Raw genomic sequence first — 72,089 nt, forward strand, 5'->3', positions numbered from 1 at the left:
TAAAGATCCCGGTGATTCTTGAAATTTTTAAAGAGCTCTCATGTAGAAGAGGTAATAAGTTTATTTGGTTTGCTGCAGAGGTTGAGCAGTTAAAATGTCACAGAGAGGTAAATTTGGGGAAATTTTTGGTTTAATTTAAAGTCTAAAACCCAATATGGAATGCACATTCTACAAAGGCAGGTAATATTGTGTATGTGTGTGTGTGTTCATCTGTGTGTGTGCACGTGTGCTTTTAATTTCCAATATTCAGTACATATCAGCATGTGTGTAAAATGATCTTCAAAAGTTTGTTGGATTAATCAACTAACTAATGGACAACTGGGGAAATTTTCTAACAAATGAAATTGAACTAGCTAACTGAAAGAACTATGTATATATTCCATAATTCCATTATATCACAGTATAGTAAGCTCACCATCTCTTCACAAGCCTGTGCTATTAACATTACAAGATGGTAAAATTCAGGAAACAGGAAAACATAAGCAACCTTCATAAAAGATTCATAGAAATCTCAGATCTTAGAGAAATTAGTTTAATAAAATCATAGGGTCCAGTTATAGGGTCCAGCCAATGAACCTAAAAAGGGTACAGGGAAAATAATTTTTTCCTCCCCTATAGTCTGAAAATTGTATTTTATTTAGGGAGTGTAAGTGTTTTGAATTTCACTAATTAATTGTATTCTATTGGCCTGCTTGGCTTTCACTTTTTCAGTTTAACATCATTTAAAAATCTATCCATGCTCTTTAAATAGCTCATCAGGCTCAGTGTTTCTCCCTGCCACACTGTTATTCCTAGTATGCTTTGATAATTTTTTTTATCAATTTTCCTGGTAAAAACAGCAAGAACAATCCCTTATGATTATACAGTGAAAGTAACAAATAGATTCAAGGGATTAGATCTGATAGATAGAGTGCTGAAGAATATGGATGGAAGTTTGTGACATTGTACAGGAGGTGGTGATCAAAATCATCCCCAAGAAAAAGAAATGCAAAAAGGCAAATGGCTGTCTGAGGAGGTCTTACAAATAGCTGAGAAAGAAGAGAAGTGAAAAGCAAAGGAGAAATGGAAAGATATACTCATCTGAATGCAGAATTTCAAAGAATAGCAAAGAGAAATTCGAAAGCTTTCCTAAGTGAACGGTGCAAAAAAATAGAGGAAAACAATATAATGGGAAAAACTAAAGATCTCTTCATGAAAATTAGAGATACCAGGGGAACATTTCATGCAAAGATGGGCACATTAAAGGACAGAAACAATATCTACCTAACAGAAACAGAAGGTATTAAGAAGAGGTGGCAAGAATACACTGAAGATTTATACAAAAAAAGATCTTAATGACCCAGATAACCATGATGGTGTGATCACTCACCTAGAGCCAGACATGTTGGAGTATGAAGTCAACTGGACGTCAGAAAGCTTCACTTGAACAAAGCTAGTGGAGGTGATGGAATTCCAGCTGAGCTATTTCAAATTCTAAAAGATGATGCAGCTAAAGTGCTGCACTCAATATGTCAGCAAATTTGGAAAACTCAGCAGTGGCCACAGGACTGCTCAGAAATGATCAGTTTTCATTCCAATCCCAAAGGGCAATGACAAAAAATGTTCAAACTACCACACAATTGCACTCATCTCCCACTCTAGCAAAATAATGCTCAAAATTCTCCAAGCCAGGCCTAAACAGTACATGAACCAAGAACTCCCAGATGTTCAAACTGGATTTAGAAAAGGCAGCAGACCCAGAGATCAAATTGCCAACATCCGTTGGATCATAGGAAAAGAAAGATAATTCCAAAAGAACATCTACTTCTGCTTTATTGACTATGCTAAAGCCTTTTGACTGTGTGGATCACAAAAAACTGTAGAAAACTCTTCAAGAGATGGAAGTACCAGAACACCTTACCTGCCTCCTGCAAAACCTATATGCAGGTCAAGAAGCAACAGGTAGAACCAGACATGGAACAACAGACTAGTTCCAAATTGGGAAAGGAGTACATCAAGGCTGTATATTGTCACCCTACTTATTTAACTTCCATGCAGTGTACATCATGGGAAATGCCAGGCTGGGTGAAGCACAAGCTGGAATCAAGATCGCAGGGAGAAATATCTATAACCTCAGATATGCCGATGACACCACACTTATGGCAGAAAGCAAAGAGTAACTAAAGAGCTTCTTGATGAAGGTGAAAGAGGAGAATGAAAAGTTGGCTTAAAACTCAACATTCAGAAAATGAAGATCATGGCATCCGTTCTCATCACTTCATGGCAAATAGATGGGGAAACAATGGAAACAGTGACAAACTATTTTCTTGTGCTCCAAAATCACTGCAGATACTGACTGCAGCAACAAAATTAAAAGACCCGTGCTCCTTGGAAGAAAAGCTACAACAAACCTAGACAGCATATTAAAAAGCAGAGACATTATTTTGTCAACGAAGGTCCGTCTAGTAAAAGCTATGGTTCTTCCAGTGGTCATGTGTGGATGTGAAAATCGGATTGTAAAAAAGGCTGAGCGCTGAAGAACTGAGGCTTTTGAACTGTGGTGTTGGAGAAGACTCTTGAGAGTCCCTTGGACTGCAAGGAGATCCAACCTGTCAATCCTAAAGGAGATCAGTCCTAAATATTTATTGGAAGGACTGATGCTGAAGCTGAAGCTCCAATACTTTGGCCACCTGATGCAAAGAGCTGACTCATTAGAAAAGACCTTCATGCTAGGAAAGATTGACGGCAGGAGGAGAAGGCGATGACAGAGGATAAGATGTTAGATGGCATCACTGACTCAATGGACATGAGTTTGAGCAAGCTCTGGGAGTTGGTGATGGACAGGGAATCCTGGCGTGCTGCAGTTCATGGCGTGACAAAGAGTCAGATATGACTCAGTGACTGAACTGAACTGAACACCTGGGATAACTTGTGATGTGAGGTATGATTCCAACTTAACTTTCTTGAATTATATCAGTTTCCTAATGCCATCTACCAAAAAAATCTATTGTTTTTGCACTCACTTATAGTGCACCATTATCATATAGAAAATTCATATATGTGTTTATACACATGTCTATATATATTCCTGAGGAGAAGGCAATGGCACCCCACTCCAGTACTTTTGCCTGGAAAATCCCATGGACTGAGGAGCCTGGTAGGCTGCAGTCCTTGGGGTCGCGAAAAGTTGGACACGACTGAGTGACTTCACTTTCACTTTTCACTTTCATGCATTGGAGAAGGAAATGGCAACCCACTGCAGCGTTCTTGCCTGGAGAATTCCAGGGACGGGGGAGCCTGGTGGGCTGCCGTCTATGGGGTCGCACAGAGTCGGACACGACTGAAGCGACTTAGCAGCAGCAGCATATATATTCCTGAACTTGCCATTGTGTTCTGAGGTCTTTCTATCTGTGATGAATTCCACATTGGTTTCATTATTATTGTATCATTATTATGGCTTTTTACTATGCTTTGATCTAGCAGGATGTGTTCCCATTCTTTGCTTTTTTTTAGATAAAAGTAACCAAATTATTCAAAGACCTTTATTCTCCCATGTATATTTTTTAATATAATTCCTAAGTTCCCCTAAACATGCCTGATTGAATTTTGATTGAAAATAGGATAGCATCTCCTTGAAAATATTGACCATGCATATTTTAGACCCTTATTCTGTCTGGCCCGTTAATCCTACTGACTTTTAGGTTTCAGTGTATTGCCTCTCTTTTATAACACTGCCACGACAGTTTCCTAATTTTTTTCCCGTGTGCTGGTATTGGAGAATTAGCTACTTTGACAAGTTATATGTGCCCATGGCAGGTTTGAAATTCAGGCCCTAAATTGCAATAAGCTGGAAAGTGTAGAAATGGAATGGGTCCAGAGAGCATGAGGTTTAACAATCAAGGCTCAACCATTCTATTTTAAAATGCACCTTCCTCCATACAGCACCAGTAAGACTGAAGGACACCCTGGGGTCTCCAATCTTCCCACCCCTGGTACCATTCAGTGTTTACCAGGAGAGCTCCAGCACTGCCCTGTATCACCCTTCTGTGCTTGGTTTATGCAGCTACTCTTCCGTTCTAGGGTCAGTCTCCCCCTGACACTGTCAATGTCACCATCACAGGTCCTGCTTATTAGTTCAGATTATCCAGAAAACTCATTAGAGTTGGCAGTTTGCAACATTAATAAAACACATTTTTAGACTTTTATTTCCCAAGGTATGTATATGAGGGAACTCCCCAAGTGGCGTGAGTGGTAAAGAATCTGCCTGCTCATGCAGGAGACACAAGATGCAGGTTCAATCCCTGAGTCAGGAAGATAGCCTGGAGTGGGAAGTGGCAATCCACTCCGGTATTCTTGCCTGTAAAATTCTACAGACAGAGGAGCCTGGAAAGCTACAGTCTACGGGGCTGCAAAGGATGGGACATGGCTGAGAGACCCAGCACACATATGTGTATATGAAACCAGTCACAAAATTTCTAGCTTGCCAGATAATGCAGTAGAAATTTATCAAGCTAGAAAAAAAAAACAAACAAACACTACTTTCTCTCTATCACAGTTCAGAGCATGATTGTACACACTTTTCTATGTAATAAAGTACACACATACACAGAGAAAGGACATTCATTCACGGGGAAAGGGAATGAGTATATGTACAGACTTGGAAGTAAAATTGCCTGGATTGGAATCCAGTGATACTTTTGAGTTACTACATGACCTTGCACTAATTATTTAACCTCAGTTTCCCCAATCTACCAGCTACCTACTTCACAGGGTTGTTGTGAAGTTAAACTGAATTATTATATATATATATTAATACATATATGCATATATGTGCATATAAAATTGGGCCTAGTACATGGTAAGTACCTCATAAATGTTGACTGTTGTTATTATTATCGTTGCCTTCAGAGATTTCAGGAGCTTGAAATTTTTTATCACTGTTATTTATTTTTTTCTCACTGTTATTGAGAAAATAAATTTATTTTCTCTGTTATTTATTCTTTTCCCCATTTTGTGCCCTCTAGTGGTAATTTTAAACATGACTTGTTTGATTTTACATGGATTCTTTTCCTTTTTGTTTTTTTAAATGTGTTTATTTTTTAATTGAAGGATAATTGCTTTGCAGAATTTTGGTGTTTTCTGTCAAATATCAACATGAATATAAACCTACTTTGTTTCTCTGATCTTATTAAACCCAAATTATTTTACCTGCGATCTTATACGTGTATGATTGCAGGCAATTTGCAACCATCTTTTATGGATTTGGTAAGGAATAGTTTGAGGATTGTTTTGCAAAAGAAATTTTCTTCTCTTCGGTGCTTGTTTGGATTCATTTCTCAAGGAAGGCTTTGTCCAAAAGCAATCCCTTTCTCTAGAAACTAAAACTCTGCCTTTACCTTGCATTCCCTACAATCTCTCCGTTTTACACCTTGTAAAAGTAACAAGACATTTTTACATTGGCCGTGTTACTTCCCTGCCTCCTGAAATGTAAGCATTAATCTACAAAGATAACGATGTTCCAAAAATAAAATGGTAGCATCCATAAGCTATTGGAAGCTTAACCAAATAATGATAAAACACTTATCTGAAGCTATTGGTTGTCTTGAAAAATCAGTCAGCTTCCCTCCCTTCCCTTCCTTTCCTTATTAAAACCTTTACTTATTCTCACTCTGAATTTAGAGATAAAGCAGATTATTCTTTTTTTCCAGCTCTCCTGAGATATAGCTTCATGTAAGTTTAAAGTATACATGTGGTGATTTGATACACATATATTTTGTGAAACAACTGCCATAATAGGATTAATTAACACCTCCATCACCTCACATAATTCCCATTGTGTTTGTGTGGTGAGAACATTTACAATCTACTCTCCTAGCAACCTTCAAGTATATAATAAAATATTGTTGACTATAGTCACCATACTGTACTCCTAGAACTTACTAATCTTCTAACTGGAAGTTTGTTCATTTGATCAACATCTCTCCGTTCCCCCTATATGCCAGGCCCTGTCATCCACTCTTCTACTCTTTAAAACAGATTATTCTTAACTCTTTTATGGTGAAGGAGATTATTGTCAATTGGTATAAGCTGCAATTGCCCAGTCCCTTCCTTAATTCCCTTTCCCCTGCTGTTGTTCAGACATTCAGTAGTGTTCAACTCTGTGACCCCATGGACTTCAGCATGCTAGGCCTCCCTGTCCCTCACCATCTCCAGGAGTTTGCCCAAGTTCATGTTCATTGCATCAGTGATGCCGTCCAGCCATCTCATCTCCTGACGCCCTCTTCTCCTTCTGCCCTCAATCTTTCCCAGCATCAGGGACTTTTCCAGTGAGTTGTCTGCTCAAATCAGATGACCAAAATACTGGAGCTTCAGCATCAGTTCTTCCAGTGAATATTCAGGGTTGATCTCCCTTAAGATTGACTGGTTTGATCTCTTTATTGTCCAAGGGAATTTCAGGAGAATTCTCCAGCACCACAGTTCGAAGGCATCAATTCTTTGGCACCCTGCCTTCTTTACGGTCCAGCCCACAACCGTGCATGTCCACTGGGAAGATCATAGCCTTGACTATACAGACCTTTGTCAGCAGAGTAATTTCTCTGCTTTTCAACATACCGTCTAGGTTTGTCATCTGTTTCCTGCCAAGAAGCAAACATCTTCTGATTTCATGGCTACAGTCACCATACACAGTGATTTAGGAGCCCAGGAAGAGGAAATCTGTCACTACTTCCACCTTTTTCCTTCTATTTGACATGCGGTAATGGGGCCAGATGTCATGATCTTAGTTTTTTTAATATTTAGTCTTAAGCCGGCTCTTTCACTCTCTTCCTTCACCCTCATCAAGAAGCTATTTAGTTCCTCTTCACTTTCTGCAGGAAAAAAATCTTAAGTTTTTCCCCCCACTATCAGAAATAAAAGCAAAGACCTAACTGGAATTTTTCTTTTTCTATTTTACAGACTTAATTTTTTAGGGTGGTTTTAGGTACACAGCAAAATTGAGAGAAAATTAGGACATTTCTCATATGCTCCTCATAGGGATAAACTTCCCCATAACCAGCATTCTTAATAACAGATCTTAGATATTTTTACAACACAGCTCTTTATATACATTTTTAAAATATCACCTTAGACCACACAAACAGCAAATAGACATATCATGCAGTGGGCTATATTAAACTGTAAGAAATTAATCGAGTTATTTGAAAGACCCTGTATTTTTATTTATATCCCAAAAAATTAAGTCAGAAAGGAGAATTGGAATAATAAACTATATGATTTAGTGAATACATCAAATATTCAAAAAATGATCTTGAGCTACTTAATTTATTCATACATTATTTTGTCCTTGATCAGAATAGGGACATAAATATAAGAGAAGGAAAGAACCTCCCTCATAATGAGTTGTCTGGTTTGACTGATAACATTTATTTCATGATCCCTAAAACTTCCTTCTCTGAGCTTGGAGTGGAAAAAAGCTTACTATAAAGAAAATTTTATTACCTCTCCTTTCTAAGTTAGTGAAAGAAGGCATGCCCTTTTGATGTAGATTGCAATCGTTACTATTGAGTAAGAAAGATAAGAGCAGAAAAAGATGGAGAAAGCCTGATCACTTGCTTTGGAAAAGAAGTATGAGTCACTCCAGGAATGGCCAACGAGGACTCTTCAGGAAGAGACTTAAACCAGATCCATAAGCCATGACTGGCAAACAGCACAGGTATTAGAAATCAATTTTTGCTACCAGTTCTTATCAACTTTCTCTCAGTTTTAAATTCTACAAGCATAATCCACGTAAGCTAATATACCTATGATGAGTTTAGATTATATACTAAGATTTATTTAATACATTTACTTTAATTCCATTGGATGGAGGAGTTAGCAAAAGCAAAATAAAATTAAAAAGAGAGATTTTTTTTTTTAATATTTAAAGAAGAGACAAAGTTTGTCTCTTCTGACCAATCTCATCAGGCTCCTCCAAGTCTTCCTCTCTACCAGACCTAAAGCTTGGTCTTTAAAGACTTAAACAGGGATTCCCAAGTAGTATTAGTGCTAACAAACCTGCCTGCCAGTGCAGGAGACATAAGAGACATGGGTTCCATCCCTGGATTAGGAAGATCCACTTGAGAAGGGCATGACAACCCACTCCAGTATTCTCACCTGGAGAATCCCATGGACAGAGCAACCTGGAGGGCTACCGCCACAGAGTCACAAAGTGTCAGACATGACTGAAGCAACTTAGCACAAACACATTGTTTGTAATCGCTCAAGACCAGAGAAAACTCACAGCTGCCTCCAAAATTTACTGTGTGTTCCAGCCAAAACCTGAAGAGGGAGCCCTTGTCTCCAGCCTTGATGGAGGATAGGAGCTTAACTTCATTAAACAATAAATGCCAGTTAGCAAACCCAGATGGCTTTCACATGGACCAATTCTCCTACCTGCTCTTTGTAATTTTTCACTTTCTTGATTTTATGAGTCCTCATTCACTCCCTTCTCCAGTCACTCCTTCTGCTTTTAAAATGCTCAGTCACTTCTGTACAAATCAAAGTTGAGTTCACTTCACACCAGACTCTTTTCTCTATGCGATGTTATATTACTGATTCTCTGTGCAATATTATACTACTATCCTTACCACTTTCATGTCTAGCTTTATCTCTGACAGAGGAAGTAGAAGAAACAGAAAAAATAAGATGTTCCCTCTCAAAAGAAAAATGCCCAGTCCAGAAAAAATAATTGAACTAAAGGGAAATATATGAACTCACTGATTGAAACATGTTTTATTAGTGCTTACTGTGGAGTCCTATCCCAATAACCTACAGGTGGGAGGTACAATAAAAAAGCACCAGACTAAACTGTTGGTCGCTCAGTCATGTCTGACTCTTTGTAACCCCAAGGACTGTAGGCCATCAGACTCCTCTGTCCATGGAATTCTCCAAGCAAGAATACTGGAGTGGATTTTGCCATTCCATTCTCCAGGGGATCTTTTCAACCCAGGGACTGAACCCGGATCTCCTGCATTGTAGGCAGATTCTTTACCTTCTGAGCCACCAGAACTTACTCTATTCAAGACTTTAGTCAATGAATATAGCAGAGGACAGAATGTAATGTGTAAATCAAAATACACAATACAATTACTACATTTCTTCTGTACAACACACAGACAGTGAAAGCGAACAGACAACAAAGACAAGTGAATTTCAGTCTATGAAATAAGAAAGCAGATAAAAAAGATCCAAGAAGTTGGAAATCAAGAAATTAAAATATGTAAATAGGTAAGAAGTGGACAGTTGGAATTTCTCCATTTTTCTTCAGGAACTACATTAAAAAAAGATTTAGCAAAACAACCATTAAGAAATACCACACCTTAAAAATCCAACCACCAGAAATATTCATGCTATTCTTACTTGAATTTTTTAAATTATTGTACTTCTTCTCTCTGCCTGCAATCCAGGAGATGCAGGAGATATGGGTTTGATTCCTGGGTCAGGAAGATCCCCTGGAGGAGGGCATAGCAACCCACTCCTATATTCTCTCCTAGAGAATCTCATGGACAGAGGAGCCTAGCGGGCTGCAGTCCATGGGATCACAAAGAATAGAACAAGACTGACGTGGCTGGATGGTGTCACTGACTCGATGGACGTGAGTCTGGGTGAACTCCGGGAGTTGGTGATGGACAGGGAGGCCGGGCGTGCTGCGATTCATGGGGTCGCAAAGAGTCAGACACGACTGAACGACTGAACTGAACTGAACTGAACTGAAGTGACTGGACATGCATTTATTCTCTGTATTTTAACTGAACTTTTTAGTCATTTACATTTTTACATATTTTACTTATCTGATAATCATGAAATAGGAAAAATCTTCACTATTTTCCACTCAGATAAGAAATGCTGCTATGAAACCTGCAAATTTATACCAGAGATAGGCAGTGAAGCACTTCTGAAGTGTGTTTGCTTTCTTCATCTCTGCTCCAAAAACACACAATTTCAGAAACCTTTTTTTTTTTTTTTTTTTTTTTTACCACATAAAGGCATAGTTCTTTTTAAAAATGGCATTGGAACCACTGGAAATTCTCTTAAACTACAAGCACTAAGTATAACATGTTTTATATTTAACAGTAACAGCAGTTATTCTATTCTTAATGAGAGTCTACATTACAAAATAAAAAGAATAGTTTAACTTAGGGTAACTGATTCCATTAATTTCTTTCTGATAATTAATATATGTATATATTGCTTTACGTGTATTTAGAAACTATTTTTATCTTATTCTTAACATTACCTGTAAAATTTAGGTACCGTAGCAAAATTTTACAAGCTAGGATTTTACTCAAATCCTATCTTCCAATGGAAATCTACCTGTGTATTCTTTTGGCAGTCTATTTTGCCATTTATCCATCTGTAAAATTTTTTGATCTTTTACAATGGGCTGGACACTATTTTAGGTGCTGAAAATACAAAGCAAGCAAAAGCAAAAAGGGCTCTGGCCCTACAGAACCTGTGTTCAGTACAATGACCTAAGCTAAAGTGTAAAACACAGTGCAAAGGACTCGGGAAGTTCTAAAAATCAAGAGCTCAGTGCAATTGCGAGATGAAGCAAAATAGCAATAATAATACTGTAATCTAGGTTTTGCTCAAAAAGTGAGCCTCTGCTTCAAATTTTATTACAATCAAAGTACAAAAATGTCACTAGAAAGACAGCACTTGGGATCGAGATGGAAATGTATAAGAAACTGCTCAAGTTAATGGAATGGAATTAATCATATTTTAAGATTTCTAGTGTGTGATATTTCATTTTTAAAAAAACAATTTAAATGTGTACATTTACTCCCAAAGTATCTGCAGAGAGAATAGACTAGTATACAGTACAGGCTCCTATCTTAATATGCTCACTATAGCTGAATGTTTATACCTTGGGATTTGTGAATGAAACTAAATGTTTACTCCTTGGGCTTTGTGAAAAAGTGTCCTAAATATTTCTTTCTCACAAATTTAAGTTAGGTAGAATATTGTTACTCATGCTTATAGCTAATTTTCTGGTTTTTTTAAAAATACAATTTCTATATATATCCTTCCTAGAGTATATCTTAATTGTAGAGGTTTTAACCATTTGATTTTTCTTTCGTGTTCAGTTGGCTTTGGTTTGTGTTGTTTATTTGTTTTACCTTGTTCTGTTTGTATGGAGATTTAAAAAATAAAAGTAAACTCTACCATTTAAAAAAAAAAAAAAAGAGTAAACAGTTTATATATGAATTTGTATATGCATTGGAGAAGGAAATGGCAACCCACTCCAGTGTCCTTGCCTGGAGAATCCCAGGGACGGGGGAGCCTGGTGGGCTGCCGTCTATGTGGTCGCACAGGGTCGGACATGACTGAAGTGACTTAGCAGTTTATATATGAAAAAAAGACACTGACAAGAAAAATCCTAAAGGGCTCATTCTCATATATATTTATATGTGTTCATGTGTGCTAAGTCATTTCAGTTGTGTCCAACTTTTTGCAACCCTATGGCTCCTCTAGAGAAGGCAATGGCACCCCACTCCAGTACTCTTGCCTGGAGAATCCCATGGACAGAGGAGCCTGGTGGGCTGCTGTCCATGGGGTCGCTAAGAGTCGGACACGACTGAGTGACTTCACTCTCACTTTTCACTTTCATGCATTGGAGAAGGAAATGGCAACACACTCCAGTGTTCTTGCCTGGAGAATCCCAGGGACGGGGGAGCCTGGTGGGCTGCCGTCTATGGGGTCACACAGAGTTGGACACGACTGAAGTGACTTAGCAGCAGCAGTAGCATGGCTCCTCTGTCCGTGGGATTCTCCAGGCAAGAATACTGGAGTGGGTTACCATGCTCTCTCTCCTCCGAGGTATATTCCCAACCCAGGGATTGAACCCACATCTCCTGGGTCTCCTGCATTGGCAAGCAGATTCTTTACCACTGAGCCACAGGGGAAGCTCAATAGATTTATATTATATAAATACATGGGCTTCCCAGGTGGTACCAAGCTTCAGAGGTAGCTCAAACAGTAAAGAATCTGCCTGCAATGTGGGAGACCTGGGTCAGGAAGATCCCCTAGAGAAGGAAAGACAACCCAAGTATTCTTGCCTGGAGAATCCCATGGGCAGAGGAGCCTGGCAGGCTACAGTCCATGAGGTCACAGTCAGACACGGCTGAGCGACTTAATATAGTATATACTCCAGGTGGCGCTAGTGGTAAAGAATCTGCCGGCCAATGCAGGAGACACAGGAGATGCAGGTTCAGTCCTGGGCGGGGAAGATCTCCTGGAGAAGGAAATGGCAACCGACTCCAGTATTCTTGCCTGGAGAATCCCATGGACAGAGGAGCCTGTCCATGGAGAGACAATCCATGGGGTTGCCAAGAGTCAGACATGACACAGCAACCAAGCACACATGCCTATCAATTTAGTCTTATAAGGAATTTGCTCATGCAGTCAGGGAGACTGAAAAGTCCCAAGATCTGCAGGCTGAGTAAGCAAGCTAGAGACTCAAAAAAGCTGAAAGCATAGTTCCAGTCCTTAGGCCAGTAGGCTTGAGACCCAGGAAGAGCTAGTGTTTCAGTTCAAGTCTGAAAGCAGGAAAAACTGTTATCTCAGTTCAAAGCCAGTCAGGCAGAAGGAGTTTCCTCTTACTCAGCTTTTCTGTTCTATTCCTGATCCAAATATGAAATCTCATCCAAACACCTTCATAAAAATATCCAAAATAATGTTTCACCAAATACACGGGTCCAGTCAAATTGACACATAAAATTAACCATCATTCGTGACTTTAATTAGTATCCTTTGTCTTCTCAAGCTTACAAATAATTCCATAGCATTCAGAGGAAAGAGAGAGAGAGTTGACACAATAACAACCCACTGACAACTACTTACTGCATACTTACTGTTTGTTCACAGACTGCCTTCTATGTTTTGGTCATCTGTCTGTGAATCTAATCTGTGCAATCAGACCTAATCCATTTAGGTATATGCAGCAGGAGGTCAAGATGAGATGAAGAATTTTCCTGGGAATTTAGGTAGTACTAAAGGGTAAAAGGTTAGCACACAGAATGAACAAGCAGAAGTAAAGATAGGGATAGATATGACACATTAGGATACAGAGTTCAGTTTACTTGGAGCAGAGTATGCCTATGTATCAGTGATGGGAAATAAGGTTAGACAGGTAGGGATGCGGTAGTCCATTTATGAGAAACTTGAAACTTACATAGTGCATCTGTATAGTGCTCTACAATTTTAAAACTGCTTTCAGATATTTATCTTTTTTTAATCCTTTAAACAAAACCACTTTTAACAACTTTGTAAGGTATATATTGTCATTATTCATTTTTATAGTGGAGAAGGCTTATTATTGTATAGACGTTGGAGCACTCATCTGATTCCTACATCCGTGCTCTTTTCCCATTGAAGTGCCATTCAAGGACCATTTATGATTCTTGAGCAAGGAGTGTTACTATAAAAACAATGTTTTAGAAGATTTGATCTTAGTTTATGAGATGCATTGAAGAGTGGCACCTGGAAGTCAGGAGGAGGCAATAATGCTTTGTGCTTATCCAGGCATTAAGTGTTACCACAGAACAAAGAAATGTAGGAATATTGATATGAGTGCAGTCATTTTTAAAGGAAGAAATGATAAATTCATAGGTGTGATCTATTAATATGTATGTAGTAAGATATACAGTAAAGGCATAGAGATAAGAGAAATAGATTCCCACTTTAAAAATTTAAAGAGATATATTTTATCTATTTCTAAGTTTAAATTCACCTTAGTTTTAAAGCTGTACAAATGTTCAATGTCATTTTTGTCTTACATCATCTTGTGATACCCCTCACATTTAAGGGGAAAAAGCTCTCACAAGAAGTTCATTCTCATAAATTTAAAATCATCTCATGGAACACCCAACAGATTGAAACAACTTGAAAAAAAGATAATTGTTGAAAGTACTTCTATGTTTAAACTACTTTTTTTTTTTTAAGTCTCTCTTTTCTCATGATAATGACCTTCATTATAATACTGCTAAAAATATCTCACAAACACTTTTGGACAATGCTCATATATAGAGTGTAGCTCATATATAGAAAATTGAAAAATAGGCCCTTAGCAAGAGAGGATTGAGAGAGAAGGCTATTCTGAGAATTGAAAAATCAGAACAAAATGAATCATTAAATTTCCACTTATTTTTAAGATACACATTGAAAGCAAACTTTGAATTTAATTCCATTGACCTCTGTTTCCTTTCTGGTTTGATACAGAACAAATACATATTCCTTTAGGATAAGAAATTGTCCAAGCAAATAAAATAAACGTAGTTCTTGTAGACTCAGAGCAAATCCAGTCATTTAAAAGACTTTGTCATCATATTTACAGTAACAGTCAAAGAAAAATTGGCTTTTATAGGTAGAGTTTATACTGACCAATTCTCTGTTTTGTTTGGTTTTGGACACTTACTCATTTAGAATTTAGATAAGAAATAAAATATTTTTTTCAAAATATTTTTAAAGATTTTTATATGGATCATTTTAAAAGTCTTTATTGAATTTGTTACAATATTGTTTCTATTTTATATTTTGGGGGGTTTTTGACTATAAGGCATGTGGGACCTTAGCTGCCCAACCAGGGATCAAATCCATACTGCCTGTGTTGGAAGGCAAATTCTTAATTACTGGACTGCCAGGGACGTTCCAAAACACTTGTTCTTTATCTTACATAAAGATTCAAAGAATGGAAAAGAAAACACAAAATAAATATGACATAGTTTCTACTATTTAAGAGTTTAGAAAGAGACTTATGAGTGTCAGAAAAATGTAGCAATTGTTGTTTTAGCCAAACTCACTACATGTGAGGAAGAAATAAGTCCAAATTGAGTTTATCTAAATCAATGGTAGAGTTACTAGGGTGAATGAGAGTAGGCACGATGGGTATCAGGTGGTGTTTAAGAGGGAATGTCCATAATAAAGCTTCATCTAGATCTGTCCTGCAGGACGGAGCACATCTGAAACGGCAGTGGGGAAGGACGAACAAGCTGGATGAGTGTGAGGCACAGCTTGACTACTGGGAAGTGTGGGGCCAAGGGCCCTGCATGTTAATAAAGAGTCTCTAACTCAGTGGAGGGGAAATTTTTTTTTAAAGCAGCATGGAAATCTATCATGAGACTTCTATAGACTCAAGATACTTCAAAATGAAACTGGCCAAAATGCCAAACCTTACATATTTTCCACCAGAATGCAGAAATAGAGATTCTCTCTAAAAGTATGATGTTTTGATTTCCTGTAAAAAGAGAAAGCAAGGGAAAAAGGAAAGAACATTTTGTCAGGCTGAGTTAAGTACTTTCTTACAAAAATAAAGTTCAAGATTAATAGTAATTAGAGGGGAAGGCAGGTAGGGGGAGAGCAAAATGGCTTAAGGGACCAAGTGTATGGTGACGAATGGAAACTAAACCACTGCTGGCGAGCACGCTGTAATGTATACAGAAGTCGGAATATAATCTTCTACACGTGAAACTTATATAATGTTATCAGCAATATTGCCTCAATTTTTTAAACCATCAGCAATAAAAATGTAGTTCTGCCTCAGACTATCTTTTTGTTTCCTATTGGCAGAAAAAAACAAACAATACAATTCAAACAAACCTTAATATAAATTTTATTTTCTTCCTCTTTACCTTATGCATAGTTGAGCTACCTATAGATCATTTATTCCACCTACAGAATTGCAGAAAAAAATTGTAAACCTTTTCCCAATATTTTACAGAAATAATAACCTATTTGTGCTTCATATTTGATTGGCTTCATGTAAGTTTATTTTCCTTTAAAAAATCACATATCAAAATGTGAGAAACGTTCCTTCCCCCATCTCAAGCTATGTTTCAAATTGCTCAGGTGGTGCTATCATCAGGACTTTACCTATTCTTTCTGCATATATGATAATCATCATTTGTGTTTCTTACAAGTCTTGTAATTTTTACTAAAATACTGATTTCCTGCTGAGATACTTCTAGTGCATACACACCATATTTTTGTTTTCTTTTACCCATCTGCTGGTTGTGAACATCAAACTATAACTCATATCCAAATAATCAGAATCGATGTTGGTAGACGGTCAGAACTCAGTAACTGAAGACTAAAGAAATGAGTGACTGGATGAATGACAAATGAATGGATGTTAAATATAGCCGTGTGGGAGAAGGGATATATTGATTATATCTGTAACTGATCTGGAAAAAAAAAGATAAATATCCTGGCAAGATAAACTTATATTTCAGCATTCAACTAAAATTACAAGTAGAGAGTAGAAACAATTGTAAAATTGTATCCTGTGTAAGTAATACATACAATTATTCTCTGTGTAAAAGTTTTACGATATTGTAGATAAGATTAATGTCACTTTGAATATAATACCGTGGATGATACATATAATATTGATTTGTGGATATGTGGAGTTCTTTTCCCCAAGTGAACTTTGAACAGATGTTTTGTAATAGAAATGAGGGACAAAACCAAGGCAGACTATCTGCACAGCAATAATAGAAATAGTTAATAACTCCTAAATTCCAGTCACTTTTTAAAATACTTATGTGCACATTAACACACTTAAGCCTTACAAAGACCTGAGGTAGTTACTAGATTCTTCCCATTGTGCAGATGAGTAAACTGAGGCATTTAGAGGTTAAGTGATTCCTCCACAGAAAATGTACAGAGAAAGGGGAGCCTATGATTGAGTACTGATCAAACAACCATCACTGACAGGCAGCGGGCATCTGTGTTGGTGCAGAACAGGCTCCCACCCAAGTTAACTCACATTTCTCATGTGTCTGTGGAATACTCTAGCAGATTCTAGGATTTATATTCTATTTACCAATTGGTTGTTCTTCTCATATATGGGAAATCTGCTTCAGTTCTCAAACGTGTTTCTTCTTGATGAATAACTGAATCAAATTCACAAGTGGGGACTCAGATATCCCAATGTCTTCTGGAAATCAATATTAATATACTCTTGTTCAACACAGATGATACCAACTAAGCATCATGCCCATAAGCTACACATCAACATGTGAGGCATCTTCAGTGTGCCTGAATTGTCCTACCCTTGTGTTAACTTACACATTAAATTCTATGTATCTTTCAAATTCTTGCTAGGCTGCCATCTCCTCAGTGAAGTCTTGCTGCCCTGTATTTTTTTCTGTCTCGTACATGCTGTTAGTATGGCACCATTATTCTAGATTAAAATTTTTTTTACATGCCATTCTCACACTAGGCAGTCAGATTTTGAGACTAATTATGCTGTTAGGGTTGCCCAGGTCTGATGTTAGATGCATTGCAAATGCCTGAGAAATAAATTGAAATCTGACTGCTATATCAGCACTGTTGCAGTCTGATTTACACGACTACCTTTACAGCTCTTTTTAGCTAAGACATGAATTAACTCCCATTTGCTGTGAACAATTTGTTTCATAACTTCCCCCAAATAGTCCACAAAGCTATATTCTTCCCATATGCTTCATTCTTCCTATTTTCTTGATATTCTTAGTAATATTTTTGCATTTGGAGGGAGCTTTTTATATGCCTATTAAATTTAAGAAGAATTCTACCAATTCAAAGTCCCCACATATATTGATAGTGGCAAATTTAATACAGTGCCCATTTTTACAAAAATATATTGTCCTTAGAATTATAAAAAACAACATCTAATTCTACCAAAATGAGCTTACTAGCAATTGTTATTCCCACTCAAGGATAAATTCACTTTTCAAATAAATTTCCCTGACTATGAAGTTCTGTAAAAAGTAACTCCTATTTCTAGCAGGAAAGCCGATTAAGAAACCCTGCCATCACTGTAAATGCCTAGACACAGCAGGTGAAATATAACAAAACTTATTTTAAGCGCCTAAGTAAGTTTTCAACAAAGAGGCGAATTGGTGAGTACCAGAAATAAACTGGAAACTGAAAACCAAATGATAAGCATGTGAATGGAACCTGAGACGGTCCTGTGATGTGTTTTTCCTCCCAGAACTTTAGGGACTCAAGCTGTACATTCCCCAAGACACGAGGAACAAGGGGTGTGCTCTCCAGCCTGTGCAAGACAAAGAATTGGAACTGAGAGAACGGAGTGGGGACCCTTACATGTCTACACGTTTGGTGGATAATTTATTTTTTTAAATTGCCCAATGTCACGGGCAGATAATGAGAAAGCTTATCCCATCTCTTCCTCTGCTCTATGTGGAAAAATATATATATATTGGGGAATATATTATTACACAAATATATTCCCAAATAAAGTGAAATTCTAGTCCTATGGTTACAACGGGCTTGAGGGTAAAATTAACATGTACTGTTAATGTGTCATAGTGTCCCTGAGGCAGTGATTACCATTAGGCGACCTGGTACAGCTAACACAAAGCTGTTCCGTATACATGTGTTCTAGGCCACATGTATAATCTCACAAGAAAGGGAAGACGAAAGTGCTAGAATAAACTAACAATTAAGAACTAACAGCACGTATGGAAATCACAGAAAAAAATAGCCATGAAAGAGACTGATCAGACACAACAGGGAAATTAGAGAGACTCAAGAAATTGAGCTGCAGAGAGGTAATCTAAAAGGGAGTATAAAAATATTACTTATAAATTTTTAAAACTTTTATAAATGCCCAGAGGAATAAACATGGTTGTGTTGACAGGTAACACAAGTAATGCACAGACACAGAGTGTGGAGGTCTACAGGAAGTAGAGATCAGACAGTCAAGATGAGAAAAACAGACCCGTTTAGGGGAAACAGTTTGAAGGAGAAGAATTTAGTAAAAATAGCATAATTTTGGTGCATATTACAAAACCGTGAGGAGTAAGGTTAACCACATAGAATAAGTCCATTTCAGGGCTTCTTAGGTGGCCCAGTGGTAAAGAATCTGCCTGCCAATGCAGGAGCCACAGGAGATGCAGATTCCATCCTTGGGTTGGGAAGATTCCCCTGGAGGAGGAATTAGCAACCCATTCCAGTATTCTTGCCTGGAAAATTCCATGGGCAGAGGAACATGGTGGGCTATAGTCCATGGGGTCGCCAAATGTCTAACACAACTGAACGGACTGAGCATGCACGCAAGCCAAGCAGAAGTAGACAGTGTGGTTGGTTTCCAACGTCCACCCCCTCACTTCCCCGATTAGAGGCAGTATAACGGGAATGAAACTCAGTTTTGGATGGGTGTGCTTTATCCTCCTTGCCCAAACCATGTGTGACCTAGAATGCAGTACTTTAATAGTGAAGGACAGGGAAGCCTGGTGTGCTGCAGTCTATGGGATCTCAAAGACTCAGACACAACAACAACAACTTTAACTGTAGGAACTCTGCCTGCAAACAGCCCCTTGACACTCCATGCCTCTGGTAAATTCTATTCCCTTCTGAAATTTTAGTGTCAAACAAGATAAAAACAAAACAAAACACACAAATGAAGCACTTTAAAATATCCCTGCTGCCTTCAAAGCAGTACGTATGTAGTAGCCTAACAGATATTTAGAATTCTGATTGGGGTAATGAAGGAGAAGGGAATGCAAGTAATACAAATACAAGTACAAGTGATGAGGTGATAAATGTTTCAAAGCCAGGTGGGGGGTTAAGGGCTGATTTGTAGCCTTTGCTGATTTCTATGATATAAGCATTCCCACCATGACTGACTTCAAGCTTCCCTTTAACAACCAGCGTGCAAAATGTCTGATTATTTAACACTTGATTATCTCAAATCACTACAAGTTGGCTCCAGCACACTGCTGTCAGCCGACACTCAGAAGACAGTATTGTACCATCTCAGATACACCCTCCCATGAGAGTCGTCTATTGTATTTTCCTAACTGGTTGTATCAACCCATGGATAGTAAATATTCTGAGATTCCATAAGTAGTGTTACTGCCATCTTAGGTGTTTGATGGTAATGTGGACTTTGTCTTTGTCTTCAGATAAATAGAAAATTTATACTAATGGAAAATTGGGAAACAATAAACCAGAGTCTATTTTAAATTGGACTCCCAAGCTATAAAATATTATAATATTTCTAAATTTGTTGATCATTTACTCAGCAAAATGTATTCAACACTCTCTAGGCACAGTTTGTCTTCAACCAACCAAACAATTCCGTCTCCCCTGCTCCCAGAAATGTTCTTTAATTTGGTTTTAAAATATTCCATTTATGTCTTCTATGTAAACAGGATAACAGGCAATATCTGTACACAATAATCATATTTTATAAGTATAAATTGTGGAAGGAAAGAAACATACTTAAATGTTTAAAATATGACAGATCATGGTAAAACATCTGCAAGCAGAACTTTTTTTTTTAAATAAGCCACCTGAATTTTGGCAAGTCACAAGATCAATAATCCACTATGAAAGTAATTAAAATAATTGACTGTAGTACTTTTTGTAATAGAAAAAATCTGAAATGTCCATTAATTAGAAAATAAATTTGTGATAAATCCATAAAATGGAATGTTACATAGCAGAGAGGATGACTAAATCCAAGCTATACAAATCCATATGGGTGAACCTTACAAATTTAATATTGAAAAAAACTGCCAGCTTATATATATACTATGATGCTTCTTAAATAAAAACTCTAAAACTTTTGTATATACATATTAGCAGTTCAGTTCAGTCGCTCAGTCGTGTCCGACTCTTTGCGACCCCATGAATCACAGCACGCCAGGCCTCCCTGTCCATCACCAACTTTATACATGGACTTATATACATATAATCTGCCATTCATGGTGGTAAAACAGAAATCTCATGAAAGTATTTCAGTAACCTCATAAGTTGAAAGAAACTTTATGGTATTAAAAAGAGATTCATAATTAGCTTTATCTATATCAGAATGTTTTATTTCTAAGTTGGTGATTTGCATACAGATTTTTGTTTACTTTTTGTCCTTTTGGAATGTATGAAAATTTCCATATTTTAATAATTAAAAATGTAAAATCCATTGACTAAACATTTATAGCTTCACAATATTTTGTGATTTAAACATTAGTCAACAGAGTATTATACTGTGCATAAAAATCCTCATTAATCTTTCCTACTTTCAAGTTTGGAAATTAATTTCTTCAATATTTAATTAACAATATGTCACTAATGTTATTAAGGATACTCTACGCAATTTCAAATCATAACTTGCAGAGTAATATATTTATAAAACATCAGAATTAATAACTAGGAATGAGAGATTAGTGTCATCTTACTTAGAATAAATATAAAGATGACACAAATTCAATCTCTCTTTGTTATTCATCATCCACGTTTCATCCCAGGAAGATCTACTAGATTTTTCACGCTCAGGATTTGTGATGTCATGTGAATGTGTATGCTGGTACATGTGTGAACACAAATACGTGTTCCCATGTATGTGTATCCAGAGAAAAGTGTCTGTGATATAATTTTTAATTATGGAAATTGATCCAAGGAACAGAACACAAATTGTAATTAAACAGGAATATTTAGTTTTTCTGAAACTAAAACATTGATTAAAGAGACCCAAAGAGATTAATTCTCTGACCTAGAAACCCTAGCTTTGCCAAATTCAGTATTGAAATTATATATTGGATATAAACACTGTTGAGAAAACTGAATAGGCTAAGGAGAGTATTTCTTCTCCTTCCATTGAATTTTAAGGTCAGATTCAGGCAAAAATTGCCTTGCAAAGGGTTGGGTTTGGGAAAACAAAAGTCCAATTAACCATAGATTTTCAAAATTCTATCCCCAGTGGTCTAGTGGTTAGGATTCTGCACTCTAGAAATTCTAGGCCTCCTTTGACCTCTGACCAGTTTTGTGACCTTACTTCTCTGATGTTATTTTTCTATTTCATTTTTCTCTCACTTGTGTAAATTATCCGATGTTCTCTGTGTATACAATCCATTCTGATTATATTTATTTGTTATAAAATATTTAGTAGAATTTTTTTCCCCAAGACAACCCATGACTTACATGTGCCTCAGAATTTCCCCTGAGATACAGAAAGTTTCCTAGCACTACAAAAAATGAAACAAGATATTTCTCTGGTTCATCCTTGGTAGGAAAAATTTAGATTACTTGGCACCTAAAAGAACAAATAATGTACATGTACTTTCCCCAAAATGAGGAGAAATAGGATGATTTACTAGTGCTTGAACTTTTCTAGTCAGCAAGGGCCACACAATTTTTTTGTGTGTGTAACTAATTTAACTTTATCAAATTCTAGCACAAATTTATTTAAAAAAATATATTTATGACCCTATATGGAATATTTTTATGCCCCAAGTTACAATTTAAGTAGGATTTATTTACTTTCAAATGGATTTGTCTAACATTTTAAATATTTAATTTAAAAAATTAAATCTTAATTCAAATTTTAAGGTGAACATTTATTGCATAAGATGGTATTCAGCTTTATTTTAATTAAAATGTTATATTAATTGACATCTTGCATACATAAAAATGAACTTATGGTGATTCTTTTTATTCTGTTTTGTTTCATTTTTAAGTAAGGGTCGAGTTGCAGGTGTGACCAAACCAAAACCTCAATAATAATCCTCGTAGATGAATGAATATTCTGAAATGTACAACTCTAGTTTGATAAAGTAGTGAAGATGAGCTCATGGTGGAAATAAAATATAGTGATATCATCACAGGGGTTCCCTAGTGGCTCAGTGGTAAAGAATCCACCTGCCAATACAGGAGATGCAGGTTCAATCGCTGGGTCAGAAAGATACCCTCTAGAAGGAAATGGCTACCCACTCCAGTATTCCCACTTGGAGAATCCCATGGACAGAGGAACCTGGTGGGCTATAGTCCATGGGGTCACAAAGAGTCAGATATAACTGAGCAACAACAATACCATAAAAAGAAATTTAATCTGTACCTTCATAAGAAATGTTGCTTTTTTAGGATGAAAGTACAATTAATTGCCACATATCATTATTTGTTTGAAGTAGTCAACTCCTTTGCCAAAAATAGTCCAAGAGGGAAAACTTCCCTTTCTTTCTTTACCACCACCAGCAAATTTCCCCAAAACTTAAAGGACAAGTTATCTTACACTTACAAATGCTCAACTGGCTTCTCGAGCCTTCTGACCCCAAGAATAGACTTTTGTCAGGTGCCTGCCAGGTTCCCATGTCCACATCTGTCCCCCGGACTCAACAGGCTGCTTGCTGGAATGTCCTGCTGTCACCACTGGCCCTTCATCTGCCAAAACCGCCAGTGTCTCCACTCTCCCGGGTGTCAGCTGGCCCAGCATCACCCTCATGCACCAGCCACCAGGAGAACTGCAGCAGCCCATGTGCTCAGGCCCGACTTCATAGATTTCACTGTAGCTCTGTTTCCTCCCATCACATCTAGATCCAGGTAAAGTATTCCGCCCTGAGACCTGAAACAGGGCTCTGCCAGCACCTAATAACAGAAGTGTGCAGGTTTAATGCCCCATAGACTAACTTAGACTAAATAGAGTCAAGAAAATGGGAAAAGCTAGCAGATAAATTCCTGTACTTTCCTTGTCTTTCAGACTGTTCTGAGTAACAAAGATTCCTTAAGACCTTCCTCGAAGACTTCCACACTGATTGTCAGAAATATGTTGTGCTTCCTTCTGAAGCTGTGGTTGCTGGGTCATGGACCACCTTTCTTTCTTCCTGAACTCACCTCTTTGACCCACACTCTTGTTGCCCTGGCACTGATCCTTCCCATAAAGTCTTAGGATGCAGGCTCTATTTTTCAGGGAGAAATAAGACATCAAACTTTGGGGGCATACCTAATCTTAAAGTTGTAAGAAATCTAAAATACTATGGAAATAATTAGAAATCTTTCTGCAAAACTCCACTTGAATATCCATAGTTATCATGCCTTAACAAGTCCCCAGAGTTTAAAAAAAATACAAAAGACAAAGTTCTCCTTAATCCAGGAAATTAACCTAGTTCAGGAGAAGATTTTGTTTTTCATACAGCTCTGTACCATGTGATGTAAAATTCTTACCATTTTTTAAACCTCAGTATAGACTGGTAAATGATAACAAAATAATTGGAAAATGAGTGTTTTTAAAGAAATATAGGAAACATATGATTAGTTTACTATGGAAAATAGATTTTATGAACAGTAACTATGAACATTAACAAAAAAAACTCATTCAGTTTTTTTTTCTTATGGTCTTTATTGAGGTATAATGTATATATACAGTTGAATGAGTTGTGTTAGGATATTTGCATCATCCTAAATAGTTCTCTCATGACCCTTTCCCACTCATAGCCCAGGCAACCACTGGTCTCATCCGCTTTTCATCTGCTTTCACTTTCTGTCACCATAGAGCAATTTTGTCCATTCTAGAATTTCATAGAAATAGAATCATTACACACACACATTTGTATTTATGTGTGTGTCCAGGTTCTTTCTCTCAGCATAATGTTTTTGAGGTTCATCTATGTATTAATAGTTGTGTCTGTTAGTGAAGAAGTGAAGTGAAGTTGCTCAGTCGTGTCCGACTCTTTGTGACCCCATGGACTGTAGCCTGCCAGGCTCCTCCATCCATGGGATCTTCCAGACAAGAGTATTGGAGTGGGTTGCCGTTTCCTTCTCCAGGGGATCTTCCCAACCCAGAGACCGAACTGTGGTCTCCTGCATTGCAGGCAGACTCTTTACCATCTGAACCACCAGAGAATCAGTAATTTGTTTCTTTTTCTTGCAGGGTGATATGCCATTGATCACCACATGTGAATGGACCTTTTCATTGTTTCTCATTTCTGCCTACTACCAACCCAGCTGCTATAAGCATTTATGTGCAAGCTTTTGTGTGGGTATATATTTACATTTATTTGGAGTGAATATCTAGTAGAATTACTGTATCATATGGTAACTATATGTTTAACCTCACTACCTGTTTTCTAAAGTAGATGGACCCACAAGAAATGTACAACAGTTTCAGCTGTTCTGTATCCTTCCCAATGTTTGACATTATTAGTCTTTTTGATTGTAACCATTTTAGAAGGGAGTGTTATCTCTTGGCAAGTTTCAATTTGTGTTTCTCTGCTGAGTAATGATGCTGAACATCTTGTGCTTATTAACCATGTCCTAACTTTTTGGAATGTGTCTGTTCACAACTTTTTTTCATTTTTATTGATATTTCTCTTCTTACTCACTTTTAAACAATAGAACCCTTCAGTATCTACTGAAGTGTCTTGTGGTTTGCAAATATGCCAGAACATTTTAATTAAATTCATGAAATAAAAACAATTAATTACCTCAGTTTCTGCTTTTAGCCTCCTTCCTCAGGAAACTCCAGCTCTTCTCGCCTTCTGTCTGTTCTTAGAACAGGCCTGGTTTTATTCTCCACCTCACATTGCTCTTGCAATTAGCTCTGTTTGAAATTCTGCTTCCTTTTCCCCTCATGAGATAGACTCCTCATCTTTCACATATCAGCTCAAAAGTCAACACCCAGTCCAAAATAAAGCCTTCTATGTCATTTCCTGTGACATCACCCTGTTTCCAGCACTCCTCATAAGCTGCAGTTATATTTTTCAATTTATTTACTTAGTTGTTAATTGTTTCCATTCCCCCATACCTGTGCTCCCTGAGAACAGGCACCACGCCCAACCTGTTTTCCAGAGCCCCCAGCATGTTGCATACTGCAAAGCCACAATGGGAGTGGAATAATATTTACTGCTGAATGAATGAATACCTCAGTTCTCCATGAGTCATTAATTAGAGGGTCAGCATTTATATAGAGAAATCATCCCCTGAAGTCCTGTTGAAGTTTTAGGCAGCTCTCAGTAACTCACAAATGGGTGTGTCCCTGAACCTTGTTTCTACTCAGGTGAGTCTAGGATAAAAGAGGCTTCAAGAGTTTTCCTACATGACTGTGTGCACCTCCAGGAATTCCAAGCAGCCACAATATAGTTCTTGGCTTTTTGAGACTCCCTGTCAATGTTGAAACTTTTCAGAATGAGTTTCTCAAAAGAAACAGGATCATCCAAAGTCTACTGACCTATTTCTGGCTCAATGAGAAACTAGGCAAATCACGCAATGAGTGAGCCCAGTAGAAGACAACAGGGAATGGTGAGTAGCTCGAGAGTAAAAGTGTTAGTCACTGAGTCGTGTCCAGCACTTTGTGAATCCATGGACTGTCCAGTCCACCAGGCTCCTCTGTCCATGGAATTTTCCAGGCAAGAATGGGGAGCCAATCGCTTCTCCAGAGGATTTTCCGGATCCACGGATCGAACCCAGGCCTCCAGCATTGCAGGCAGATTCTTTACCATCTGAGCTACCAAGGAAATCCGGTGGGTAGCTTGGTGAGTGCCAAGTGTTGTCACACTAAAATGCAGGATCAGTTTTACCCAATATCCTGGTTTATGAATGATTAAGTGAATGAAGACAGATTTACTCATAGGCTGTATCTCTTAGTAATCATGTTAATATTGGCAAGTAACTTAATCTCTAGTTCATCTATTTTGGTGTGTGTGTGTGTGTGTTTTAATGTGTGTGTTAGTTGTTCAGTTGTGTCCCACTCTTCGCACCGGTTGTGGTGCACCAGTTTCTTGTTGCGGTGGCTTCTCTTGTTGCAGAGCATGGGCTCTAGGGCACGCAGTTTTTAGAAGTTACAGCTCCCAGGCTCTAGAGCACAGGCTTACTAGTTGTGGCACACTGGCTTAGTTGCTCTGCGGCATGTGGGGTCTTCCTGCACCAGAGATCAAACCCATGTCTCCTGCGTTGACAGGTGGATTCTTTAGCACCGAGCCAGTAGGGACTCCTCTCTTTATCTTTAAAGTCGGATACGACTGAGCAACTTCAGTTTATTTTTTCACTTTCATGCATTGGAGAAGGAAATGGCAACCCACTCCAGGGTTCTTACCTGGAGAATCCCAGGGATGGGGGAGCCTGGTGGGCTGCCGTCTATGGGGTCACACAGAATCGGATACGACTGAAGTGACTTAGCAGTAGCAGTAGCAGCAGCAGGGATAATAAGACCTAGTATGTAAGCTATTTTCTGGATTAAGTGGAAAGCTAGTAGTGAAGTGAAAGTTGCTCAGTCATGTCCAAGTCTTTGGGACCCAGTGGACTATGGAGCCTGCCAGGCTCCTGTGTCCCAGGCAAGAATACTGGAGTGGGTTGCATTCCCTTCTCCAGGGGATCTTTCCGATCCAGGAATTGAACCCAGGTCTCCAGCATCGCAGGCAGATTCTTGACCATCTGAGCCACTAGGGATTAAGTGGAATGCTAGTATAGTGCCTGACATATAGTAGAAGTTTTATTTTGGTTGTTTATTTCCCAATTTAAATCATTTATGTTTACATGTATAAGAAAGCAAACATTTCCCAAACACATACTGTATTTTTCTATTCAAATTGCTCCTAATAAATATTCACTAATAGCATTAAAAGTGTAATGTGTCTTGGAGCAAATAGATAGCAATTATATAACCTAGAGATTGCAGCAATAAATGAAATAAAAGTCCATGTATTTAAAAAGAAAGACCGTAAATTCATATTACTAAGTGAAAAGTCAATGTGAAAAGGCAGCATACTGTATGATTCCAACTGTATGACATTCTGGAAAAGGCAAAACTATGATGGCAATAAAAAGATCAGTGCTTGCCAAGTGTGACGTGAGGGGAGAGATGAACAGGCAGAACACAGGGGATTTTTTAGAGCAGTAAAAATACTCTGATATAATAATGATGGATATAGTGTATATGTCGTTATACATTTGTCCAATCCCATGGAACATAAAACATCAAGAGTGAACCCCAGTGTGAGCTATAGGGTTTTGGTTAATTATGCTGTGTCAGTATAGGTTCATCCTTGGTTTAAAAAACAAAAAGCATCATTCTGGTATGTGATATTAACAATGAGAGAGGTTATGCATGTGTGAGGTTAGACAGTGTATGGGAAATTTCTATACTTCCCTTTAAATTTTGTTATAAACCTAAACTTGTTTAGGAGAAAGAAAAGATATAAGGAGAAAAGGAAAGATATAAGCATCTGAATGCAGAGTGCCAAAAAATAGCAAGAAGAGATAAGAAAGCCTTCCTCAGAGATCAATGCAAAGAAATAGAGGAAAACAACAGAATGGGAAAGACTAGAGATCTCTTCAAGAAAATTAGAGATACCAAGGGAACATTTCATGCAAAGATGGGCTCAAGGAGGAGCCAAGATGGCGGAGGAGTAGGACGGGGAGAACACTTTCTCCCCCACAAATTCATCAAAAGAGCATTTAAACGTCGAGTAAATTCCACAAAACAACTTCTGAATGCCAGCAGAGGACATCAGGCACCCAAAGATGGGCTCAATAAAGGACAGAAATGGTATGGACCTAACAGAAGCAGAAGATATTAAGAAGAGGTGGAAAGAACACAGAAGAACTGTACAAAAAAGATCTTCACGACCCAGATAATCACGATGGTGTGATCACTCATCTAAAGCTAGACATCCTGGAATGTGAAGTCAAGTGGGCCTTAGGAAGCATCACTACTAACAAAGCTAGTGGAGGTGATGGAATTCCAGTGGAGCTATTTCAAATCCTGAAAGATGATGCCGTGAAAGTGCTGCACTCAATCTGCCAGGAAATTTGGAAAACTCAGCAGTGGCCACAGGACTGGAAAAGGTCAGTTTTCATTCCAATCCCAAAGAAAGGCAATGCCAAAGAGTGCTCAAACTACCGCACAATTGCACTCATCTCACACGCTAGTAAAGTAATGCTCAAAATTCTACAAGCCAGGCTTCAACAGTCAGTGAACCGTGAACTTCCAGATGTTCAAGCTAGTTTTAGAAAAGGTAGAGGAACCAGAGATCAAATTGCCAACATCCGCTGGATCATGGAAAAAGCAAGAGAGTTCCAGAAAAAACATCTATTTCTGCTTTATTGACTATGCCAAAGCCTTTGACTGTGTGGATCACAATAAACTGTGGAAAATTCTTCAAGAGATGGGAATACCAGACCACCTGATCTGCCTCTTGAGAAATCTGTATGCAGGTCAGGAAGCAACAGTTAGAACTGGACATGGAACAACAGACTGGTTCCAAATAGGAAAAGGAGTCCGTCAAGGCTGTGTATTGTCACCCTGCTTATTTAACTTATATGCAGAGTACATCATGAGACATGCTGGACAGGAAGAAGCACGAGCGAATCAAGATTGCTGGGAGAAATATCAATAACCTCAGATATGCAGATGACACCACCCTTATGGCAGAAAGTGAAGAGGAACTAAAAAGCCTCTTGATGAAAGTGAAAGTGGAGAGTGAAAAAGTTGGCTTAAAGCTCAACATTCAGCAAACTAAGATCATGACATCTGGTCCCACCACTTCATGGGAAATAGATGGAGAAACAGTGGAAACAGTGTCAGACTTTATTTTTCTGGGCTCCAAAATCACTGCAAATGGTGACTGCAGCCATGAAATTAAAAGACGCTTACTCCTTGGAAGGAAGGTTATGACCAACCTAGATAGCGTATTCAAAAGCAGAGACATTACTTTGCCAACAAAGGTCCGTCTAGTCAAGGCTATGGTTTTTCCAGTGGTCATGTATGGATGTGAGAGTTGGACTGTGAAGAAGGCTGAGCGCCGAAGAATTAATGCTTTTGAACTGTGGTGTTGGAGAAGACTCTTGAGAGTCCCTTGGACTGCAAGGAGGTCCAACCAGTCCATTCTGAAGGAGATCAGCCCTGGGATTTCTTTGGAAGGAACAATGCTAAAGCTGAAACTCCAGTACTTTGGCCACCTCATGCGAAGAGTTGACTCATTGGAAAAGACTCTGATGCTGGGAGGGATTCGGGGCAGGAGGGGAAGGGGACGACAGAAGATGAGATGGCTGGATGGCATACTGACTTGATGGACATGAGTCTGGGTGAACTCCGGGAGTTGGTGATGGACAGGGAGGCCTGGTGTGCTGCAATTCATGGGGTCGCAAAGAGTCAGACACGACTGAGCGACTGAACTGAACTGAAACTTGTTCTTAAAAATTGTCAAAATAAAGATAATACTTCAATGAAAAAATTATTTTCCTAATCAATTTAATAGAGAAGAGATTCAGGCAAACTCAAAAATAACTTTTCTATATATTCTTATTAAACATTCTCTAAGCAATAAGTCATATAACTTGTGCTTGACTTTAAAAAATTGTTGTAGTGCATTTATTTGGCAATATTATGGAATTACATATTGTATTCTGCTTATATTTTCCAGACAATCCAATCTTACTTTGTGAAATTTCCTTTTTTAAAAAAAATTATTTTATTAATTTCAGTTGAAGGATAACTGTAATACTGTGATGGTTTTTGCCATACATCAACATGAATCAGCCACAGGTATACATGTGTCCCTCCATCCTGAAATTTCTTTAAAAATAACATTGTCTAAATATATACTATCACTTATTGTGAAATATAAACAATCCATTTATTTATAAAAATAGATACAGACTCACAGACATAGAAAGCAGACTTACTTTTCCCTTACCCAAGGGAAAAGGAGAGGTACAGGGGCAAATTCGGGGCATGGGATTAATGGATACACAAAACAACAAGGATTTACTACACAGTGCAGGTCAAGAAGCAACAGTTAGAACCAGACATGGACCAACAGACTGGTTCCAAATTGAGAAAGGAGTACATCAAGGCTGTGTATATTGTCACCCTGCTTATTTAACTTATATACAGAGTATATCATGAGAAATACCAGGCTGGATGAAGCACAAGCTGGTGTGAAGATTGCCAGGAGAAATATCAATAACCTCAGATACGCAGATGACATCACCCTTACAGCAGAAAGTGAAGAGGAACTAAAGAGCCTCTTGATGAAAGTGAAAGAGGAGAGTGAAAAAATTGGCTTAAAACATGCTTGGGGCTGGTACACTGGGACGACCCAGAGGGAGGGTATGGGGAGGGAGGAGGGAGGAGGGTTCAGGATGGGGAACACAGGTATACCTGTGGCGGATTCATTTCAATATTTGGCAAAACTAATACAATATTGTAAAGTTTAAAAAAAAAAAAAAACAAAGATCATGGCATCTGGTCCCATCACTTCATGGCAAATAGATGGGGAAACAATGGAAACAGTGACAGACTTTGTTTTCTCAGGCTCCAAAATCACTGCAGATGGTGACTGCAGTCATGAAATTAAAAGATGCTTGCTCCTTGGAAGAAAAGCTATGAGCAACCTAGACAGCATATTAAAAAACAGAGACGTTACTTTGCTGACAAAGATCCGTCTAGTCAAAGCTATGGTGTTTCCAGTGGTCATGTATGGATGTGAGAGTTGAACTATAAAGAAAGCTGAATGCCAAAGAATTGATGCTTGAATTGTCATGTTCAAGAGAAGACTCTTAGAGTCCCTTGGACTGCAAGGACATCAAACCAGTCAGTCCTCAAGGAAATCAACCCTGAATATTTATTGGAAGGACTGACGCTGAAGGTGAAACTCCAATACTTGGGCCCCTTGATATGAAGAACTGACTCCTTGGAAAAGACCCTGATGCTGGGAAAGATTGAATGAAGGCAGGAGGAGAAGTGGACAACAGAGGATAAGATGATTGGATGGCATCACCGACTCTACAGACATGAGTTTGAGCAAGCTCCGGGAGTTGGTGATGGACAGCGAAGCCTGGTGTGCTGCAGTCCATGGGATCACAAAGAGTCGGACACAACTGAAGGACTGAACTGAATTGAACTGAACAGGGAGCTATATTCAGTATCTTATAATAACCTATAATGGAAAATAATGTAAAGTTGTATACCTGAAACTAACACTAATCTACTATAGTTAAATAAAAATAACTTTGTCTAACTATAAATTATAAATGTGATGCAGGTATTATTATATAGCAACTGGACATCAGAGATTAATCAAATTGTACAAAGTTAAACAAAGAAGAAGTCCCTATTCAATGTCATCTTTGACATCCTGAAAAATGCCATCTTTCAGGACAGAGAAGAAGAGAAATTTGATGAAATAAAATGAGTTCAAAAATCACATCTGAAATCTATGGATATATAAGTAAAGTCAGCACCTGTATGCAGATGAGTCTCAAATCTACCTAACTATATGCTCCACTTCATGCTGACCACACATACTTGTATATTCTGTTGTCACTTAAACTCTGTGAGCCTAGAAGAAATATCTTTATCTCTGTAAAAATAGTTTCACTTTCTCAATTAGAATCCATTTTATCTCCTCAATCATTAAAGGCTTCAGAGTAATCACTTGTCTTTCAGTCTTTGATTTCAAATCTTGTGTCTAACCAGTTACCAAGTTCTAAACATTTTCTAATGAGATAAGATTGTTGGCTATTTCTTACTTCCTTTCTTAGGCCTCAAACCAGAAAGGGGAAAGGAAATTCTAAATGTAAGAAGCAGAGTTCAGTCATTTGCTTATCATGGGAAGAAGGAGCTTGTGAATTTAAAAATAGCCCTTGCCTCGAGTCCAGTGATCAAAATCTATTCTTGTCTCAGCTACTAACTAGCCTTGTGACATCAGATAAGACACTTCCCCTCTCTGCTTCAGTTACCTGATCTTCAAAATGGTGGGGAGGTGGGTGGTTTAAAATAGATTTTAAAATTCTGTGTGATCCTCCCTCTTGGCATATTTGTCCCCTTTTTTCCATCCCACTGTAGCTAGTCCAAATATAGACACTTATCACTTTATTTGTAGACTTAACATCACTTCAAAAATCACTGAAACTCTTTGCCCTAAAAGCCACCTTTGACCTTACAGACAGATTTAGCTTTCTAAAATACCATTCTTTGTTCATTTCTTACCTAAAATGGCTAGTAGGTTTCGTTAACATCACATTCCTGATCTTTCTAAATTACCTGCCACTGAAATTTATCATACAAACCACTCACACAATCAGCCTTTCTGCTCCAGTCAATCTGTATCACTCATTCACATGAAAACAGAAACTGAGCTTTCTCATTTCTTCTCTTTCACTCATTTCATGTCTACAAGTCTTCTCTACCTGGAGCATCCTCTCTATTTACCCACTGAAATCTTGCCCTGCTCACATTTCACATCCTCAAAAAAAATCTGTCCCAATCACTCCAAACAAAAATGTGTTGTCTTGCACCTGAACTCTCATCAAGTGAAAAGACTTGAGTGTTAATAGGTGGGATGGGAGAGGGGTCTCTTAGGCTGTGGGGATGAAGAACCCAAGTTGGGTGCATGGTGGTGAGGGATCCCCATCACTACTCTCCCCCAGCCATTCTGCTGAAGTACCTTAAAAAAAAGACAAAGTACTTCAGCACGGGCTGTTGGTGCCCTGCCTGTAATCCAACTGCACTGTGCATGCCAAGCACTGCTTACTAGGAACACTCAATTCCCTGGCTGAGGACTCTGTGGTTCCATGCAGAGCAGGCCACAAGTTCCAGGGAGCTAACAATCCCAAGAGATACCTTCAACCAAGGAAGGATGAGAGTCTGTGGATGAATAGCCTAGTTTCTTTGCTCCTCAAGCAGAATAATTCTGAGGGATGTTCCATCTAGCCTTCCAGAGTTTCCAGTGGGATGGAGCCCCAGTTGCCCACAGCGGTAACCTACATAAGAACTTTATTCTCAGTCTTGCTTCTTCACTTCCCACTCAGTGCTTTGGGAGGTCAAGTCCATTTAAATTAAAGTGAAAGTCACTCAGTCGTGTCCGACTCTTGCAATCCTGTGGACTATACAGTTCATGGAATTCTCCAGGCCAGAATACCGGAGTGGGTAGCTTTTCCCTTCTCCAGCAAATCTTCCCAACCCAGGGATCAAACCCAGGTCTCCCTCATTGCAAGCAGATTCTTTACCAGCTGAGCCACAAGGGAAGCCCATTCTCCAGTGGATCTTCCCAACCCAAGAGTCCAACTTGGGTCTCCTGCAATCCTGGCAGATTCTTTATCAACTGAGCTATCAGGGAAGGCAAATTATTTGCTCCCAAATACTTGTCTTGGGGATCTGCTTCTGAGAGAAATGTATGCGTCTTCTAAGTATTTTTTTTTAATCTTTTTTCTTTGGCCTTATTTTGACTTATGTGATTTAATCATTTCAGAAAACTGCAATTTCATTTATGCTTTCAAATTTGTTGATATTTATGCATTATGTTCTCTAGCTTTATTTCCCATACTTGTAAGAATGTTTATTTGTTTTTCAGTAAATTATCTCTCAGTTCCATTGATCATCATTTCTGATTTTTGGTTATTATTGCTTCTATTACGCTTGTCATTTTCTATTTTATTAGTGTCTACTTTTAATTTTGGTATTTCTTCCTCCATGTTCTCTTGGTTTACTACATTTCTAAGACTATAGCTAAATTTATTCTCAATGTGTCTTGTCTTTTAATTATGGATATAAAATTATACATTTCTATCAAATATTAATTTAGAGCCACAAGGTAGAACATAAAGTGCCTTTTCTATGTATTAATTTTAAATATTTTAAAAAATCTCCATTCTTATATAGTTATTTAGCAATATGTTATTTCCAAAATTACTGTATTTTATTAGATATCTTTGGTTACTGATTTCTAATTTTATTTAGACTAGAGATTTGTGGACTCTTTACTGTTACCCTTTGAATCTCTTAAAATTTTTGTCTAAGGTAATGATTTGTTTCTCTAAAGTTTCAAAATATCTGCTTAAAATATACATTCTCTGTTGAGTAAACAGAACTCTAATCTATCTATTGACTAAAAAATATTACTTGAGTTTGGGAATTTCAAGACCTGATTTTGTCTGCTTAATCTGTCAATTTCTTAGTTAGTTGGTTAAAATACTGTACCATAATTATTCAGTTCAGTTCATGTTCGCTCAGTTCGCTCAGTCATGTCCAACTCTTTGTGACCCCATGGACTGTAGCACACCAGGCCTCCCTATCGATCACCAACTCCCAGAGCTTACCCAAACTCAAAGGTGATGCCATCCAACAATTTCATCCTCTATCGTTCCCTTCTCCTCCTGCCTTCAATCTTTCCCAGAATCAGGGTCTTTTCAAATGAGTCAGTTCTTTGCATCAGGTGGCCAAAGTATTGAAGCTTCAGCTTCAACATCAGTCCTTCCAATGAATATTCAGGACTGATTTCCTTTATGATTGACTGGTTTGATCTCCTTGCTGTCCAAGGGACTCTCAAGAGTCTTCTCCAACACCACAGTTCAAAAGCATCAATTCTTTGGTGCTCAGCTTTCTTTATACTCCAACTCTCACATTCATATATGACTACTGGAAAAACTATGGCTTTGACTAGATGGATCTTTGTTGGCAAAGTAATGTCTCTGCTTTTTAATGTGCTATCTAGGTTGGTCATAACTTTTCTTCCAAGGAGCAAGCATCCTTTAATTTCATGACTGCAATCACCATCTACAGTCATTTTGGAAAGCAAAAAAATAAAGTCTTTCACTGGCAACCCACTCCAGTATTCTTGCCTGGAAAATCCCATGGATGGAGAAGAGTCGGACACGACTGAGCGACTTCACTTTCACTTTTCACTTTCATGCATTGGAGAAGGAAATGGCAACCCACTCCAGTGTTCTTGCCTGGAGAATCCCAGGGACGGGAGCCTGGTGGGCTGCCTACTATGGGGTCGCACAGAGTCGGACACGACTGAAGCGACTTAGCAGCAGCACTGTTTCCACAAATATTTGCAAATAGATGGTTTCTCCATCTATTTCCCATGAAGTGATGGGACCAGATGCCATGATCTTAGTTTTCTGAATGTGAAGCTTTAAGCCAACTTTTTCACTCTCCTCTTTCACTTTCATCAAGAGGCTCTTTAGTTCTTCTTCACGTCTGCCATAAGGGTGGTGTCATTTGCATATCTGAGATTATTGACATTTCTCCTGGCAATCTTGATTCCTGCTTGTGCTTCATCCAGTCCAGCATTTCTCATGATGTACTCTGCATATAAGTTAAATAAGCAGGGTGTCAATATACAGCCTTGATGTACTCCTTTTCCTATAAATTTGAGATTTTTTTCCTCTGTAATTGCATCAGTCATACTTTCTTTATATATTGAAAGTTCTGATTCAGTACCCACAAGTTTCAACTGTCATATTTTGGTTGATTGTTCATTTTATCATTATGAAATATTTTCCTTTGTCACATTGAACATATTTCATCTTGTGGCTTCACAGATGGTACCAAGTTCTGATTCCCCACCGTACATGGGGCTTTGAGACTTGGCTCTTCTCTCTCTGCAGGTGCTGAGGCTTCAGCCCTTGTGAATTTTTTAGGCAACAGGCACTGCACAGGTCTAGTGTTTTCAAATCTGACTTCTTGATACATACATTTTCTGTTTCTGGCAACTAGACATCTGGACACTTTATTTTCTTTTTCTGATATTAAAAATTCTATTTATATCATTATCTGTATGTGTACCAATCTGCTTTTTAAATATGTTTATATATACATACACATTATACATATATATATATATACACACACACATATATTTGTATACAAAGCAAGAAGAGATGCATACATGTATGTGTAATGTATACAGAAGGAGAGGGAGTGCCCAGAAGAATCAGTGTATTAACATGTGTTTCTTCTGCCATCTTGACTTTGAATTCTATCTAATCTTTTCTTAAATAGAAAATAAATATAATTAATTGACGTTTCTATCCAACTTCTTGAATTGAAAATGTATTTCTTTCTTTCATTTGGAAATGATTTTCCTCAGCAGTTCAGTGACTATCCTCATTGCTCTCCTATGAATGTTGCCCAAAATATTTCAATAAATGTTGCTAACGACTACTTAGCCCTTTCACTAGAAATGCAAATCTCCCCTCGAGCAATACTACTGATGTATTTCTATAAACTCCTTGTTAAATGCTTACTGCTTTTAAAAATGGTACCTGGGCTGATGCCCAAGCTTACATTAAGAAGGGAATGGTATTAATGTGCCCTTTAAAAAGCATTTTTTATAGCCTAGCAGGAAGAAAAATCGCTTTACTCTCATAATTTGCTTTATGCATTTCTGTTATCATTGCTAATTAGAGTATCCCAATAAAGCATTTATTTATTAAGTCTCTTCAGTTTAGTTTCCTCAATTAGTAAAATTTATTTTCCTCTCTCAGTAAAATTTCTTTCTTCCCATTAAAATTTTATACAATTTGATTGGATAAAGAGTATAAATGGATGATCAAAATAACTAATGGCAGAGAGATTGGCTAAGTTAATGCTTTATTTGTTTTCTTTTATCATCCTATTCACACTTTAAAATTCTAGATCATTTTCCTTTCTAAAAGTAAAAATGTCTTAAGAAGTTCTAAATCTCATTTAGCCAGACACATCCACTTATGTCTTTAACAATTTAGAATGTGTTTTGACAGATAGTCTTTCTTTCTTTGCTGTCTAGATTGTAATTTATGGTTTCATTTCACAGCAGTTAAATATTGCAGTCATTTTCAGGAAAAGAAAAAAAGTTACCATAATCTACCTACCTTTATACTGTCATACATGAATCATTGAGAAAATTTTAGGACTCTATCCAACTGCATTTCTCATAAAACACTCTCATGTCTGTATAATATGCAGTGCCAAGACTTATATCTGTGTAGCTTATAAAATTGAGATAACTGAATAAAGCAAAAGTAATTAAATAAAGCACATTTTGCAAGTACAGTTGTGACCATGTAACTTGAACAAAGCCTATTAAAGCAAGTTTTGTTTAAATGTATTTTCTTACATAACATCTTGCCGCATTTTATAGAATATTAATTAGAGATAAAGTAGATCTTTTATATGTTAGCCCCCCAAAAAACATATTCTATTAATTGACTGTCAATCACTGGTAATTATCAAAAAGATATGATTCATTTTCTCATCAAGATTAGAACTGTTATCCCAAATATGACTGAAGTTAAGATTTTTAAAGAGGTAAAATGAAATCATTTTTTTAAGATTAGAATCCCATGGACAGAGGATCCTGGCAGGCTACACCAGGATGTGTAGTGTTGCAAAGAGTCAGACACAACTGAAGTGACACAGAGTTATTATAATAGCATAACTTGTTTTATTTTATTTTAAATCAGATTTCAGTCAGTTCAGTTCAGTCCCTCAGTTGTGTCCAACTCTTTGCAACCCTATAGACTGCAGCATGCCAGGCCTCCCAGTCCATCACCAACTCCCAGAGCTTACTCAAACTCATGTCCACTGAGTTGGTGATGCCATCCAACCATCTCATCCTCTGTCATCTCCATCTCCTCCCACCTTCAATCTTCCCCAGCATCAGGGTTTTTCCAAATGAGTCAGTTCTTTGCATCAGGTGGCCAAAGTATTGGAGTTTCAGCTTCAGCTTCAGCATCAGTCCTTCCAATGAATATTCAGGACTGATTTCCTTTAGGATGAATGGGTTTGATCTCCTTGCTGTCCAAGGGACTTTCAAGAGTCTTCTCCAACATCACAGTTCAAAAGCATCAATTCTTTGGCGTTCAGCTTTCTTTATAGTTCAGCTCTCACATCCATACTTGATTACTAGAAAAACCAATGGTTTGACTAGACAGACCTTTGTTGACAAAGTGATGTCTCTGCTTTTTAATATGCTGTCTAGTTGGTCAGATTTACACACATTTAAAAAGGGAGTTGGAGAAGGCAATGGCACCCCACTCCAGTACTCTTGCCTGGAAAATCCCATGGACAGAGGAGCGTGGTGGGCTGCAGTCCATGGGGTCGCTAAGAGACACGACTGAGTGACTTCACTTTCATGCATTGGAGAAGGAAAGGGCAACCCACTCCAGTGTTCTTGCCTGGAGAATCCCCAGGACGGGGGAGCCTGGTGGGCTGCCATCTGTGGGGTCGCACAGAGTCTGACACGACTGAAGTGAAGCAGCAGCAGCAGCAGCAAAAAGGGAGTTATGTGATACAATTTACTATATAATTTGGTTTATAAATCAGAAACATCTGTTTTTTAACATGTGTCTCTTCTAACATTTGACCTTGAAGTCTATCTAATCATTTCTTTAACAGAACAAAGTTATTGGTTGGCATTATCATTAAAAAATATCTAATGAACTGGCTATTAGTATATTGTGTTTTCTGATTTTATCTTGGTTTGATTATCTTAATTTATTATCTTGAGAAAACTGTTTTTTCATGTATGCTTTCAAATTTTTTGTTGTTGTTTAGTCACTAAGTGGTGTCTGACTCTCTTGTGACCCCAGGGACTGTAGCCCACCAGGATCCTCTATCCAATGGATTTCCCAGGCAAAAATACTGGAGTGAGTTGCCATTTCCTTCTCCAGGAGACCTTCCCAACCCAGGGATTGAACCAGCATCTCCTGTATTGGCAGGCGGATTCTTTACCACTGAGCCACCAGGGAAGTCCACTTTTAAATTTACGCATATGTATTTATTTGTAATGCTCTCATATGATCTTTGTAATGTTTACTGTAGCTTTAGTTTATGTCTCAGTTTTCATTTTTAACAAAAATGACTATTATCATTTTCAATATATAATAAAAATAATTACTTTGGTCATATATTGAATATATTCATCTCTTTCATTTATATCACTGACTCGCTTTGATCTTGAAATTTTAAGCCTCTATTATTTATTTTTTATTACCAACTGTGTTTATGGAAATTACTTTCCTATTTAGGGCGAATCCTTTAAGAGCTTCAGATGAAAATATTTGATAATAGAGCAGTTTCACTTTTGATTCATCAACAGTGTGATTTTTCTCCCAGTTTAGTAAAATTTCTGAATGCATCTCTTATTTTTGTAAATAATCATTTTCCTTTATAACAATATATTTATAATTGCTTGAAACTATCATAGTGTAATTTTCTTCATTGGATTTCCCAATTTCCAAGCTATTTTCTTTTGACATCTGTAACTGCAATGACTCATGAAGCTTCCTCCATAACAGGACATAATTGTTCAGTGGGTGAGAAGACTCAAAGGAAGAGAATGGATCAAAGATTAACAGGGGGAAATGAGCATATGGATGTCTTTACGCTTAGAGCTCCACAGAACATTCAGAAAGTCTAACTGTATCCACAGGTTTTGGCTTAATGGGAAAATGAAAGTCTGAGGAACATGAGAGAGAAAGAAGAGAATGAAGAAAGGAGGAGGAGAAGCAAAAAGAAAGAAGAAAAGGGAAATAGAAAGGTAAATGGTGATTCCATTTAAATTCTTTAAATTGTATTACAGAATTTCTTTCAGTTGTTCAGGCTCTGTCTTAGAACAAATGCAATCATAAGTTCAACAAAAGGATAGCTTTGTAAGTAAAGGGAAAGACATCATACTTCACCTTCAGACTATTTTCAGCATTAAGAAAAGGGAGCACACAGACTGTGGCAAATATGGAAGCCATTGTGTACTCAATAGGCTTTGCCATTGAGTTTTTATTTGCTTTATTTTTTGTGAATAGAGAAGTTTCTGGCTAGTGCTATATATAAATATATACATATACACACATACACATATATATGTATACTTGAATACAAATAAGGATTCCTTTGAATTTGAAACAAAGTATAGTCTTGACATTATGACAAACACTCATTTTATGCTTTTATAACTACTTTCAAGTAAGCATTTGAAACACTTTGCAGTCTCAACATATTATTAAATAGTCAGGCTGATGCAATGTATTTTAAAATAGTATGACATTTCTAACAATTTGGACTTGAGCTTTAGGTTTTAACACAAATTGCTTGGACATTGAAGTGATGTATACTTGTCTTCCAATACAGTGTCTAGAGCGATTGTTTAAAAATATAAATCTTATCACTTCCCAGCTTAAATCCTCTAATAGTTCCCCAAGGCCAGATTCCTTAACAAAATATTAATAGTGCCAGAAAGAAAAGTCCAGGCACATGGGTTCTCCCTTGCTCCCTATGTGCCAGCCACCAATGATCATGTTCTAGTTGTTCCAAAGTTCCATAATCCACACGTCCTGAGCATCTTTGCATTGCCTGCTTTTTGCTGAAATGTGAAATGTGTCCACCATCTTTCCAGCTAACTCTTGTTTCCTGTGTGAACTCCAACTTTACTCCATGAACCCCTAGATTAGATCACTTCTCTTTGTCACGTGCTCATTTAGGTTCCAATATTTTCTTTTATACCACTTGTCACAACTTAACACTGAGTGAAGGTAAAATAAAAAGCCACTATTATATATTACACTGTGAGTAAAAATGGACCTTATCAACTTTACTCACCATTTTATCCTCACTATCTAGCACTGTACTTAGATCAGGTAGATGCTCAGTAAATATTTCTGGCCGAATGCATGAATACACAGCATGATTGCTGTGGCTTTAAAATATATATTGATGAAAATAATTACAATTACAAATAGAAATTTCATCATTTTGTAATTTATATAGGTGAATTCAGATATTTCCAAGAGTCTTACCATGTCCACAGTGGACATAAGATTAATTTTTCTGAAAATGGTGGCACTGTGTTCCTTTTCTGTGTTCTTTTCTCTCCACTGTATTTAGAAATCTTAAATTTTATTGTTGTTATTCAGTTGCTCGGTCGTATCTGACTCTTTGCGACTCCTTGGACTGCAGCACCCCAGGATTCCCTCTCCTCACCATCTCCAGGAGCTTGCTCAAACTCATGTCCATAGAGTCGGTGATGCAATCCAACCATCTTGTCCTTTGCCGTCCCCTTCTCCTCCTGCCTTCAATCTTGCCCAGCATCAGGGGCTTTTCTAATCAGGGCCTTTGACTCTTCCCATCAGGTGGCCAAAGTATTGGAGCTTCAGCATCAGTCCTTCCAGTGTATATTCAGGATTGATTTCCTTTAGGATTGACTTGTTTACTCTTGCAGTCCAAGGGACTCTCAAGAGTCTTCAACAACACAGCTCAAAAGCATCAGTTCTCTGGCATTCAGCCTTCTTTATGGTCCAACTCTCACATCCCATACATGACTACTGGAAAAACCATAGCTTTGACTAGATGGTCCTTTGTTGGCAAAGTAATGGCTCTGCTTTTTCATATGCTGTCTAGGTTTGTCACAGCTTTTCTTCCAAGGAGGAAGTGTCTTTTAATTTTGTAGCTGCAGTCAGAATCTGCAGTGATTTTGGAGCCCAAGAAAATAAAATCTGTAACTGTTTCCATTGTTTCCCTATTTGCCATGAAGCAATGGGACTAGTTGCTATGATCTTCGTTTTCTGAATGTTGAGTTTTAAGCCAGGTTTCTCACTCTCCTCTTTAACCTTCACCAAGCGGCTCTTTAGTTCCTCTCCACTTTCTGCCATAAGAAATATATATGAGAAGAAATAAGAAATATATATGAGAACATGCGGTAGTATCTTAGTTTGAGTCCCCCAAACACATCCCCAAACAAGTAAACCCTGAAAAAGCAATTCAAGTGTAAGTTGTTTAAATAGATGACCTCAGGAAACACTGGTAGCAGAGAGAGAAAGTGAAACAGGACATGGAGACAAATTTAAAAGCATAATAATGTAATAACAACACAGTAACAAGGGTGTGTTGTGAGGAAAGTTACTACTTTGAGCTTTGGGACCCAATGTAGAATGTGCATCTCAGTGTTACCCTATTTGAGGAGCAAGGGAGCTGGGATATTTCAACACTATCTCCCATCATTTGGGGTTGAAAGATGTTCTAAAGGGGTGCAAATTTCCCAGAACTTCCAACAAACTACTATGCAACAGTATAACAGCCTCCAATTGCCAGAGAAAGCCAACAAAGATAGTATATGTTGTTCTTAGAAGTCTACCGGCATGTGCTAAAATGCTAAGAACCTAGAGGACCTAGCAGAGCATGGAGTTTGCTTACAGTTGTTGTTCAGTCACTCAGTTATGTCCAACTCTGCGTAGGCCTCATAAATACTTCTCTCGCATGCTTAGTTGCTCAGCCATGTCCGACTATTGTGACCCCATAGGTTGTAGTCCACCATGTTCCTCTGTCCATGGGATTCTCCAAGCAAAAGTATTGGAGTGGGCTGTCATTTCCTTCTCAGGGGATCTTCCCAACCGAGGGGTTGAACTCAGGTCTCCTGCATTGTAAGCGGATACTTTACCACCTGAGCCACCAGGATCACAGTACACTATGAAATATTTTGATGATTCTAAATATTCAGGGGGTCAGTAACCTTGTTTTAATCATGATATTCCTGAATGAAGTGTTAAAATTGTTGGTGGTCCGTTGTATTTAAAAATGGACCACCAACAATTTTAACACTTCATTCAGGAATATCATGATTAAAATAAGGTTATTGACCCCCTCACTATTTAGAATCATCAAAATATTTCATAGTGTACTGCGATCCTGGACAGGTATAGACATTAGTGAGTGGCATTGCTAAACCTATACAGGAGCAGGTAGCCCTTAAGAAATTCTTGGGGAAAGAAATTAACACACCATTTGAAGGCTTAGTCTAAAATGATTATAAAAATGCTTCAAGACATGTGTGAATACACTTTGAAAAATAATTTAGCAAACAGTAGGCCATTTCTTTTGTTTTTTTTTTCAAATTGACCAAACTTGCTTTCCAAGTGGAAGAAAACATACAAAGACAAATAAGAATATGGATCCTAAGGAGTAAAAAAAGAGCTGAAGTGGGAGAAAATCAAAATGAAGATATTGGTTATCTTGTGGTATTTTCACATAGATCTGATAATTCTTGGAATTATTATACTAGAGTTAAATCTTAGATATTTTACATAATATCATTATCTTCCCACCATAAATATAAGCTACCATGGATAAGGCAATGGCACCCCACTCCAGTACTCTTGCCTGGAAAATCCTATGGACAGAGGAGCCTGGTGGGCTGCAGTCCAAGGGGTCGCTAAGAGTCGGACACGACTGAGTGACTTCACTTTCAATTTTCACTTTCATGCACTGGAGAAGGAAATGGCAACCCACTCCAGTGTTCTTGCCTGGAGAATCCCAGGGATGGGGGAGCCTGGTGGGCTGCCATTTATGGGGTCACAAAGAGTCGGGCATGACTGAAGTGACTTAGCAGCAGCAAGAGATTGTATATGAATGAATATTGCACTTGTACAGTGAAATAAAATATTGAATTTATCTTGTTTTTAAATAAAATATAATACTGTGTACATATTTATTACCCTCATAATATGGCTAGATAATGAATACTGTTCAGTTCAGTTCAGTTCAGTCGCTCAGTCGTGTCCGACTCTTTGCAACCCCATGAATCACAGCACACCAGGCCTCCCTGTCCATCACCAACTCCCGGAGTTCACTCAGACTCACGTCCATCAAGTCAGCAATGCCATCCAGCCATCTCATCCTCTGTCGTCCCCTTCCCCTCCTGCCCCCAATCCCTCCCAGCATCAGAGTCTTTTCCAATGAGTCAACTCTTCGCATGAGGTGGCCAAAGTACTGGAGTTTCAGCTTTAGCATCATTCCTTCCAAAGAAATCCCAGGGCAGATCTCCTTTAGAATGGACTGGTTGGATCTCCTTGCAGTCCAAGGGACTCTCAAGAGTCTTCTCCAACACCTGTTCAAAAGCATCAATTCTTCGGTGCTCAGCCTTCTTCACAGACCAACTCTCACATCCATACATGACCACAGGAAAAACCATAGCCTTGACTAGACGGACCTTTGTTGGCAAAGTCTCTGCTTTTGAATATGCTCTCTAGGTTGGTCATAACTTTCCTTCCGAAGAGTAAGCATCTTTTAATTTCATGGCTGCAGTCACCATCTGCAGTGATTTTGGAGCCCAGAAAAATAAAGTCTGCCACTGTTTCCACTGTTTCCCCATCTATTTCCCATGAAGTGATGGGACCAGATGCCATGATCTTAGTTTGCTGAATGTTGAGCTTTAAGCCAACTTTTTCACTCTCCACTTTCACTTTCATCAAGAGGCTTTTTAGTTCCTCTTCACTTTCTGCCATAAGGGTGGTGTCATCTGCATATCTGAGGTTATTGATATTTCTCCCGGCAATCTTGATTCCAGCTTGTGTTTCTTCTAGTCCAGCATGTCTCATGATGTACTCTGCATATAAGTTAAATAAGCAGGGTGACAATATACAGCCTTGACGGACTCCTTTTCCTATTTGGAACCAATCTGTTGTTCCATGTCCAGTTCTAACTGTTGCTTCCTGACCTGCATACAGATTTGGAAACAATGCCACAAAGTCAAAAAACTTTCTGATTGTTAATGAGAATATGATAATATCTAAATTTACAGGGGTATATCTATAATGAAAATAATTACTGCAAACAATACTTTCAGCAGACATAGTGATATGCATTGTTTCAACTAATCCTCAAAACATTCCATTTCAAAAGTAGGAAACTAAGTCTGCACTAAACATCTAAGTATATGTTTCCCACCTTCAAAAAAACAGTAGAAACTTTGAATTTGTCCTACCTCAATTTTCCCCCAACAAATCCAACAATCTTGTCTTCTTCTCCATTCATTTTCTTCTTCAAAGTAAAAATAAGCAACTGACCCTCTTTCTGTTGAAGACCAGTCCTTTCATAGCTTCTCTGAATCAGCTTATCTTTTGACTTAGGAAACTGACATCACCAACTATCCTTCCTTGCTTCAACCACATCAGCTTTTAAATACCTTCATATCTTTTCCATATTTAAAACCAGTAAAAACAAGCACAAACAAAACAGAAAACCTCACTATTAAATCCCTCGCCACTTACCCCTTCAAACCAAACTCTTCTAATAAGTTGTCCATATTCACGTTCATTTCCTTCCCACTTATTCACTCCTCACTCCCCATTCTCTCCCTCATTAAATTATTAACCTGATAGATTTTTTTTCAACTTCATTGTGCTTAATCTCCTTGTAACTTTTGTACCTGTTAACCACTCTTCCTTCCCTTGGCTTCATTGGTGTTGTTCATTCCCAATCTTTTTCTCTTATTCTGTCTGCAACTACTCAATTTCTTTGTCAACTTTATCCTCCTTTACCCACAGATGAAATTCTTCAAGGCTAGTGCTTTCTTTCTGTATTTTATCAAAGCAAAGTAAAGAAGGTTGTGTCTGGGGAACTTGTAACTAAGGATAGATGTGTAAGTAATTCAGACAATAGTGACTCTTTCATTGTAGAGACATTAATTATATGAGACATTGTATGCACTTTCAATGTATCTGAGTTTTGTAGAAAACACATTAGAATAAATAGAAAACCTGACTGTCATCTGCTTTTTTAAACTGTAAACCATTCTAGAACCATCAGTAGCTACATTTAGAAAACAACCTTAGATTTAAGAAAGCTCTAGTTTGTTGAAACACAGGGAAGCCTGGTGTGCTGCAGTTCATGAGGTTGAAAAGAGTCAGACATGACTTAGGGACTAAACAATAGCAAGTGTGTGGGAAAAGATATTACTTTTCTTTCTTCATGGGACTGGTCATATAAGACACAATGTGACATCTTACATTTCACCGAAAGATGCTTTTAGGATTAAATGCTGTTGCAATGACATGATCTAGTTATACTCCCCACCATGTGGAAAAGAAAAATCTTAGCCTCACTATATTTCATTGCTGACTACTCTGGAGACGTCCTTCAATTCTCATATCCTGGTTATTCCTTATTCTTGCCCTTGAACTGTCAAAATGTAAATCAAATTCATGTGTATTACCTGTCTCATCTATGACTGCTTGGCAGGCACAACATGGATTGCTTGTATAGTACAGATTACAGGAAAAAACACAACTGAAATCAATATCAGTTACTTTTCTGAGAATATTAAGAACCCTGAACAGGTGAATTGCTGCTGTGACTATTTTTCTGTGCTAAAATATATCCAAATACTACTGTTGTCTTTACTTTGTTTTATTCCTTGCCAAATAGGGTTGAAATGAAGATTATTGTTGTAGGATGCTGATTCATTTTTAGTAAAGTTCCACTATAGTATAAGATATTTACAGAACTTGAGGAATAGTGACATATTAAGACATTTCATCACAGGTATTGGCTGGTACTAATCTTGAGGAACCAGAGATCAAATTGCCAACATCCACTGGATCATGGAAAAAGCAAGAGAGTTCCAGAAAAACATCTATTTCTGCTTTCTTGACTATGTCAAAGCCTTTGACTGTGTGGATCACAATAAACTGTGGAAAATTCTGAAAGAGATGGGAATACCAGACCACCTGATCTGCCTCTTGAGAAATTTGTATGCAGGTCAGGAAGCAACAGTTAGAACTGGACATGGAACAACAGACTGGTTCCATATAGGAAAGGGAGTACATCAAGGCTGTATATTGTCACCCTGCTTATTTAACTTATATGCAGAGTACATCATGAGAAACGCTGGGCTGAAAGAAACACAAGCTGGAATCAAGATTGCTGGGAGAAATATCAATAACCTCAGATATGCAGATGACACCACCCTTATGGCAGAAAGTGAAGAGGAACTAAAACGGCTCTTGATGAAAGTGAAAGTAGAGAGTGAAAAAGTTGGCTTAAAGCTCAACATTCAGAAAACGAAGATCATGGCATCTGGTCCCATCACTTCATGGGAAATAGATGGGAAAACAGTGGAAACAGTGGCAGACTTTATTTTTCTGGGCTCCAAAATCACTGAAGATGGTGACTGCAGCCATGAAATTAAAAGATGCTTACTCTTCGGAAGGAAAGTTATGACCAACCTAGAGAGCATATTCAAAAGCAGAGACATTACTTTGCCAACAAAGGTCCGTCTAGTCAAGGCTATAGTTTTTCCTGTGGTCATGTATGGATGTGAGAGCTGGACTGTGAAGAAGGCTGAGCGCCGAAGAATTGATGCTTTTGAACTGAGGTGTTGGAGAAGACTCTTGAGAGTCCCTTGGACTGCAAGGAGATCCAACCAGTCCATTCTAAAGAGATCTGCCCTGGGATTTCTTTGGAAGGAATGATGCTAAAGCTGAAACTCCAGTACTTTGGCCACCTCATGCAAAGAGTTGACTCATTGGAAAAGACTCTGATGCTGGGAGGGATTGGGGGCAGGAGGAGAAGGGGATGACAGAGGATGAGATTGCTGGATGGCATCACTGACTTGATGGACGTGAGTCTGAGTGAACTCCGGGAGTTGGTGATGGACAGGGAGGCCTGGCATGCTGCGATTCATAGGGTCACAAAGAGTCAGACACGACTGAGTGACTGATCTGATCTGATCTGAAACTTGACAATAAACTGATATATTAATAAAATGCATGATCTGAAGAGTCTGCTAAACTTTAACAAAATATTTTTTATATAAGGAATAATGCACAGAGATATATACTTTATGCTGCTTGTTTTATATAGTAATATAATGGACTGGGAAAATTTTAACAAACTTAATATTTATCATGAGGCTAGAAATGGAAAATTTTAGCATGCTGAATTTCCACAGTGAGTTTTATAATTCTTATTGAGAAAGACTGATGATAAACCTTCACAAGTGTGATCAGTAATGTAATCACTTAAACTGGTCATGCTTGATCTATTCTACTACCTAAATTTTGCTGACAGTATTATTTCTTATTCTTATGGTTATTTTGTTTGCGTATTATTAGTAAAATGTAGAATCAGCTAAAAATGTTAACTATGATTTTTTTTCAAGACTGTAGGTCTTACATTTATGAGTCCCATTGATCTCAATGTCAGCAATCTACAACATTCTAGAATTTTACTCTAAGTTTTCTAGCTGTTTATTTATATATCCTAAACATTTGCCATGCTACTACATGATCTTAATAATTAAAATTTAACTGTCTTGAATAATGGTATTTTAAATAATGATATTAGAAATATTGTTAAATATTCTAATTAAAGTCCAATATTCAAATAAAATTAGAAATGTAGGTGTCCTGAATAATGTTATTCAGCATTGAGTTACCTAAATTTGACTGTGCTGTCACCCAACTACTAGTTACACAATTTGTTTCAATTTCTTTGTGTTTCTGATTTTAGAAACTCTAAAATGATTACTTTCCAGAAAATAATTGTTTATAGAATTTGCAAATAGCTGTTTCAAAGATTTATTTAAATTTGAAACACATATTTTTAATCATGTATCAGTATAGCCTGTCCTTCAGTTCAGTTCAGTCTCTCAGTCATGTCCGACTCTTTGGGACCCCATGAATCGCAGCACGCCAGGACTCCCTGTCCATCACCAGCTCCCAGAGTTCACTCAAACTCATGTCCATCGAGTTGGTGATGCCGTCCAGCTAGCCTGTCCTAGAATGGGATATAAATTAATCATACAGTATTATTCTTGTGTTTGACTTTTTTGGTTCAGTAAAGTATTTTTGAGATTTACCCATGTTTTCACAGAGTAGATTTGCAGCAATCTCTTCTGAGGATAGCATGAAAAATAGACATTTCAACTGTGCCTTTAGATTCTCAATCAGGTTGATGGAAACAAATAGCCCCAAGTCATTCACCTTAAAACCTAAATAAAGAAACACGCAATCGGCCAACCAGAGGTAAAAAATTGGTATAGAATTTAAAGACTCAAGAGACAGTTTTCTATAACAGATTAACCTGGGATATCCTCTAATGCATATTAGAAGTCTCCTTTATATACAGTTGGGAAGGTTCCCTGGAGTAGGAAATGGCGACCCACTCCAGTATTCTTGCCTAGAGAATCCCATGGACAGAGGAGCCTGGAGGGCTACAGTCCATGGGATCGCAAAACGTCGGACATGACTGAGCAACTAATACTTATACTCATGTTTTCATCTGTCTCAGCAATTTGTTCCTCTTTATTGCCTTCCTCAGCAATCAATGCAAAGAAATAGAGGAAAACAACAGAATGGGAAAGACTAGAGATCTCTTCAGGAAAATTAGAGATACCAAGGGAACATTTCATGCAAAGATGGGCTCGATAAAGGACAGAAATGGTATGGACCTAACAGAAGCAGAAGATATTAAGAAGAGGTGGCAAGAATCCACAGAAGAACTGTACAAAAAAGATCTTCATGACCAAGATAATCACAATGGTTTGATCACTCACGTAGAGCCAGACATCCTGTAATGTGAAGTCAAGTGGGCCTTAGAAAGCATCACTACAAACAAAGCTAGTGGAGGTGATGGAATTCCAGTTGAGCTATTCCAAATCCTGAAAGATGATGCTGTGAAAGTGCTGCACTCAATATGCCAGGAAATTTAGAAAACTCAGCAGTGGCCACAGGACTGGAAAAGGTCAGTTTTCATTCCAATCCCAAAGAAAGGCAATGCCAAAGAATGCTCAAACTACCGCACAATTGCACTCATTTCACATGCTAATAAAGTAATGCTCCAAGCCAGGCTTCAGCAGTACGTGAACTTCTAGATGTTCAAGCTGGTTTTAGAAAAGGCAGAGGAACCAGAGATCAAATTGCCAACATCCGCTGCAAGAGAGTTCCAGAAAAACATTTATTTCTGCTTTATTGACCATGCCAAAGCCTTTGACTGTGTGGATCACAATAAACTGTGGAAAATTCTGAAAGAGATGGGAATACCAGACCACCTGACCTGCCTCTTGAGAAACCTATATGCAGGTCAGGAAGCCAGAGTTAGAACTGGACATGGAACAACAGACTGGTTCCAAATAGGAAAAGGAGTACATCAAGGCTGTATATTGTCACCCTGCTTATTTAACTTATATGCAGAGTACATCATGAGAAACGCTGGGCTGGAAGAAACACAAGCTGGAATTAAGATTGCTGGGAGAAATATCAATAACCTCAGATATGCAGATGACACCACCCTTATGGCAGAAAGTGAAGAGGAACTCAAAGCCTCTTGGTGAAAGTGAAAGAGGAGAGTGAAAAAGTTGGCTTAAAGCTCAACATTCAGCAAACTAAGATCATGGCATCTGGTCCCATCACTTCATGGGAAATAGATGAGGAAACAGTGGAAACAGTGTCAGACTTTATATTTTTGGGCTCCAAAATCACTGCAAATGGTGACTGCAGCCATGAAATTAAAAGACGCTTACTCCTTGGAAGGAAAGTTATGACCAACCTAGATAGCGTATTCAAAAGCAGAGACATTACTTTGCCAACAAAGGTCCGTCTAGTCAAGGCTATGGTTTTTCCAGTGGTCATGTATGGATGTGAGAGTTGGACTGTGAAGAAGGCTGAGCGCCGAAGAATTAATGCTTTTGAACTGTGGTGTTGGAGAAGACTCTTGAGAGTCCCTTGGACTGCAAGGAGGTCCAACCAGTCCATTCTGAAGGAGATCAGCCCTGGGATTTCTTTGGAAGGAACAATGCTAAAGCTGAAACTCCAGTACTTTGGCCACCTCATGCGAAGAGTTGACTCATTGGAAAAGACTCTGATGCTGGGAGGGATTCAGGGCAGGAGGGGAAGGGGACGACAGAAGATGAGATGGCTGGATGGCATACTGACTTGATGGACATGAGTCTGGGTGAACTCCGGGAGTTGGTGATGGACAGGGAGGCCTGGCGTGCTGCGATTCATGGGGTGGCAAAGAGTCGGACATGACTGAGCGAGTGAACTGAACTGAACAGAGTTGCTAGGTAGTATTCCACTGCATAAATTTATTCATTCATTCATGTGTTGAAAGATGTTTGGGTTGTTTCCCGTTTGGGAAGATAATGAATAAAAATGCTACCAACATCTGGTACAAATCTTTTGTGCCCATGGATTTTCATTTCTCTTGAATAAATATTTATTCTGGATTTTTTTTGGTCTTAGGGTAAGTATCTGTTTAACTTTACAGGAAACTTCTAAACTGTTTCCCAAAGTAATTGTATCATTTTGCATCCCAACCTGCAATGTGAGTATTCTAGTTGCTCCACATTCTGACCAACACTCCATTTTTTTCTAGTCATTGTAGGACTATAGAACAGTGAGACCACACAAATTTTTATCTTGGAGACCACAGGATTTCTGAAATCAGAAGACAAAAATATAACAGAGTTTTTAACTGTGAGATTGCAAGTTAGTGCTGTATCTTTTGATTTCTGGATTTGATTACTAAGTAACATACCCACATAAGAGTTTTACCTGGGGTTGAGCATTTTCTTTGCATTTGAGACTTCCTCAGACTCAAAGCCCTCATTCATCAGCTCAAAAGTTCAAAAACACTTGACAGGTTTCACTTACACAAAGCAAAGATTGTCTCTCTTCTAGCAGCTTGCTCCTCCACCTATCCTCAGCAACTGCACCAGGTAGAAATGTTCTCCATCCCTTGCTCACCTGTGAAGGGTTTATCTCTCTAGAGAGCATTTAGTTCTAGATTTATTTGTGCCAAATAGGATTGTCACAAAATGGTGGTTTTAAACAAAAGCATCAATTTTCAGTTTATTGGACAACTTGTGTCAGTAGGAGTGGAGGTCTTTCATGTTCTTTTTATAACCTAACCATAAGCAGGGCTCTTACCAAAAGAAAAAAGAAAAAAAATTGTTTGCTAATTTGAGCAAATTCCTAAGGATTTATTCCAAGAAGAACATTATTAAGTCAAGAATAATAAATGTTTTCATAAAGATTGCCAAAAAGAAAGATGATGAGGGTATTATTTGTCAATAGAAATCCTCTGCTCCTTTTTGCACAGAGTGTTACTGCACAGATTTGCAACAGGACTCATTGAATTTTATTGCATTTATTCTGTCAAAATATTTGTGTACTGTTTTCAAACTTATTTGCATGACATGCTCTCTCCTCATCCACCACACATTTATTTCAAGAGCAATCTTATGACCTTTCCCCCACTTTTACAAACAAAATGAAATAAATGAGAATAACTACTATTGGGTATGGGATTTCTTTTTGCAGTAATTAAAATTTTCTCAAATTGATTGTAGAGATGGTTGCACAATACTGAATATAATAAAAATCATTGAATTGTATATTTTATGTATGTGAATTATATGATATGTGAATACTATCACAATAAATCATTACCTAAAAAAATTAAATAAGGGAAGGAAATAGGAATGTCAATTAAGCTTCTGCAATATGACCAACCTAGACAACATATTAAAAAGCAGAGAAACTACTTTGCCAAGAAAAGTCTGTCTAATCAAGGTTATGGTTTTTCCAGTAGTCATGTATGGACATGAGAGTTGGACTATAAAGAAAGCTGAGTGCAGAAGAATTGATGCTTTTGAACTATGGTGTTGGAGAAGACTCTTGAGAGTCCCTTGGACTGCAAGGAGATCAAACCAGTCAATCCTAAAGGAGATCAGTCCTGGGTGTTTATTGGAAGGACTTATGTTGAAGCTGAAACTCCAATACTTTGGCCACCTGATGCAAAGAACTGACTCATTTGAAAAGACCCTGATGTTGGGAAAGATTGAGGGCAGGAGAAGAAGGGGATGACAAAAGATAAGATGGTTGGATGGCATCACCAACTCAATGGACATGAGTTTGGGTAGACTCTGAGAGTTGGTGATGGACAGGGAGGCCTGGTGTGCTGTGATTCATAGGGTCACAAAGAGTCAGACATGACTGAGCAACTGAACTGATGAATATGTCTCCAATAAGTGAATTCTCACCCAACTGAAAACCAAAATCAATTTTATGGGGCAAGTTCCTAGTACATTGAAAAAAAGTAAAGTAAGAAAATAATCTGATCTACCAGAATATTATCGCAATAAATATAGCAAGAATGTACTGAATTTATGTTTGATGTCAGGTACTGAGCTCAACATGGACTTTCCTGATGGCTCAGACAGTAAAGCATCTGCCTGCAATGCAGGAGACCCAGGTTTGATTCCAGGGTCAGGAAGATCCCCAGGAGAAGGGAATGGCTACCCACTCCAGTATTCTTGCCTGAAGAATCCCATGAACAGAGGAGCCTAGTGTACAGTCCATAGGATCACAAAATGTAGGACACAACTGAGTGACTAGGTACACACACACACACACACACACGCACACACATACACTGAGCTAAACTTTATAAATGAATTCTCATTTAATCTTTATATCAACTCTAGAAAGTTACTATCATTGTATCTTTTTGTAGATGAGAAAACATACTTAGATCAAAGAAAGTAAATGAAAAGATCCAGAGCTCAAATTCTAGGTTTGTCTGATTTAATTTTTTAATCTATTGCTTCCCAACATTACAGCATAATATCCAAGAAGATTTCATTGTTGTTGATTGTGGCCAAAAAATCTACACATTCAGATACCCACATCCAGAGTCACAAAAAGGCTAAAAAAGTATTTAATAGCGTATACACATCAAATCAGCCTGTTCTGCTGAAAACCTAGACCTAGGAACTAAAAGCCTAAATGGAGAAATCCTAAATTCTTCAGAGGTTAACTGGAAGCAGGGGGTGCTGATGGATCTTCCACTTATAACTCTGCTCCTGTTCAACATCAGTTTAAAAGCTCATTGATCCTGTGTCCAACCACAATAATAATACTTCAGCTTCTATGACACTTTATAGTCAATAAAGAGATATAGTATTGGTTAAGACAACTTATGGCCAGCCTTTTGAGAATTATTGAATATAAGTTTTGCAAGAAATCTTTGAAATTTTATTTTATAGGTAGGGACACAATTCCCAGAGAAGCTAAAGCAATTTTCCAAAGTAAAGCAACTTTTTGGAAAGAAAATCACAAGTGTCTCGGGTGTCTTGAGCCAGGATCCAGGAATTCTTCTCCCATTTTGTATTGGTTATTACTGATTAGTAAATGTTAGTCTCCTTTTCTCTCTGCAGTCCATTGTAAACACCCAGCACTGGGCCAGTAATCATCTGTGATACTGCTTCCATGGTCTCTAGTATAGCCTGCTCTCAGATTACAAACTCTGGAAATAAACTTGGCGTAATCCCAGACTCTGCTCCTGCCAAGTCCAATTTCATCAGGGAGTAATAAAGAACAACAATACGCATTTTTACTTTAATGTTCAAAGAACACTTCTGGATCATTGAATTTTGGACAGCATTTCATCTGTGGGATGGAAATTATTCTAATTACCACACGTTTACCTTATAAAAAAAGAACACCTTTTTTTTTCAGAGCAACATCGCCTAAACAATATTGAACTGAATAAAATTAAATTTTTCTTGCACTGAACAGTAGTCGTGAAATGATGAAAAATACACAAGAAATTATGTTTGCCACTGGAGAAAACACTGGATGATTAGAGAATTTTATGGAAATAACACTTTAGAATTTTATACTGTGTGCATTCGTACATGTGCATTCAACAACAACAAAAAAAGAAAGAATAGCATATAAATCTTGGTCCAAATTTACTGAAATTCTATTATTTTTTCGTTCTTATGATTTTTAATCTTCTATGACAGGTGAAACCAGGTAAGTAAACTTGTGAAAAAATTGTATGCTCAATAAATGGGACTCTTAAATATGTCCCTGTAAAGTACCTGGCCACTTACAGGGATCCTGGAAAACTTCTTCAGGAAATTTGGGAGAAATATGGGTTCATGTATTTGCTATAAGTTAGAGCTCCTCATGAAAATATTACCAATGATTAACTCTATTCTGTTTGTGAAGTTAGCAGAAGGGGAAACTGGTAACCAGGCTGCTTTGGTCACCTTAACAAAATACCATAGACTGAGTGGCTTAAACAACAGAAATTGATATTCTCATGGTTCTGGAAACTTGAAGTTCCAGATCAAGGTCTGGCAAGGGCAATTTCTGGTGAGAACTTTCTTCTGGCTTGTAGATAGCCACCTTCTAGCTATGTCCTCATGTGACAGAAAGAACAAGCTCTCTGGTGTTTCTTATTACAAGAACACTAACCCATATGATGGAGGAGGCACAAATATTCAGCCCATAGCATGTGGTTAGACTAAATAATCATATTTTTATTTTTCATGTCATTCTATTTCTGTATAATTTATTTTACTATATTATTTTTAATTAATCATATTACTATTATTATATTAGATGGTGATATGTATGGAAACTTTTCTGAGGTATATAGTTTAGTGTTATTTGGTTAAGTATCAATTTTCAGTTAAACTCAGAAATAGCATGTACTCCTTGAGTCTGTCAGAAGAGGATATCAAAGTACTATGGCCTATAGTTAATTTTTAGACTCAAGGCTTTTGGCTTTCATTATATATTTTTTGATGCTATAGATATCTGTTAAGTGCAGAAATAACCTTTATATTTAACAAACACATATGTCTCTCAAGTTCAGAGTAAGTGAAAGTCGTTTAGTCATGTCCAACTCTTTGCGACCCCATGGACTATACAGTTCATGGAATTCTCCAGGCCAGAATACTGGAGTGGGTAGCCTTTCTCTTCTCCAGGGGAGCTTCCCAACCCAGGGATCCAACCCAGGTCTCCTACATTGCAGACAGATTCTTTACCAGCTGAGCCACAAGGGAAGCCAAGTTATGTTAAAGCTATGTTAAACATTTTTGTTATGAAATTGATACTACTGCTTGATGAGGGGAATGAAAGAGCAAAATTTACTGATCAAATTTGTTTTTCCATACAGTCTCCAACCAAGAATGAGTCTTGGTTGCTAAGAAGATTTCCCCTGGGGTTTTCTTTAAAAGGTTATAATGTTAGTTTTCAATGACTGTCCTTAATATAGTAGTTGTGAAATCAATCAAGTATAGTGATCCTTCATCTGGAAACTTCTCAGACTTCATCTAATGGATCTTTAAGTTGTTTGTACAGATCACGGGTCAGTGAATTAAGCAAGTGGTTTTGTTCTTAGTGGTGGTGTTAAATGAGACGGTACAATCAACAGAAAACGCTATGGCTTTTCTTTACTGGAAAGTAAAAATAAACATTATGAATATTTTTCATTTACAGGTTACAGTGAAACCACTTGTCCCTGCCTTCCAGCATGATTATTACTCGTCTTCAATCAACAGACAGCTGGGTATACAGCATTTGATAAACTAGCTGAGTATTTGACACTTGAAGTACTTCTTAAATTATAATGTGTAAGTGACCAGTCAAGAAAAATGTCAAACTGCCCTTTCTAACTTTTAGGTCCAGTAGGTGTAGGATGGTCCAGTTTCAGGTGTTGCCCGAAATTCTGCAGTTCTATTGGTGATACTAATGTTGCTGGCCCAGACCACATTTTGGAGAACAAGGCACAGTCATTTCTCTTAAAAATTTACGAAACAGAGAATGATAAATGTAACATTACTAGCTTCCCCTTTATGGGTGCTTTGAGAAATGGTGAGATTATATATGTCAAGCAGCTGGCCCAAGACAGTTCAACAATGATAAAACCTATTAGTTGCATAAATAAGAAACTATCTATTATGTTTAATTTTATATAGCTTTATTTACTTAAGGCAGAGTTTGGACGGCTTGTTATGGTAGCATGGGCACATTGACATGAGTTTGTTGAAAACGGTAAACTTCTTGGGAATTGATTTCCAAAGTGGGAGAAAACTCAGCAGTGGCTTCCAGTCACAGTGATGACAAAGTAAACGCAGTAATAGCATCTGGCAAAGTTAAAGTTTGGGAAACCAGTGTGGATGTTTTTGCAGTGATACAGATTTGACTTGATGAGAGCATAGGGGTAACAGTAGAAATAATGAAAAAGGGGTAAGAGAGACCAGTGTTTATTGAATGGCTACTCTCAGCCAGGCAGCATCATTTCTTTTACACTGGTTGCATATCAAACAAGCTGGGAGACTTTCAAATGTCTGCACACATTCAGGTCTCAATCAATAGAATCTCTGTAAGACAGTCCAATAAAATCTTTTTCTAAAAAAATGTACTTATTTATTATGGCCTGCCAGTCTTAGTTGCTGTGCACCGGCTTTCTCTAGTTGCGGCAAGCAGGAGCTACTCTTCATTGCAGTAAGCGGGCTTCTTATTGCAGTGGCTTCTCTTATTGCAGAGCATGGACTCTAGGTGCTCGGATTTCAGTAGTTATGGTACGTGGGCTCATTAGCTGTGGCTCATGGGCTCTGGAGCACTGGCTCAGTAGTTGTGGCACATGGGTTTAATTGCTCCTAGGCATGAGGGATCCTCCCAGGTCAGGGATCGAACCCATACACGCTGCATTGCAAAGTGGATTCTTAACAACTAGATCAGCAGGGGAATACCAAGCAAATCTTCTAAAATGCTCTTCAAAGCCTTCTCTTATAGCAGGTGCACCCTTGTTTGCCTGGAAGACTTCCTCACCCCAGAAATCCTAGAGGGAAACCCCCACTCCTTTCCTTCCCCACTTGCCCTCCTCCAGCCCAGCCACTTTCATGTAACCTTCCCCAGGGAAGAGCTAAGTAGTTATGGCAGGCACCTGTCCTCTGCTCCTCTGACAGCCTTCTGTTTACTCTCAGAAGTCTAGATTTAAAGTAAAAAATATTTGGAGATTAATAACTCTCTGCTCTACCTAATTCCTCTAAGGCACTGTAGATGCCTCTGTTTACAAAGGAAATACTCAAGAGGAGCAGACAAGAAAAAGATGCACGCAGTTCAATACTGCATGATCCTTCATTGCTACAGTAAATGGCCTGAGTCAGGGTCTGATTCTAGGTCGAAGTCCCAAGTACATATTATTCCTACTCTTCTTTGCTGCCAAGCATTGCAAGCTATCCAGGAAAAAGCAATTAAATTAGTAATAAATTTTGCTCTTGCACTTTTAAGACAGGAAAGAAAGAAAAGTCATTATTTCATCTCACCAGAACTGTACCTTGAAATATTAAGACATATAGTACAGTAATCATAACAACATCTTTATCCTGAGCGACGAGGCTGTCACCACAGGTCCCAATTTCATTACACATCTCCAACTCCTCACTTCATATTTTGGCTCAACTCAGATTTTAAAAATTGAACATCATTCGTTGTTATAGATCTTTATCTCCCACTTCTGCCTTTTCAAAGCTTCTCTTATACGTCTTACTTGTCTTAACTGTATTGAATCTCTTCTATCAGAACACAATTTGTAAAGTTTTACCTTCCCTGAAAAGAAGAATTGAGCAGACCCAGTTAAAAACATATATGATTCACGTCAATGTATGGCAAAAACGACCACAATATTGTAAAGTAATTAGCCTCCAATCAAAATAAATTAGGAAAAGGCAATGGCACCCCACTCCAGTATTCTTGCCTGGAAGATCCCATGGACGGAGGAGCCTGGTCGGCTGCAGTCCATGGTGTCGCAAAGAGTCGGACACGACTGAGCAACTTCACTTTCACTTCTCACTTTCATGCATTGGAGAAGGAAATGACAACCCACTCCAGTGTTCTTGCCTGGAGAATCCCAGGGACAGTGGAGCCTGGTGGGCTGCTGTCTATGGGGTTGCACAGAGTTGGACATGACTGAAGCGACTTAGCAGCAGCAGCAGCAACAGCAGCAGCAAAATTAATTAATTAATTTAAAAGAAAAAACCTGTATGTATTAATAATCCCATTACAATTCTGAGTCCCTTTTCAAAACTGGCATTTCCTCAATATGTATGTTTTCTTCATCTGTGTTCTTTTAAAGTTTTAAAAGCATATAGTATTGCATTGCCCTCTGTTCTTTTCTCTGGAACCTCTCTAAAATACATCTGTTATGATTTCCTGGGAACAATGATTTTCAAGCCCCACTTACACATTAGAATCTCTCCAGGTCTTTGAAAAATATTATTGCTTGAGACCAATTAAATCAGAATCTTTGGGGTAGGATCAAGGTGTGAGTTTATTTTTACATGTTGGAATTGAGAATTGCTACTTTGAGTCAAGTATTACTTTGAAAATGACAGCAACAACAAAACAACCCTAGGGCATGCATTTAGCCAGAGGATCCCTAGGAGGGTTTGGAAACCTAGTAACTGGAGGGTTCCCAAGAGACAAATTTGGATGTCACAGAATTGGAAGACATAATTCAATCAAGGATACTGAATCAGTTACCAGGTACTGTATTTACAGTCCTTGTATCAGCCAGCTCTCCTCTGCTTGTAAGAAGTACCTCTTGCTCAAAATCAGTATTTTAGATGATGGAAGGTCAATGACTCAGGTTTCTGTGATCTGCACGGAAGACTAAGGACAGGTGAGCAGAGTCAGGCTTGCCTTAATTGTCTTCTCACTCTGTAACCCCTATGATCCCTAAATTTTCTAGAGTAAACATGTCCTTTACAGATTCATCAACAAAGGGCCCAGAATGTCTAGCTAAAGCCCTGCCACAGGGGCTGCAGGCACAGAGGAGCACCGTAGGGTAGCCTGTGGTTCTGAACTTGAGTTTAAGCACTGGATGTCTTACTTGTAATAAGTGTGTGTGTGTCTGTGTGGGGGATCAGTCATGGCCCACTCTCTGTGGCCTCATGGAATGTAGCCTGCCAGTTTCCTCTGTCCGTGGAATTTTCCAGGCAAGAATACTGGAGTGGGTTGCCAATTCCTACTCCAGGGGATCTTTCCAACCTAAGGATCAATATTGCTCTTTATTTTGAACACAGTAATCAATCTGGGCCTCAGGTTCCTCATCATCAAAAGGGTATAAGATCAAGTGCCATACACACCTCCAAGGATTCCATAAAGTGAGACAGTGATAAAGCTAAGTGCTTGAAAGATTACAATATACAATTCAAACAAAAATGATTTTGATCACTGTGATTATTTATAAATGATGAATTTAGTCCATGTTCTATGTGGGGACCAACTTCTTTAGTAGAATGAAGTTTAGGAAGTAAAAACAAAGTGGAAAACAGTCTCACTGAAGTACATTTAATGATATGAACACAGTGAAAATGAAAGAATTTTTAAAAGAGAAGAAAGACATCCTGGGCATTTGTAGTGACAGTGAAAGGAGGAAAAGGAGGGGGAAAGTGGTTTTTCTAAAAAAAATTTTTTTTTTTTTGCTTTTTCTGTAATGTGTACCTCCTGCCAAAACATACTTGCTCTCCCTTTATCAACCCAAGCATTGTTTAGGGGAGAAGTGACTGACCTTCAAGTTGAATTGCCATAATTCCAAAAGAAACTTTTGTTGCTTTCTAAGGCAAAATAAAAATTCAGTCTTTATCCTTATTGCATTCTCCAGGGAAATTTCAGCTCCTCAGAATAGCCCCTGGGACTTACTGCTGAAAGACTATTTGGCTGCTCTAGAGAGAAAGATCTCAAAGTTCCTCCGAGATGCCACTATAACTGCTCATTTCAGATACTTAGAGGCAGAATGTTTTCACTCTTAAAATAATTTTTCTGAGACATGTTTTCCAAAGAGATTGCTAATATTAAAATTCTATATCATAGATTACTCACTAATAAAGAGGTTAACCTCCTAACAAACCAGGAAGATTGTAAAATATTTTATGAATACCTAAGGCTGCTGTCACAAACAAGAAAATGGTAATACGCAAAGGACAATGTGTTCCAAAGCCATCAGGAAGAATTGTGTTCCATTTAAGTTCTGCCATGGTTGCTCCTCTATTTTGTTTTCCCTTAACATTTGTGAAATTAGTCAATGCTATATTATTTTACTTCTACACTTACCTTTGGAAGTGATTATTTAAAAATCCATGAAAACGTTTCCTCCTTAAAGGCAAAATTGCACGTTATTCAGTATGCATTTAGCACTTGATAAACACTTATAAAGTACATAGTAATATGAATCACACGATAATTACCATTTTCACAAGTCAAGTGTAATTTTATATCAGCAATCTCATATGCCTAATTACATAAGACTGACTTATCAATCACTTTTTCAAATATCAGGTTGTTTGTATTTCATTTGTAAATATCTTTAAAAAAGGTTTTCCCATCTATGTCAGAAAAGGTAAGCTAAGTGTTTTTTTGTCTCATGTAGTCATTTGTACTTTACGGCAATTAAATGGTACTTCTTCATGTTATGGTGGTTCCAAGTGTTTAAAAATATTTTTTCTTTATATGTCTTAGCATTTTTTGTTTGGAGGCTTTGGAGTTTTATTTTGGAGACAATATCCAGCTGCTGAAGACATTTGAGCCTGAGATTGAAGTAACAAAAGTCATATTTTATGACAAATAATCCGGCAATGTAGATAGAGTAGACAGAAAGTGAAAGTCGCTCAGTCGGGTCAACTCTTTGTTACTCCTTGGACTACAGAGTCCATGGAATTCTCCAGGCCAGAATACTGGAGTGGGTACCCTTTCCCTTCTCTAGACGATCTTCCCAACCCAGGGATCAAACCCACGTCTGCTGCATTACAGGTGGATTCTTTACAAGCTGAGCCACAAGGGAAGCCCCAGGTTAGAAAACTACTATAATTGTTCCATGTTCCTAAGCCCAGAAATGTTTTAAATTTAATTTTTATCTTATATTAAAGTATAATTGTTTTACAATCTTGTGTTAGTTTCAGCTGTCTAGCAAAGTGATTCAGTAACACATATCACATATCCATTCTTTTCCAGATTCTTTTCTTATATAGGTTATTGCCGAATATTAAGTAGAGTTCCCTGTGCTATACAGTAGGTCCTTGTTGATTATCTATTTTATATAAGTAGTGTATATATGTTAATCACAAACTGCTAATTTATCCCTCCCTGCCACCTTTCCCCTTTCCTAACCATAAGTTTGTTTTCAAAATCTGTGAGTCTGTCTCTGTTTTCTAAATAAGTTCATTGGTATCATTTTTTTTTTTTAGATTCCACATACAAGTGATACCATATGATATTTGTTTCTCTGTCTGACTTACTTCACTTGGTATGGTATCTCTAGATCCATTCCTGTTGCTGCAAATGGCATTATTTCATTCTTTATGTCTGAGTAATATTCCATTGTATACATGTACTACATCTTCTTTATCCACTCCTCTGTCAATGGATATTTAAGCTGCTTCCATGTCTTAGCTATTGAAAATAGTGCTGCAGTGAACATTGGGGTGAAGTCTTAACATTTTTGTTGTTCAGTCACTAAGTCGTGTTCGATTCTGTGACCCCATGGAGTACAGTACACCAGACTCTTCTGTCCTCCACTATCTCCCTGAGCTTGCTCCAATTCATGTTCATTGAGTCAGCGATGCTATCTAAACATCTTATCTGCTGCCACCCCCTTCTCCTTTTGCCTTCAATCTTTCCCAGCATCAGGTTTTATTTTTTATTTTAATTATATTCCTTTGATATCTTGTAAATAGGTATATTGAACCAGAATGTTTCAGCTTTAGTTTTTCTTGGGCTCAATATGTTATCTATATACATAACTCACAAGTAAGTTAACAGCATTCTTATTTCTTTAACACCATTTTCAAATTGTGTTTATTCAAACTTGAAAAGACAAATCGCTAAATTTCTACTCAACAGATACTTAAGCAAGTTTTTCCTTACCATTTCATTTGGTCAGTCTTACTCTTCACTTGTCCTTCTGCCAAATTAAAAAACAATGTTTAAAAATTTATTTCATAATAAGAAATATGGGTTTCCCTTTAAGTCACTACTAGAAATCACAAATGTTAATAATATCTAACAAAGACATATTTAAGGTGATGGCCCATCTTTCAAAACTGATTTAATTCCATTTTCATGACTTTTGAATACCCACAGAATACCCACAGATAAGAAATAGCAAAATGTTACAAAGACTGCATACTCAAATTGTCACTGCCTTTTCCATTCTATTTTCTAGGATATAGTTCACATTTCAGGATCATTTGTCACCAAACTTCCTGCCAGCTTCCAAAATGCTGGTTCCCAGAAAGCCTGGACTTCCCAGAGAATAATCACAGTTGTTTCCCTTTGCATTTAATAAGATCCTTTATCAATATAGTGAGTCCTCTCTTCCCCATCCCAATTTTCTACCCCTTAATTTTAGTGTAGGCACATTTAGAGATTGTTTTGCTTATTCTCTAGACCCTTCTTTTGGGCAAATGCTTTTTCCCTTACCTAGAAGTTTTGTGTTGACCTCTTCTAGTAGTTATGTAAATGCTTTCATGTGCAAATTCTGCATTGTCTTAGTTTCAATTTCAGGAGCGCCTTAAAGATGTTCACCTACAAATCTAACCAACCATTTCTTTCTTACATAGCAGAATCACTTGATATTTGTTTGCATCTATTTATTTTCAGATTGGTCTTTCTCCATGGGGGAGGGGGAGGGTAAATGTGAAAGTGCTTGGAGTAAGGAAGAGAGGGATGGAGGATTGGGAAGGGGAGGCAGAAAAGAAGGAAGGAGAGGAGAGCAGAACAAAACCGGTGAATTTATTGCTTCCTCTGAGTCTATTACTTAACAGAAGGACCCCCCTGTCCAAAAGTTCTTAAGACTAAGGGAAGGAAAGACATTGGGGGAAGCATTTGAAAAATGGTGACGGCAATGTCAGTGTTAGTCTAACAGAGAGTTACATAAAGACGGTAATTATAAAAAGACTGGATGTTATATATGCTCAGTTCTTCACATTTTTAGAGGGTTTTTCACCCTCTCTCACCCAAGGCCCAGCTCTGACTCAGGCAAATATCCTGGTTCATATCTGATCAACTGTTAGCATTTGTCTCTAATGTTTTCATTTTCTCTCTCCTTTATATTAAAACTCAAAACCCAACTCTAAAACAGCCTTACACTGAATTTTCCTAGTCATTAATCCATGTCTTCACAGCATAATTTTGAATAACAACCACATAAATTCACATTATTTTTCTCTTGGATTGTTAACATAAAGCTGGTCATCAATGGATATAGCTATTTTCAGAAGCTATGACAGGAAAATTAAACTGGAGTTGGTTCTGTAAAGGGGAAAGAGTAAAATCTGTCTGGGGCTGAAGAACTGAAAATCAGCTTGGGCTGAAAAATGAAAAAGAAGTCCTGCCCTTAAGCAGGTTGAGAGCAGCAGACACAGATAAAACCAGTTGTTCACAGGAAACATTGTTTCTTCCAAGGTCACGGAGCTACAAAATACACAAAGATCCTTCTTTGTGTGACCACTGCTTTGTCACTTATAATGCCTGCAGCCCTGCTTCGCTATCCTCGCCCATCCATTAGGATTCTTAACCACTGACTCACCCAGGAAGCCCCCATCTATTACTGCTGCTGCTGCTAAGTCGCTTCAGTTGTGTCTGACCCTGTGCGACCCCATAGATAGCAACCCAGCAGGCTCCCCCATCCCTGGGATTCTCTAGGCAAGAACACTGGACTGGGTTGCCATTTCCTTCTCCAATGCATGAAAATTAAAGGTGAAAGTGAAGTCGCTCAGACGTGTCCGACTCTTAGCGACCCCATGGACCGCAGCCCACCAGGCTCCTCCATCCATGGGATTTTCCAGGCAAGAGTACTGGAGTGGGGTGCCATTGCCTTCTCCGCCATCTATTACTGGGGATACTCAATTACTGTGCCACACTGGCCTCATGCTAAGTAGCTTCAGTCCTCCTACTCTTTGGGACCCTATGGACTGTAACTCGCCAAGGTCCTCTGTTTATGGGGATTCTCCAGGCAAGAATACTGGAGTGGATTGCCTGTTCCCTCCTCCAGGGGATCTTCCCCAACCAGGGATTGAACCCGCACGTTTTACATCTCCTGCATTGGCAGGCGGGTTCTTTACCACTAGCGCCACCTGGGTTTTTACTAATCCTGCTGCAGAAAGAGCATCTGACCCAGAACAGGTCTCCCTTTCCCTGGAGAGCTTCCTCAGAATCCTTCAGCAGGAACTGAAACCTCACCATAAATAGTACCCTCCTCCCCTCTGTGGAGGCTTCCCAGGTGGCACTAGTGGTAAAAAATTCCCCGCCAATGCAGGAAATGTAAGTGATGTGGGTTTGATCCCTGGGTGGGGAAAATCCCCTGGAAGTCAACATGGCAATTCACGCCAGTATTCTTGCTTGGAGAATCCCATGGACAGAGGACCCTGGTGGGCTATGGTCCATAGGGTCACAAAGAGTTGGACACAACTGAAGCGACTTAGCATGCATGCATGGCCCCTTGTGGAGAGCACCATTCATGGTTCCTCTGCACTATGCTCCAATGCTTGCAAGCCAATAAATACCATTTTGTCAAACTACAGGTTTGAGAGTGGTAGACTGGGTGGTTGAGCTTTAACAGATGTCAAGTAGAAGTTGGAGAGTTTAACTGATTTCCTTGGATATTTGGAGTTTTAAGATTTCCCACATGCCAGAAGTTGTTTGGGTGGTATACAAATTATAAGAAAAACATGTCTTTGAAGAAATCCTTTGAGACATAATGAAATAGTATCTGAGTGAGGATTCATGATTTCACCTAAAGCTGATAACTTTCAATAATAAAAATTTCTTACAATGATGAAGACACAACTTTTCAAAAAGACGTGACAGTTTGGCTAAGAAGGAATAAATTTCCATCAAGTGTTTAATTTTTAACAAGTCCAATGAACTCTGGGATTTCTCTTTTCTATCAAACCTTGGATCTCCTTGGCAAGTACCCAGTATAAATATTTACTTCCCTTCACTCTTCAAACAGGTACTGCAGGGCATATATACCAGTAGCATTTGATTCAGAAGATTACTGTGGGTATGGCCTATGTCTGAAACACCTTCCTCAGTTTTATGCACTGCAGCTTCAGAATATATTTTTTATCTGATGAGAAATATCCTTTCCCACCATCCTCATCCTTTTTCAGAATAGTCTAAATTGTTTAGACTTTTTATTCTACCAAATACATTTTGTTAAAATGTTGTTCTATTCCAAAAGAAAATTCTATTAAATGTTCCCCATTGTAACTTTATGTAAAATAGCATCAAACTTCTAAATTAATTCAAAAGCAATTGAATTTATAGACTCAGGACTCGGTATGCTTCTTTTTCAAGTACTGTTTCTCAGTAAAATTTCTTTTACAGATGTGTACCTAATATTTTTACTATTTTAAATGTAAGATTTATTATTTTTCTTTCTTTTTTTTTTTCATTAATAGAAACTGCCTTTAAAACTAACATGCTATTAATTGTGGTACCTCACAGATGATCCATGTATCAATCAAATTGCTCAACTCATTATTTTTCTTTAATATAAATAATACTCAGGAAAATTTAGAAAGTGCAATATATATGTGTGTATATATATATACACACATATATACACATATACTTTATACTCTATATATATCTATAGATATATATACCATATCTCTATTTATATAGAGATACAAGGGCTCCCCAGATAGCTCAGTTGATAATCCACCTGCAATGCAGGAGACCCCGGTTCTATTCCTGGGTTGGGAATATCCACTGGAGAAGGGATAGGCTACTCACTTCAGTACTCGTGGGCTTCCCTTGTGACTCAACTGGTAAAAAATCCATCTTCAATGCAGGAGACCTGGGTTCGATCCCTGGGTTGAGAAGATCCCCTGGAGAAGGGAAAGGCTACCCACTCCAGTATTCTGGCCTGGAGAATTCCATGAAATATATAGTCCATGGGGTTGCAAAGAATTGGACATGACTGAGCGACTTTCACCTTCTTTTCTCATATCATCATACTCCTATTAGGAGCATTAGGAAAATTTAGAAAGTGAAATATATGTATATATATATTTCATACTCCTGATGGACCATAGTATCATCTTATCTAAAAATATTAACAATTATATCCCATCTTGTTAAAAAAGTTCTACTCTATTCTTGTTCCATGCTTTAGTACGCAGAACAATGGCATCCCAAAGATTTTCAGGTCATAGTCCCTGGAACCTGTGAATATGCAAAAGGAAGCTAAGATTGCAAATTGAATTAAAGTTGCTAATCTGCTGGCCTTTAAATAGGGAAATTGTCTTGATGGTCCCAGTCTAATTACCTAAGTCCTTAAAAGCAGAGAATCTTTCTCAGCTTCAGTCTGAGAAGGATGTGAAGACAGAAGAAGGTCAGAGAAGTGAGACTTGAGAAGGGCTGGCCACTGCTGGCTTTGAGCCATGGAATAGGAATGACTTCTAAAAGCTGAGAAAGTCTTCTCCCACCGAGCCTTGATTTTTTTTCTCAGTAAGATTCTTGTCAGATTTCTTATCTACATAACTGTAGGATAATAAATTTATGTGTTTTGTGCAATCAAGTTTGTGATAATTTGTTACCACAACAGTCGAGATTAATACACGTCTGTACATTGATCTGAACAGTATTAAATAATAGTGTCAAATTTGGAGTGGAGAAAGAGACATTTAGGTCCAAAAAACAAATGAGGCTTCCCTCCCTCAGCAATAAATGATACAAGAATTCCCTTCCACTTCATAAAATTTAATTAAATTTCTAATCTAATTTTATTGATCTGATTTCTAATGATACAATGCCCCATATTTCATTTTTTCTGGTTTCCTTTGTTTATTTCTATTTGTTACTTTCTTGACATACCATTTGCAAGGGATTATACAAGATTTCTCTACATCCATTTTTAAAGGAAATTTGAGGTGGCATCTTATCTAATGGGTTCTTATTTGAAATTCATATCCCTTTTAAAGTATTGACCCTTTTTGGTACTTTTGCCATCATATCTCTTTATACTGGGTATGACAAGACTCAGGTCTTATGTCTGTATTCTTATTCATCTTTTGACTTTTACCACATTTAAATTCCATTTCTAAAGGTAGACTCAATATACATAGCTACCAACCTTGCCCATTCTCCTCCATTTCTCTCTACAGATCCAGTGGTCATAAGTAAGGTGAATATCAGTCATTATCTTCCCAGTAGCCCTTTCTCTTCCTTTTTAATTGCACAGTGCTCTCAGACTAAATCATGGTGGCCCACCCCTCCCTAACTATTAATAAGAGGTAGTACATAAACCAAGATTCTTTTTCTCCTGGGAATCTAAATCTTGATTAGAATGCTGTGGTGTTCTTTTTCAAATTTTTTTATTATTTTTTTAAATTAATTTTTATTGGCGTATAGTCACTTTACAATGTTGTGTTAGATGGTGCTTTTGAAGTTGACGTGTGGGCTCTCAAAAGAAACTGTCTCTGAATTTCTGACTGAGATGCTCAAAGCTGCCACAGTTCTATTTTTCTTTTTTCCTGAGGCCTGATTATCCTGGTTTCCCTCTACTGTGTGATCTATGCAACATCTTCCCTTTACATTCACTTACTGACTTAATTTAACCAGTCATTTCCTAATTAGCCTCAGACTGATGCACAGAAGATAGTGATCAAAATGATATATAATATTCTCACCTTTCTGTGGATTAGTGTAAAAATACTTCTTTGTGTACTATCTTAGTTAAGAATCTTTTAGTTTTACTGTCAGATTGACGATAACAAGAAGAAAGAAAATATGTTAAGTACAAAATATAAGAATAAGAACACATTCTAGTGGGATCTCCCCAGTGACTCCATTGTTACCAAATATGCCTTCCAAGTAACTCTTGTTTTTCCCGAAGTGAGAGGCTGCACAAGGGATGTTGGAGTGACACGGACCTTTGTTTGCAAAGTAATGTCTCTGCTTTTCAATATACTGTCTAGGTTTGTCATAGCTTTTCTTCCAAGGAGCATCATCTTTTAATTTCAAGGCTGCAGTCTGCCCACCTGTGAATGGCTACCAAAAAAGAAAAACAAGAGAGAGAGATTAACACACTCCTTTCCAAAGGCTGGCCCTTCCAGGAGCTATTTTGCAAGACTGAAGCCCCTTTTTACTTTACTTCCTCACTGCCTCTCCCTCTCTCTTCTGCCTTTTGCCTTTAGTTCCCCATTGCTGCTCTCCCTCTGGCTCTATAAAAGAACCTGGCATCCAGACCATGACAAGACCGTTACTTTGAGACTTCATCTACCATCTTCTTGGTCAGCCAACTCTCTGAATAAAGTTGAATTCTTTGCCTTAACACATCGTCTCTCAGATTTACTGGACTGTCACGAGGTGAACAGAGTCAGGTTGGACTTGGTAACAAACTCACTCCGGCCCTCAACTGCTGAATACACACATGTGTGTTAGTCACTTGGTCATGTTTGGTTCTTTGCAACCCCATGGACTGTAGCCCGTCAGGCTCCTCTGTCCACAAAATTCCCCAGGCAAGAATACTAGAGCGAATAGCCATTCCCTTCTCTAGGCAATCTTCCCAGCACAAGGATCAAACCAGGATTTCCCACATTGTAGTCAGATTCTTTACCATCTGAGCCTCCAGGGAAACCTGAATGGCGACATATAAATAAGGAAAGCTTCCATATAATGTGGCTTAATGGTCTACATGGCTACAAGGGCAAGACATTTCAATGACAAAGAAATGAGTGATAATGAAGACAATTATTGAGGGAAAAGCAGAATGGCATATTGGCACCAAATATGTTAAGTAATAGATACTATAAAATAAGATTTAATAGTGGATCTGTTAGTTTGATCTCTTTTGGCTAGAAGAACCTTTTTCTAAATGATTAAGGCATCCACTATCTTTCCCCTCCTCACAAATGAACATTTATAAAACTGAGTTGCCCCCATCCCTTTTACTGGAATTAATCTATGGGAGAAAAATTTCAGAGCCCAGACAACAATACATATAAAATTCATTTACCCTGAAGGGGCAATAAAAGAATTTTTTTGAAAAGTTACTCAGACATCTCTAAGAATCTGAAGAAAAGTTGGAATACTTAACCACTGGACTAACTCAGAGAAACTGAGAAGCAGTAGTTCATGTTTTGCTGTTTAGTTGCTAAGTCATGGCTGATTCTTTTGCATCCCCATGGACTGTAGCCCACCAGGCTCCTCTGTCTATGGGATTTCCCAGGCAGGAATACTGGGGTGGGTTTCCATTTCCTTCTCCAGGGGATCTTCCCAACCCAGGAATCGAACCCATGTCTCCTGCATTGGCAGGCAAGTTCTTTATCACTGAGCCACAAGGAAAGCCCAAGAATTCATGTATTTTCCTTCTGTAGTTCTGTTAGGGGAAGCACACTGATTGAAACTGCCCACCGTGGCCAGGCACCATAGTAACCATTTGCATGAGTTGTTTTATGACAGGAGATCCTGATAAGGAATACGGAACTAATAAGCCACCACCAACCAGAAGAGTTCGGAAAAGGTCTAAAGGAGACACCGCGTGTCCGTCCACTTCCCAGAATCCGTCTCACTAGTATCCACCTTGGCTGAGCAATGCCTGCGCCACTAGGAAAGACTCTGAATTAGAGTGATTGGCCAAAGACCAGCAGGAAACTAATCCCATCACCATAAAACCCGACATTGCGAACCACGCGGTTCTCCTGGGTTCCCTTACCCTACTGCTCTCCACCCGGGTGCCCTTTCCCAATAAAGTCTCTTGCTTTGTCAGCACATGTGTCTCCTCGGACAATTCATTTCCGAGTGTTAGACAAGAGCCCAGTTTCGGGCCCTGGAAGGGGTCCTCCTTCCTGCAACAGTTCTACCAGGAATTTAACTTCCTTCTCAAAGTTAGGGAGTTCTGTGATCTCCCTGTGTGAGAAATGAATGTGAAAAAGCATTAGGACAACAATCAACAGTAATATACTGGCAACCAGAATGACGTATCCTAACACAGGACTCTCACAGCTGTAACATTTTCTAATTTCTGTGCAGGGCTTCTTTGTGTTTTTTCTTTTCCCATCTAACCTCTAATATTCTGCTTTTCAGTCTCTCTGCCTCTTGATTTTTTTCTAATTCTTAGGCCATTCAATTGCATTTTGTCATTTTGAAAATTGATTATTTGTAATATATTTTGATTAATTTTTCTATTAAAACTTTTATCATATTTAACATATTTCATTATTCTCCAAAAGTTTTTTAAAGTTAGAAATGATCAATGGTTTCCTTTCCAATGTTATCTTTCTTTTATATATATGATATATGAAGTATGAAAGCAAGTCACAAAAGCTAGAGTGAGAACATCTTATTTTTATAGAAATAATGTGTATATAACAAATTTATACACCAAGTCTAAATCTAACTTACCAAATTGTAAATAAATCAATAAAATGAAAGTGGAAAAGAATAAGTCAAATGATACCACACGGGAAACAAGCAACCAACCAAATCCAAAATGTGGGAAATTCTTCACAACAATGGACCTAATTTCTTCAACAATAAAAGTCATAAAAATCAGAGGGAAGAGAAGCAATTACAGACTTAAAACTTTGGTTTGTCACAAAATCCTTGTCAGTATCCTCATTTGCAAACAAACAAAAGAACAATTAAAAAAAACTGTTAAAATATGCTTTTGAGAAAATCAGGAAAGCTGTATTAAGGAGTAATTAAACTTCGTTATGTGTGATAATGGCATTCTGGCTATATTTTTTTAAAGTCTGTCTGTTAGAGATGCACACTGAAGTACTTCCTAGTGAAGTGTTGTGATAGGTGAAATTTGACTTAAAATATTCCAGTACCACTTGTCGAACTGTGTGTGTTGGTGTGGGGTGGGGAAATAGATAACAAGGTTGACAGGATGTTGATAATTATTAGACAAGGGGATTCATCATGCTCACTCTCTACTTTTATAAATTTTTGAAAATTTCCATAGTATAGGTGATGAATTGCTGGATGACTTCCTTTCTGTGTTT

Source organism: Bos mutus, chromosome 20, assembly GCF_027580195.1.
Source record: "Bos mutus isolate GX-2022 chromosome 20, NWIPB_WYAK_1.1, whole genome shotgun sequence".
In the NCBI taxonomy this organism is placed as follows: Eukaryota; Metazoa; Chordata; class Mammalia; order Artiodactyla; family Bovidae; genus Bos; species Bos mutus.